General features: G+C 39.3%; 4 protein-coding genes, 3 long non-coding RNA genes and 5 other non-coding genes across 20 annotated transcripts; 10 read left to right on the forward strand and 2 right to left on the reverse strand.

Annotated features, from left to right (window-relative positions):
- Positions 1–688: 688 nt before the first annotated feature.
- Positions 689–1,604, reverse strand: LOC147491484 (uncharacterized). The gene is made up of 3 exons (XR_015200400.1): positions 1,524–1,604; positions 1,007–1,085; positions 689–920 (listed from the first exon to the last, which is right to left on the reverse strand). It is a non-coding gene; the product is annotated as an uncharacterized LOC147491484 (long non-coding RNA).
- A 30-nt stretch (positions 1,605–1,634) lies between these two features.
- Positions 1,635–3,217, reverse strand: LOC147491485 (uncharacterized). Its single transcript, XR_015200245.1, has 3 exons — positions 3,147–3,217; positions 1,880–2,238; positions 1,635–1,675 (listed from the first exon to the last, which is right to left on the reverse strand). It is a non-coding gene; the product is annotated as an uncharacterized LOC147491485 (long non-coding RNA).
- Positions 3,218–11,703: 8,486 nt separating this feature from the next.
- Positions 11,704–12,595, forward strand: CP12-3 (CP12 domain-containing protein 3). Its single transcript, XM_086566091.1, has 2 exons — positions 11,704–12,135; positions 12,476–12,595. The coding sequence occupies exon 1, from the start codon at positions 11,749–11,751 to the stop codon at positions 12,130–12,132; it is 384 nt and encodes a 127-aa protein (XP_086422217.1). The 5' UTR covers positions 11,704–11,748; the 3' UTR covers positions 12,133–12,135; positions 12,476–12,595.
- On the forward strand, positions 12,499–22,240 carry LOC147491487 (uncharacterized). 7 transcript variants are annotated; one of them, XM_086566087.1, is made up of 9 exons: positions 12,499–12,595; positions 13,430–13,472; positions 13,585–13,714; positions 14,171–14,245; positions 14,370–14,432; positions 16,006–16,083; positions 16,165–16,227; positions 17,178–17,249; positions 18,549–22,240. In XM_086566087.1, exons 3-9 carry the CDS (start codon positions 13,622–13,624, stop codon positions 18,696–18,698), a joined length of 594 nt encoding a protein of 197 aa, XP_086422213.1. In that variant the 5' UTR covers positions 12,499–12,595; positions 13,430–13,472; positions 13,585–13,621; the 3' UTR covers positions 18,699–22,240. The 7 variants fall into 7 exon arrangements, with proteins under 7 accessions (XP_086422213.1, XP_086422215.1, XP_086422210.1 ...); XM_086566089.1 differs by having other exon boundaries at positions 20,180–22,240; XM_086566084.1 differs by lacking the exon at positions 18,549–22,240 and adding an exon at positions 17,397–17,697.
- Positions 18,628–18,727, forward strand: LOC147491488 (small nucleolar RNA Z103). The gene has a single exon (XR_015200604.1). It is a non-coding gene; the product is annotated as a small nucleolar RNA Z103 (small nucleolar RNA).
- LOC147491489 (small nucleolar RNA SNORD14) lies at positions 19,219–19,342 on the forward strand. The gene has a single exon (XR_015200543.1). It is a non-coding gene; the product is annotated as a small nucleolar RNA SNORD14 (small nucleolar RNA).
- Positions 19,499–19,597, forward strand: LOC147491490 (small nucleolar RNA Z103). Its single transcript, XR_015200600.1, has one exon. It is a non-coding gene; the product is annotated as a small nucleolar RNA Z103 (small nucleolar RNA).
- On the forward strand, positions 19,750–19,874 carry LOC147491491 (small nucleolar RNA SNORD14). Its single transcript, XR_015200559.1, has one exon. It is a non-coding gene; the product is annotated as a small nucleolar RNA SNORD14 (small nucleolar RNA).
- On the forward strand, positions 20,360–20,457 carry LOC147491492 (small nucleolar RNA Z103). Its single transcript, XR_015200602.1, has one exon. It is a non-coding gene; the product is annotated as a small nucleolar RNA Z103 (small nucleolar RNA).
- Positions 22,241–24,368: 2,128 nt separating the features above from the next.
- AUG3 (HAUS augmin-like complex subunit) lies at positions 24,369–41,962 on the forward strand. Of its 3 annotated transcripts, none has more exons than XM_086564042.1 (18): positions 24,369–24,664; positions 24,741–24,777; positions 24,860–24,963; positions 28,438–28,633; positions 30,546–30,612; positions 31,704–31,807; positions 33,018–33,102; positions 34,143–34,197; positions 35,100–35,222; positions 36,459–36,528; positions 37,369–37,426; positions 37,511–37,566; positions 38,275–38,427; positions 38,843–38,954; positions 39,036–39,177; positions 39,544–39,619; positions 40,803–40,898; positions 41,366–41,962. In XM_086564042.1, exons 1-18 carry the CDS (start codon positions 24,486–24,488, stop codon positions 41,492–41,494), a joined length of 1,842 nt encoding a protein of 613 aa, XP_086420168.1. In that variant the 5' UTR covers positions 24,369–24,485; the 3' UTR covers positions 41,495–41,962. The 3 variants fall into 3 exon arrangements, with proteins under 3 accessions (XP_086420168.1, XP_086420170.1, XP_086420169.1); XM_086564044.1 differs by having other exon boundaries at positions 24,395–24,664; positions 38,314–38,427; XM_086564043.1 differs by having other exon boundaries at positions 24,396–24,664; positions 31,707–31,807.
- A 242-nt stretch (positions 41,963–42,204) lies between these two features.
- On the forward strand, positions 42,205–44,016 carry LOC147491494 (uncharacterized). Its single transcript, XR_015199904.1, has 4 exons — positions 42,205–42,443; positions 43,339–43,505; positions 43,689–43,739; positions 43,845–44,016. It is a non-coding gene; the product is annotated as an uncharacterized LOC147491494 (long non-coding RNA).
- A 5,527-nt stretch (positions 44,017–49,543) lies between these two features.
- LOC147491495 (potassium transporter 26-like) lies at positions 49,544–52,057 on the forward strand. The gene is made up of 4 exons (XM_086568910.1): positions 49,544–49,622; positions 49,726–49,778; positions 49,865–50,234; positions 50,917–52,057. The coding sequence occupies exons 2-4, from the start codon at positions 49,737–49,739 to the stop codon at positions 51,735–51,737; spliced, it is 1,233 nt and encodes a 410-aa protein (XP_086425036.1). The 5' UTR covers positions 49,544–49,622; positions 49,726–49,736; the 3' UTR covers positions 51,738–52,057.
- Positions 52,058–70,345: the final 18,288 nt, after the last annotated feature.

Consider the following 70,345-nt stretch of genomic DNA (forward strand, 5'->3'; position numbering starts at 1 on the left):
AAATCTGCATAACTTTTCTGCCTACTTTGTGCTGTCTTAATCCTTTCTCTAATGACTTTAATCTGTTCAGATGTCTCTCTCACTATCTCAGGCCCAAGCAATACTCGGTCTCCCACATCTACCCAACAAGCAGGTGATCGACATGGACGCCCCATTACAACAAATAGGGTTTTCAGCGATGAAAAAAACTGTCGCCAAAATTTGAAAAATCGTCGCTAAAAGTGTTCAGCGACGTTTTTTGCATCGTCCCACCATCGTGGGTAAAGCTATAGTCGGCAATTCTTTTAGGCGACGATTTTTTAATGTCGCCAAAGATTTCCCAATTAGCGACGTTTTCCATCGTGGCCAAATCTATAAAATCGTCGCCAAATTTGGTTCTTGTTATCAATTTTAAAACGTCGCGAATAGTACACCTACTACGACGTTCATTTAAACGTCGCCATGGCTACATTTTAATCGCCACTAAAGACTCAAAAATTTCAAAAATTTGATTGTTTTGCCGACATTTTAAAACGTGGCCAAAAATTTGTTATTGGCCACATTTTTTATTTCGTAGCCAAAATCATCACTAATGGTCAAAATTATTGATTTTATAATTACACGGTATTCGGTAACAAATAATTTCACTACAACAATTAAACTTCAAAGGAAAACATATAAAAAACAAAAGCACAAGAACATTAAATGACCAACAAATTTTCAATAAGTAAGCTTGTATGAGTGTGTTAATTAATAACTGTTGGTTACAATCTAAAACTGAAACAGAGTTACATAACTCTCAACATAAAATCGTCTATTGTGCATTTGCACCTAGTTACATTGTTCTCTTTTGAATTTTGTCTTCACAAAAAGATCATAAATTATGCCAAGCTCCACAAACTCTTGCAACGCCAAACCACTTTTATTGGGTATAAGTCAATCTGCAAATGATAATCATACATATTAAATCATTAAAAAGTAAATAAAAACAAAACTGATAGGAAAAATAAAATGTTGACATTATTACCGTACAAAGTCAAAAAGTTGTCGAAGTTATCAACTGAAATCATGTCAAATTCTGAAATTCTCCAATCCAAAATCACAGCCTGACCAAACATTTAGTTCTTTAACAATAAGACACTGTAACAAGATAATAATCAATAGGAAATTCAAAGTGGGGAACTATATGAACTATATATATATATATATGCAATCCCAACTCAATAGACACCTTTTTAGTAAATTAGCCAAACCCATAATGTCCCATTGCACATATACCAACATGCCTCGATATACTTTAGTTACATACTCTTTTCTTCTTGCCAAGCATTAAAGTAGAGATAGTTCTTTATGCCTTTTTCTTTCGTGAGTTATGTGGATATGGCAAAAGGGTATTACACCATTTTTATCTAAACATTGTGCCGAGTGTGGACAGAAATACTAAACCATAAAAGATAAAAAAAAATCCAAGAATCTTTGCACCGTGCACGATTAAAAGATATACCTTAACCAAACAAATAGAATTTCTACGAGAAGGTACATACCACAATGAAGGAACACTCCCCGAGATATTGGAAAGTCCAATTGATGTTCTTCTAGTCTCGCTTGTTGTGCATCGTGTCCCCTTGAGGCGGCTCCACGGGGGGCCATTCTGATCCATGTTTGCAAGGCCCTTTGAGAATGCATTCATCATATTCTATAGCAAGAGACTGTAATTAATGATCAAATATCGACTAGCCGTAAGGAACAAAATTGACTATACAACCATATATGACTCGGCCAAAATTGACTATACAAGCAATACATAACTCCATGATCTACGAATCCAACCAAAGAGTATGCTACTCGCTAGCTTCTATGTAATAGTCACAATATGTTTTGTTTTGAAAAGAACCATTACCTGCCCATGATCATATTTACAACAAGTTTCATTTTTGCTCCATTCTCAACTTCCGCTAAATAGAAAGACTTCTTTCCCATGACATCAAAAGCAGAGATTGCTTCCTCATATAATGACTACAGTAGCACCAGGTAAGAAGAGTGCATTACAAGATATCATATCCTACCCTAGAAATGTAATGCAAGTGAAACTTTAGGCCTGTATTGACTTACCTTCTCCCCAGCAGCAAGAATAACAAGTTGTCCATCTTCAGCAAGTTTTTTGCTACCGGAAACTGGAGCTTCAAGGGAGTTTCACACAAGATATGGCTAATTATGACGACACAAGAAGCATGGGTGAGATGTGCCTTGGGATTTTACCTGCAGTATATTTAACAGCAATAAGGACATGAGTTAATCTTTTCTAGCAATTAATCTTTAAGCAGGAGTCATAAGCCAAAAGCTCCTATGGGAAACTTAAGGAGGACAAAATTTTCTACGCAATGTAAACAAGGTTAATCAACCGCCTAGCAAAGGAAGGTTATATCAAATGTACACTCTACACAAGGACGTCTAAAATGCACTTATCATCAAATATTAGGTTTATCTTCTCTGTATTATTTCTTAACATAATCTATGGAGTGGTTCCGACAGAATTTCCAAACTAACACAAAACCAACCATTCAAACATACCAAATGATATAACAAGAAACATACTAAATAGCCCATAGATAATCAAACTTTAATAAATAAAACTGACAATGTGGGCACAACAATCCGAACATCTATCTAGATACCGTACCCTTAGTTGTATTCCAAAGTGTTTACACATCGTCTCATGCAGATAAATTAAAAACAATGAGACATATGCATTTTCTCTTCTCTAATGAGCAAGCGACACAACCACACAAAAATACATTTAAGTACTAATCAACCTAACATATTGAAATGAAACAACAAAATCATGGATCAATCATACTAGATGAAAAAACATATCATCAATCAAACACGTTGATAATTAGCCAAAAACTCGTTAACAGAACACACCCGTAAAGAAAAAAATTTAACCTGAACACGTACATATCCAAAGTCCAAACTAGCAAAAAATAAATAAATAAAATCACCTGAACTGATCGCTTCAACTGATATTAAAAGTCCTTTCATTAAAGAATTCACATTAAAAAATTAGTGCTTTTGTTTCTAATACCAGAAAAAGTTGTTTCTTTTATTTCTACAAACAAGTCTGATTAATAATCCTTGAAAAAACAAAATGAAAGATCATAACTTACCAAAGATTTCCTTTCCCTCAATGAAGGATATGACGAAGGAGAAGGATAAACCCGAACACGAAATAAACCGCTGTAAAAGTTCTGAAGATTATAAACGAATTGAAGAAGAAGAATTAGAAAAATAATAAGAAAGTGGAGTACCTGGAAATTGAATGGAAGAGAATGAAGTAGGAGAGTTGGGAGGTGAGTAGAGTTTAGCACCGCCACTTCCTAACTTTTCACAATTAAAGCACCACTTCAAAACCGTTTAAACCCACAAACACAAATAAACTTCCCATAAAGATTTAATCTTTATTAACAAAAATTGGTATTCAAAGGGTATAAAAATGAGAAAAGGGTACCCTACAATTGAAGTTGTCGAGCTTTGGCAATAATCTTTACTTGTTTTTTGAGAAAAAAAGCTTTGGTTAGAGTTGGGTTTCTTAATTTAGTAGGTAAGGAGTCGAGGAGAGAATGAAGTCAGCCATAGAAACGTTCTCCATCTCATCTTCTATTTCTTTTTAGTTTAGGGTATCTTTCCTCTCTAATTAGTTTTCCCAAAAAGTTTTTTCTTCCCTCGTTTTTTTTTCGTGAAAAATCAAACCAGCGCTACTAATTATTGAAATCGCACGAAATCAAAAAATAATTTTTCGATGATATAAACGTCGGCATAAAATATTATTTCCTACTATCAACAACAATGTCGCTAGTATTAAACCACTAGCTACGAAAACAGTCGTCGCCCCATGTATAAACCTATTTCCGACGTTTTTATCGTTGGTACTACCATTATTCCAACTTTTAAATTAGTAATTTGCTTTTAAAATATAATTAAAACACAATTGCCGACGAAAAAAATGTCGCAAATACTAATTTTCATAGTTGAACCCAACAGATTACTAGCGACGATTGAAACGTGCCAAAAGGTATGTTTCAGCAACGAAATGAAAACGTCGGTAAAAGTTTCATCGCTAAAAAACATGTTTGTTGTAGTGGGCCCATACAAAGCCTCAAAGGGTGCCATACCGATGCTCGACTGGAAACTGTTATTATATGCAAACTCCACCAAAGGTAAATGCTCCTCCCATCCTCCACCAAAATCCATTACACAAGAGCGTAACATATCTTCTAATATCTGATTCACCCTCTCCGTCTCGTCCATGCAATGCGGGATGATAAGCAGTACTCATCGCCAAACTAGTGCCCATAGCACGCTGAAAACTCTTCCAAAACTCGGAAGTGAACAAAGGATCTCGATCTGAAACAATACTCACTGGAATCCCATGTAACCTGACTACTTCCTGAATGTACAAGGAAACTAACTTATCTGTATTTATACGCACGTCAATAGGAATGAAATGAGCAGACTTCGTTAGACGATCAACAATAACCCAAATAGATTCGTTACCTCTCCGAGACTTAGGCAAGCCATCAATGAAATCCATAGAAATGTGCTCCCATTTCCACATCGGTATCTCTAATGGCTGCAATAATCCAGAAGGCCTCTGATGCTCTGCCTTAACCTGCTGACAAGTTAAACACTGAGAAATATATTCTCCGACATCTCTTTTCATTCCTTCCCACCAAAAGGTCCTCTTCAAGTCTTGGTACATCTTCATTCCTCCAGGATGAATTGTAAACCGAGAACGATGAGCTTCATATAATATTTCATTCTTTAACTCTGCATCATCTGGTACACATAATCTCTCATGAAATCTCAATCCTCCATCAGAATCTACTGCCCAATCAGACGGACAATCATCTAAAATATCAATAACCAGATCATCCAACCGACTCAAAAGAAATCGGTCTCTGTGTTGCATGGCAATCACTCTACTGAAAATCACCGGCCTAACCTCCAAACTACATATGTACCCCTCATCTGTATCTGGTGTAGTCCGGACATCATAAGCTGCTATAGTCTCTAAACTCTTCCACTCTTGCACCATAAGAGTGGTCAAAACACCAGGCAATCGACTAAGTGCATCCACCACTACATTGCCCTTGCCTGGGTGATACTGAATCTCGAAGTCATAACTACTTATGAACTCCATCCATCTCTGTTGTCTCATATTCAACTCCTTCTGTGAATAAAGATACTTCAAACTCTTGTGATCTGTGTAAAGCTCGAACTTGTCGCCATATAAATAATGTCTCCACACTTTCAAAGCAAAAACCACTGCCGCTAACTCTAGGTCATGAGTAGGATAACGTCTCTCGTGTATCTTCAACTGTCGTGAAGCATACAACACCACCTTCTGGTCTTGCATTAGCACACAACCCAAACCAGTTCCACTAGCATCTGTAAAAACCACTAGCTTTCCGCCTCTAGTCGGGATTACTAGAATTGGAGCTGTAGTCAACCTCTATTTCAATTCTAGGAAAGCTTTCTCACAATCATTAGTCCACATAAACTTCACATCTTTCCTAGTTAACTTGGTGAGCGGAGTTGCAATAAGTGAGAACTTCTCAATAAATCTCCGATAATATCCAAATTTAACCCCAAGAAACTTCTAATCTCGTAGCGGTGGTTGGTTGTTTCCATTCTTTTCACTGCAACAACCTACCGTGGTCTACAAAGAATCCCTTCACTAGATACCACGTGTCCCAAGCGAATTTCTTCTTCCCAAAAATGGCACTTGCTAAACTTAGCATACAACTTCTGTTCCCGAAACGTTTGCATCACTATCTTCAAATGCATCTTATGTTCTTCTGTGTTTTGTGAATACACTAAAATGTCATCAATGAAAACAATCACAAATTTATCCAAAAGGGCTGAAAATACGATTCATCAGGTCCATAAAGAATGCAGGTGCATTCGTCAACCCAAAAGGCATCACAGAAAACTCATACAACCCATATCGAGTTCTAAATGCAGTCAAAGGAATACTCTTCTCTTCAACTCCCATCTGATAATAACCAGTCCTTAAATCAAACTTTGAAAATATCTTAGCCCCTTTCAACTGGTCCAACAAATCATCAATCCTAGGAAGCGGATACTTATTTTTTATAGTCACCTGGTTCAAATCCCTGAAGTCAATACACATCCTCAAAGTACCATCCTTCTTTGAAACAAAAATAGCAGGCGCACCCCATGGTGAGTTGCTCGGTCGTATGAACCTGGTCATACACACCTTAAAAGATTCAAACCCATATACTCAAAAGATATGGTTATGCCAAAAACAAAAACACTAAACATTAAACTCTTACCCCTTCTTGAGTAATTCCTCGACTTGCACTTTCATTTCGTCCAATAGCTTAGGTGCCAACCTGTAAGCCGACTTTGAAACCGTGTGCAATCCCCGTGAAACAAGTCTATCTGAAACTTCACCTCCCTCTTAGGTGGCAACCACGGAATCTCTGAAAAACATCTTGAAGTCTCTCACTACTTCCACATCACCGATATCCCTCGTGGGTATCTCTATAGAAGCACAGGGAAACTAGACATCACCGAAGTCCTCTCCTTACTAACACGGTGTGAATCAACCTTGGCATGCGGTGTATTCACTATAACCTCCCTCCTCAAGACAATCAAGGTAACATGATAACGCGTCAACCAGTCCATACCAAGTATGAAATGGAAACCCTCAAACCCCAACATGATCAAAGTCTACCATAAAGACACGGTCTAAGAAACACAACTTAAAACCTTTGCACTTTCGTCATATAAGGTAATGAGAACCTCCTAACGGTGTCTCAACACACAAGAGGCTTAGATAAAAGGGTAGTTTTAAAACTTTCTTTCTCAACATACCGACGAGATATAAAGGAATGTGAAGCACCGAATCAAACAAAACTCGAATATAAACCGAGATGAACTAAAGGTACCTTCAACATTCTGTGTCCCGGCATATTTGCATAGGCTCTAGCACGAGTGGAGTCTTTGGTGCTCTGATTCTGGCGATTACCACAGCTTGGTAGGGCAATAACGAGATAAATGCCCCACTGCTTACTCTCCCAAAGAAGCCGCTTTCAGCGGGAACTATGGCTCGAGCATTGGTCTTTGGTGCGGGTAAAAGTAATGATGTTGGTCGATACGGAAGAGCGGGGGAGCTCGACCACGAATTTGGGGACCCTGCGCCGACATTTGATTCCCGAGGTCTATAGCCTCCGGTCTGCCCGGTGGCCTATAACCACCCCTGGCGATGAAATCCTCCCCGGGGGTCGGTATGCACCTGGCGATGAAATCCTCCCGAAACCCACGGGATGGTGGTCTCAAACGGACCCCCTGGAGGTATATCATAAGGCCTAAACCTATTCGATTTTGCTCTCAAAAGGCTAGGACCAACAACGGTATCTCACCAAACTTCCTCTTCCCCTCGACTCTCTTGGGGCTGCATTACGCTCCTCATATCTCAAAGCCAAGTTCAACACACGATAAAAATGTCCCCATCAAAAGGAATCAACTTTGTTGGACAAGTGACTCTCTAACCCACGTATGAACTTTTGGTTTTCTTCTTGTTAGTATCCACAAGGTAGGGAGCAAACCTCGATAACTCATTAAACTTGGTCACATATCCAAATCCGCGGACTTCGTCTTGAGTCAACTCGAGAAACTGTTGAGCTAAGCTGCTCTTTTATTGCCTCGGGGAATGAACTTACTCTCAAATCTAATCTTGAAGTCTTCCCAAGTCAAAGTTCTAGTGTCGGACTAGGGGTGAGAGCTCGCCACCAAAACCTAGCGGCGTCATCAAGTTGGTGGTGAACGCCAACTCCTCGCTTCTAAATCAAGAAGCCTGATACGCTCAAATACATTTTCACAACTTTGAATCAAGACTCTGCTGCAATCGCATTCCCAACACACCCGATAAATCGGCGCCCACCAAGAGTACCAAACTCCTTATCAAGGCTTTTAGCAAAAGGATCTCCCGAAACGGGATGGTTATTCTCAGAGCCGCGAACAACCGATTCAATTTGTCCTCGACATCCTCATCTTTGGAGTGTTCACCTGCAGTCGATGAGTATTACCATTACGTGTCTCAACCATGATCTACAGTTCAAACAAAACTCTCATTAATATTCACATATATCCAAAACTCTCAATACTATAACCCATATTCCACATCCGAGGATCACTTAGACTTTCTAACACTAAGCTAACCTAGGCTCTGATACCAAAATGTCACAACTCGAATTTCTAAACAATAACAAAGTGAATATTTGAAATATAAATATCTCAAACATCACTAGGTTCACTTGTTTAAAAACCCAGACTATGACGGAGGATACTACACATACAAACCCTAATAGCCATGTCATAAAAGAAACAACTTAAATTAAAATAATCCCAATAATTATCTGTCATTGCTTTATTAAGATATCATCCGTCCAAATAAAATATCAACCAAACTCTCATAAATAAAATTTCTCACTACCATGTTCTCATGCCATGCAAAAGGTAAACTACGTTATTACATTCTTCCAATAAAGAATCAGACCTAAACAAAAACTAACAATTTTGCTCCGCGAATCCCAATCACACGCCGTGGTTCCGCGCCTTCCACCTATGTTCCCAAGAACACACCCACGTTGTCAAAACAAAGCAAACATGGGTGACAATGAAATGGAATTTCTTTGGTATGAGTAGACTAACTACATATAAACATTTCAAACTTTACTTATCCAACTAACACTTTAAATCTATCATAACCTAATCATTCTCAGCTTGGAAGACAGGTAGTTCCGTCATCTCAACCGGCATAGTTTCTTCCCAAGCAAAACTTTCATTTTATTAACTTCCATTTTATTAACTCATTCTAATAACTCCTTTTAATATCTAAATAATTGAATTACACTTACCGATATCCGCCGCTGTATAAGGGTAGGACCGTGTTCCTGCAAAAATATTATTAAGTCCTACCCTCCTGCAAAAGAAAGTTAGAACTTGTATATAACATATGTAGATATCCTATATGGATTCAAAAGTAAGCCCAAACACACTCGCATAATCAAATCAATTTCTCTTGTCAATTAATCAATTACTTTTCTTATACACCCACCCTTTAGTACCTACTCCACGATTTGCACTCCACACATTTGCCAAATCACACATTCCCTGTGTGCCTCTCTCCCAACCGAATACCACAATATCATAGCCATCTCGGGCTTTCATACTCATATTTCACGGCCTCGCGGGCACAAAACTCGGTCATTCATGGCACATTCAATGAATACCTTAGGTCATTCCCGCCACATTCAAGGAATACCTATCATATCACTAACGGGCCATTCATGGCACATTCAATGAATGCCCGGGTCATTCCCGCCACATTCAAAGAATACCCAATCCTATATTCCCGCACACTCAAGGAATTAAACTAACCCATGGCGAATACCTTAGTTCCTCTTTAGAGGCGGTCCAAACCATCACGGTCATTCATGGCACATTCAATGAATACTCTTATATAGCATTTAACGGGCCATTTATGGCACATTCAATAAATGCCCACCTAACATATGACTTCATCGGTCATAAACTCAATTCCAAAACTTGAGGCGTGGAGAGTTAAAAGGGTGCGGTAAATTTTGTTTACGTTATTGAACTTTATTGTATATATTATTTCAGAGAACGAAGGAATATCTTGATTCAAGTATTTTTGGTTTACGCGTTATTAATTTCATGGATGTATAAGTGTTATAACGTTGTGTATCGTAAAAGATTGAAAAATCACAAAAGCAAGAAAAACACGCATTACAAGTATATTTATAAAGGTCCTAGCCTAAGTCAAACATGCTAATAGTCATAGACTTATCCTAATAGACCGTATCATAATTTTAGGAAAAAGTCAAATTTTGGGTCAACTGGTCAAAGTCAACCCTGGTCAAAGTCAAAGTCAAAGTCCACTCTGGTCAACAGTCAAAGTCAGAGTCCACTCTGGTCAACAGTCAATATTGGTCAACCTAGCCTAAACTCCAAAAACCCAAAAGCCCAAATCCTAAGGCCCATAGTCTAAAGTGAAGTCCAAAAAATTTAAAACCAAACAAAAATATAAGCTATCACGATTTGGCCAAGCCCAAATCGTGGATGTATGTTTCATCTTCTTCACTCTCCCATTCTCCAGCCACCACCGACCACCACAACAGCCACCACCGGCCATCCATGACTAAAAAGAACCCAGCGGTTTTCATCCTCACAAAAACCCCCACCTACCTATACCATCAATTCATGATTCTATTATACTGTAAAAATTCGAATCGACGCCATTAAAGGTTTATTCAAGCTTTAATCACCCTCTCTCAAGCACCCAATCAACCACCAACAATCCACCTCAACCCAACAACATAACCTCACAACCAAATCTAATAAAAAACACTAGTCCAAACAATCAAGACTCAGGACGGTGTGGTGCTGATTTTGTCGCCATTGAAGCTCCTCCGGAGCTTCAGCAGCCCACCTCGCGACACCAACAACCCATCTAACACCAATTATCACCCTAACAGTTCCAATCACAACCACAGCCAAACCTCATCAATAAAAATTCAAATTTTACAGTAATACCTCACCACAAACTTCCAAACTTAACAACCATTCCAACACACTAGACAAATAGGGCGTTTTGGGTTCTGAGGTTTTCACCCTTAACCACCGGTGTTGAGTCTTCGACATCTCAATGCTAAAGTCATCATAGTTTTATTTACTGTATTGTTGAAAAAAAAGTATCTAACATAGTCTGCACTATTAACAGAGTCGGCACCCTTAATAGAATTTTACATACTGTGGTACTGCGACATTCGTATAAATCAATCAACACCATTAAAGGGGTTTACACTATCTCAATTCTGAAAACAGTATTACTGGGATGAATAGCTTAAACAAATATAACAAAAAAAAACTTCAGACTACTCACTGTTATAAACCGAACAGCTTTCCTTAAGCAGAAAACCCCCAAAGACTGAAGTCGACCGTCGTGCGAAACTGGACGATCTTTCTTGTTCAAACCCCCCCTTTTTTTTTCTCTCAGTAAAACTCTCCTTTTTTTTTTTTTCTCAAACTCTCGTTTTGTTTTTCCCTAAAAACTCTACGTGAAAAACCCCTATTTTCTAGTTTTTATTTAACTTCTCAAAAAAAAAATAAGGATAACTCTTATCTAGTTATTTACGGGCTTTTATCCGTAACTACTGGATATCCTATCTCTATTTTATCTATTACATTATTATTATTATTATTATTATTATTATTATATTTATTATTATTAGGAAAAATAAAATAAAAGACGGGGGTGTTATAATGAAGGACTGATGAGTTCCAAATGTTTTCATATATTGTTCACTCTTGTTGCTCCAATATAAAATCTTCTGGTCATCCTCTCTATCAACTAATACTCTATTATCTGTAGTATAACATTTCCACTGAAAAGAGTTTTTTAATATTTGGAGTGTAAAATTTTCACTCTATACGGTTTACACCCCCATTAAAAATGCCCTGGAATATATAATCCAACTATTCTCCATGTTCTCAAGGTCATATTCCCTTCATACAGATTACCAATTGTCACTCGTGTATGTAAAAGTGTACTCCAACAGTCCAACGAACTTGGGTGGGCTAAATCCAAGCCCAATTTGAAATAGCTCAAGTTGCGTAAAAATAGCTCAAGTCTAGAAGCAGCAAACTCTCTTTTCTCTAATGGCTACTGTGGCAGCTTCAAGCTTTCTTTCTACCTCTCCCAACACACCATCTCCATTCCTTTTTTTCAAGGTCACGTCAATTTCACTACCTATACGTGTCTCGAGGAACAGGTACGTGAAGGCTATGGGAGTATTGAAATACAAAGGAACACAGATGAGAGAGAAAAAGCTGACGGAGTTAATAGAGAAGAAGGTTCTAGAAGCAAAAGAAGTCTGTCAAGGGGATGAGAAGTCGGATGGGTGTAAAGTGGCGTGGGATGAAGTTGAAGAGATTAGTCAAGCAAAAGCTGATTTAAGAAGGAGGTTGGAGAAAGAAGATCCTTTGGAATATTTCTGTAGTGAGAATCCCGAGACGGATGAGTGTAGAATCTATGAAGATTAGATTGTATGTAAAATCTTCAATAAGACTTTGAATGCTATAATAATTTAACTTAGCTATATATTATGAAATTTTATTGTCAATGATTCGATATCCAATCCCATTTATCATTTACTTATCAACTTTCCCTTTAAAAGGCATAACAATCTATAATTGAATTACCATCCTCCTACTAGAACTGCCATTGGTGATCCCCCAAGATGTGCCCCAAGTCCTCAAAAGCCAAACCTATTGATGTTACTATGAAAGCTTCATGACTGACAGCACATGATTGCAAAACCTGGCATTAACAGCGGAGACCTCATATATAGACACTTTTTTTATGCTTACATCCCTTTTATGGTAGGTGATGCTGCAGAGTTCAGATAAAGATGTTCTTTTGGCTGTCATAGACTCAGAGGCTTCTCATTGGTTGCTTCTTTGGCTAGGATTTTCATAACTGTGGGCATCAGAGTAGGCAAAACAGGTATGGAATTGATACTCATCTTAGTAGCTGGACTAGAAATGAATGGAAATTGGATATTCTCTTGGCCACACAATTGAGTATCAGAAATTTCAGTCTGGCCCATCTCAATATCTCTCTGAGTAGCAAGTGACACATATTCTCCAACAGGCAACAGCCATGCTGTTGAACATTCGGTGTGAGAAGCCTTATGTTCCCCATAATAATTTTACCATCCTCATTACCTAACATTGTATAACAACTAGTACACAGTGCTCATAGGCAACTACATGGATATAGATCAACCAATATATTCCATGTCCTGTAGCCCACTTCTCATTTGTCATCTCACTGCTCAATAAAGAAACCTAAAGCCGTCCTCAACCGTTATTTTTTTTTCGTCGTCGTCGTTGTTGTTGTTGTTGTTGTTGTGATGAATTAGCATCTTATCCTCACCAGCAAGTTATTAAGAATGGGACCAGTTATGGTACTTAATGAGTAAACATAAGCCCAAGAGTGCAGGAATTCTTAGCACCAATATAAGCTGCATAAAGGAATTCCAAAGTACATGTTGTCTGGCCCTAAAATTTACTCTACTTAGGACGTTGCAATCATGTAAGCCAACATATAGCACCAAAGATCTTTAAATTCTTGATCAAAGAACAAAGCAAAAGAGAGTTTTTCTTGATCAAGGCACCTTACCCTTGGGGGAAATACTTATGTTATGAACAGAATAAGTATTTGTGTAGTTGAATGTTTTTATTTCCTTCTGGATTTGTTTTGTTTTTAGTTCTGAAGAGGTTTTTTTAGTGTCATTTTTTTCAGTTTGTTGTTAATTTTCTTTTCGGGCTTTGGCAGAATAATGGCAAGGGCAAACACGATAAAAAACCACAAGCTTCAGGTAAAGATAAGTAGTTATCCCATTAATTGTCATCTACTTTATTTTCTGTCCACAAGTCTTCTTCCATTTAAGTTGCTACTGATTATGTTAATCATCTATGGGGTCCTCGAAGGTGGCGTCAGAAACATGTTGGTAAGCTGTCTCGCAAGATGTTCATACAAAACTATAATTTATTAGCGGAAGTTGAAGGGTTTGGACAGAAACTTGTCGAGTCTGCTAATGGAATAATAGATGAAGTTGAAGTAAGTCTCTTTCTCTCTCTTTTAAAAACTTGTTAGAGCTGAATTTCTTTGATCTGTATTTAAGTTGGAAGACTATCCTAATTTAATGGTCTCGTATCTGTTGTTGTTGTTGTTGTTGTTTTGTTTTTGTTTTTCTTCCCCTCACAAGTTGTTGCATAAAAGATCAGCTATGTTTCATGTTTATTTGGAAAAGTGTCATTACACTGATAAGAGTTATTTTTGTATTTGCCTTCTTCCTCTGGTTCTTGTCTTGAATCTTAATCTTGTATGCTTTTTGGAGAAGAAATACGTGAGAAGTGTTTTTTATATTTAATGTAACCAAAAAATGAATTTGAATTACTGTTATAAATTAATGAAAAAAATTTGTGATATTTGCCAAACTCAGAAAGGTTTAAACTTAGTCTTTTAGCATTCCGTAATCTTGAACACAGTCTAGATCATGTTTAAATTTTGCAGCCTGAGGGAGATATAAATAAATTTCTGAAAGATCTGAATCTTAAGGAGTATTTGGTCAAGTTCAATGATAAGGAAGTATGCATACCCTCCCATCTTTCTTGGTTATGCAAAAAGCACGAAATTTGCTGTGTGTGTATCTGTATTTCCTTTAGTGTGGTAATTTACTTGTAGTTAATTTCTATTCATTATTGTTTTTCAGATCGACATGAATAGGCTGAAGACCATGAAATTTGATGATTTAAAAGCTCTTGGGGTCCCACTGGTAAAACTTCAAAGAAAAGTTGGTGATTTCTTGTTATTGTAGTACTGTTATCTTTTTCTATACTCTCGCGTTCACCCCCCCGTTTGACTGCTGCTTGGGGATGTAGTTGTACACATGTTAGTTTTAGTATATATATGGTATATATATACAGTGTGTTACTACTTCTTATTTGACTATGTCAAGTATTTTCTTGAAGCTTTCCATAGCCTGTAGTCTATTCCTTCAATGACCAGAGTCCAACTTTTGTCTTGACTCTCCACCTGAAGTGTCATAATGACATTGTCCAAGCTTCATTGCCACCTTCTTTTCCATTAAGGCTTCACACATCAAACAATAAAAACGCCTAAATTATTCGCAAATGGTTATGGTCCTAAAATTCTATAGATGGTGTAACTACATAAAGTGGGGATGTCAGGGTGCATGAGGTTGGGTTTTAAGACTTTAGTTTATTAGTAACGTCTTAAAGTTGCCGTAATCTTTTTGGTAATCTTAATAAATACTTTTTATCTGTCAAAAAACTTAGAAGTTAAAACAATAGAAAAAAGTGAATGGCCGGTGCAGTGTTTTGGATATGTCTCAACTGTGTCCATGTAGCTTAGGCACTTACGATAATAGTTGAAAGGGGGATTCAGTACTAGAAATGCATGTGAATGCTGGCTTTTGGACGTGTCCCAGCTGTGTCCATATAACTTAGGCTGTTACGATATAGCTGAAAGGGGGGATCCGATTAGCAAAGTATCCATGTCCACTTTCTTCTGTAGAATGCAAAGTTTGGGAAGATGAGTAGATGGTATTTCACTTGGATAAAGAAATGTAAAATGTTCGAGTTTCTCCATCTTGTATGTGCTGACCTGCTGGGTCATAAGACTCAGTATCCAAAACCATGGAGTAATTTGAATTCGAATTTTTGTCGTATATTTGTTCAATACTTAGACGGAATGTATGAGCAATAGTAAAGTGTGAAGCATATATATCCTTTGTAAAATATCATGTCTCCACTTGCTTGGCTCATAGCTATATTATTGTTATCGAGGCTCTTGCTATAGACAAGAAAGTTTTCATTCCATATAATGCCGCTTGTAATGGAGTGAGTTCATATCAATTATTGAGCTTCTGAACCTCTGATTTACGTTTTGTCAACAAAAATGAACAATAAAAACCAAACGGATGTCACATAACCATTTTCTAACAGGACAAACAGTAAACACGGTCAAAGTTGACTACTTTTCTATCGGATTCAGTTTAACATGTGTCAAATATGGTCATTTATGTATGGTTTTACAAGTCATTTTTATATGGTGTTGGATGTGGATCTTTGTCAATTCTTGATCAATTACCATAGCTATGCTGATGAAGCGGGACATGTATTCTGAATCGTTGCATGTTGTTATATTGTTTGGGCATCCTGCCATGCAAACCGTTTGGGATGGAACTGCTCCGCATTGACTAAGATGCAATGTGTGCGACTTCATTCCTACAACTCCGTTATTCTTTTTTAGTTTGATTATCAACCATTATGACAATAACCTCATAATGGAAAAATATCTTGGTAAACTAGCTTCTAATTGTGCAGGCTGGGATATCACTGGATAATTTGCTGCAAAGTCTGTGCCTCAAGAAATATCTCAAAATGTTTTTGGATAATAATAATGTACGTAATTTTCCTTTTGGTATAAGAAATCCTTGCAACTCCTTTTTTCCCTCAAATGATATTGTGTTGTTGCTTTTACAGATTGACATAAATACCCTCAAGCAGAGGAATATGAGTGATCTCAAGGCTCTGCATATTCCAATCGTAAGGCACATGCAGACTTGTTCCTTATTGCCTTTGCTACTCATCATTGTTTTTATGGTACCCGTGTATAATAAATATCTGTACTATCACATCTCCTTTGTTGGTTCCTGAATCTACCGTCCTTTTTTTGTCAGAATAAATGAATAACCATAGCCAAGATAGTATGATTTTTTCTCTAAGAGTTTTTAGAGGCATTGGGCAGGGTAACCACCCTTGGCCCCATCTTCTTTCTTTTCGGGTTTATGATCACGTTGGGGATAATTTTAATGCTTTGAGTTTGTAGGAATGGTCTCACCATCTATGTGATGTTAACATGCTGGTGATTCTGGGCTATGAATTATCTAAATTAGAATTTCAGAGGCATTTATACGAGCAAGATCTATGATAGTGGACTGAGAAGAACTCTTATAGTCTTGCTTGGACTATTGGGTGCCGAGTTGGTAGTCTGATGGCAGACTATTTTGGGCTTCCTCACGGGTCTAGAAATGCATACAATGCATTGAAGGCACTTATGTAGAGCTTCACATCTAAGAAATCAAGGAATTTACCACTCATGCGGTTCAGCTTGAGTCTGGCTCTCCCGTGGCCGAGCTGTGACCTGTGTCTTTCTGTAGTCATGTGACGCGTCTTTGCTGTGTCCACAAAGGCTATATTTTGTCACTGATGCTGATAGCCTTCAGGGATTTCACGAAACCTTTGCCGTAAAGGACTTCTGGATTTTGCATTGTTCAGGCTCAGAAGCTATTAGTCTTTGAAAAGGCGGACACAATTTTGTCACGAAATGCCTATTGCTTGATTTGTTTACTAGTCTGTCCATTTAATTGTGTTGGGTACTTGTTGCTTCTTCTTCTTTTCTTTGTTTTGTTCTCTTATGTTTTCGTTGCTTCATTTCATTCTTTCTCCTCTCTCATTATTTGATAAAATATTGTTCTGTCGAATCTGTTGTTTAGGGTCCTAGGATGAAGTTGCTTGAAGCCATAAGGTTCTTGCGTCCTGCTCAATCAGAGATTCATACTGGACTGGTGAGTAGTTGGGTGAAGCTAGATTCCTGTTAAATATTTTGTTGTTCGATTAGTAGAAACTGAGCGGTTACAAGTTCTGCATGTAACAACGATTTATTCAAGGAAGAATGGTGTGGCCGCCCACAACTTGTGAGGGCTTTTTGGCAGGGCTTTTTGTCATTTAAGCTGGAGGATCTTGGATATACCCTTGTTCCATTGAGTTGCCAATTTGGTTTGTCCAACGGCGCTCAGAACTCCAAACCACGGACTTCTAGGTTTTATACAAGTTTTTCCTTTTCCTCTTTTTATTTTGGAATAGGTTACTGGGTTAATGGCTGCCCACCTGTTCAAAGTTTTATGCAAGTATATAAGTATTACACTTCTGGCACATTATTACCTTTCACCGGTAAGGTGTGCAACATATGCAGAGAGCTACAGGGTTTTCGATAATTATTACCTTTGATTGCTAGGGATGGTATTTTCTAGACAAGAAGGGTTTGTACTTTTATTTTGGCTTGTGGCATCGATGGATGCTTACGTCCCCCGCTACTTTTAATTCCAAAGGTGTTACTTGTATTTGGGCCTCTGGGCTGCCACTACCTTTTTAAGGTATTTGGGCCAAATAAATGTCTTATCTAGGTCAGTCTTACACCGTAACTAATTCTTAAGACCCACTGGGCTGCATTATGGGCCTCCTAATCAACCATAAAGGAAACAAGAAGTTGTGAATGAAACCCACGTGACATGTTCTGTTTGGGATGTTATGACATTTGGGATGGCTGTTTTTGTTATGATAGGATATGACACTATTTTCTAAGTAATAGATTTCATTGTTTCCCTAACTGGTTTAGATGTGTTGATTTATGGGTTTTGTATGTTTAATGCTGCATTCTGTGGGAAAACAGTTGATGATGACAGATTTAAGGCTTGTTTCTCAGAAACATTCGCAGTGGCCACCTAAGTGCTTTCGCCTTTGCCAGGCTTGAGAGTTTATGCTGCTTCATTCCTTTCTTGTATCAATAGATTGTTTGCAATTCGTATTTAATATTCTTTTCAGAAGTTTCGAGGGTGTAGTGAATTGGTTTCTTCATTTTGAATTATAAAATGATGATGCAACTGAGTTGTTAGGAGTCATTATCCATGTGCTAGGGGAGTAGGGTTTGAATAAGTTAGTATTTAAGAAATTGATTGACTTTTGATAACATTATCCTTTCTGAGCTCTTTTTGCGGTTGGGTTTTATTTATTGGTGAGTAAAGATGAAGATTTAAATAATTGGACAATTTGGTTGATGATGACCTGTGTGAAGGCTTGTTTCTCAGAGACATTCACAGTGGCCGACTAAGAGCTTTTGCCAATCGCCGGGCTTGAGAGTTAATGCTGCTTTATTCCTTCCTTGGCTTGTGTTTGACGTGTCTGGCGTAAATCTTATCGACAATGATTATACTATGCGTTTATATTTCTCTTTTTAGAGATCTATCAAGCCAGGACTCTGATCCATCAATTATGATTTTACTGTAATTGGAACTGTATATGGCATTGGTTAGCTTTGGACTTGGTATTTGTGTAGTCAATGTTGGTGATGATTAGTGTCATATGCATGTGTTTATTAATGTACACCATTTGTTACTGGTTAGTGTAATTTTTGATATTACATGAGAAATGTAGGAATCAACTAGAATAATGTTTGATATTTGACATAGAAAATGTAATTTGGAATGTAGGCCACACGGTATCGAGTAGTGTAATTCATTGATATGGTCAAAATAAATTTAGTAATGCATGACTTTTGAGTTAATTAATTCATGTTTTAGCTCCAGAAGTAAAGATTGTTTGGTTCAGTACTTGATTTCAGTAAGTCTAATGTTCTGATTTTTTATTTTTGTCAAGTTTGTTTTTGATCTGATTTTTTGTTTTTTTATTTGTTTTTCAAATTTGCACATTGAGGTTCTATTAAGTTGATAGGGTAGAGATCAAATGATCAATGAAAATAGCCAATGATGACAGTTTCAAGGCTTGTTTCTCAGAAACATTCGCAGTGGCCGCCTAAGAGCTTTCGCCTTCGCCAGGCTTGAGAGCTAATGCTGCTTCATTCCTTCCTCGGATGTCTAAAACTTTGCTTCATGTTTTATGATCTAGTGTTTTAGTTTATAGACAAGTTGTTGAGAGAATCATTTCAGCAATGTTTGCTGTTGCTGTCTTAGAGCTCTTGTTTAATATATTGAAAATGCTTGTTTTGATTTAATTTGTGTTGTCTAGATTGGAAATTGTATTGGATGTGATGAGCCTTTCCCCAGATTATCAACTATGATTATACTATGCGTTTATATTTCTCATTTTTGAGATCTATCAAGCCAGGACTCTGATCCATTAGAACAAATTAAAGCTGTTATTTGTTTGAATTGTTAGTTAAACTAGTGTCTGCTATGCCTCTAGGATTATTGCTATGTTTGTAAGTGACAGATTTTAGGATGTGTTGGTTTATAGGTTTGATATGTTTGATACTTCAATATGTGGGAAAACAGTCGATGATGACAGATTTTAAGGCTTGTTTCTCAGAAACATTCGCAGTGGCCGCCTAAGAGCTTTCGCCTTCGCCAGGCTTGAGAGCTTATGCTGCTTTATTCCTTCCTTGGATGTCTGAGACTTTTTAATCAATACATTGTTTGCAATTTCGTGCTTAATTCTTCTTTTGGGACATTTTGTTGGTGTTCTGAAATGGTTTCTTCATTTCTGTGAGTTATTAGGAGTCATTATCCATAGTTCCATACGCTAGGGCTCAAATAAGTTGGTATTTAAGGAATTGATTGATTTTTGGTGATTTTTGATAACATTATCTTTTCCGTGCCCTATTTGTGGGTGGGTTTTATTGATTATATAGTGAGTACAGTTCAAGAGTTAAATAATTGGCTAGTTTGGTTGATGATGATTATTTTGAATGCTTGTTTCTCAGAAACTTTCGCACTGGCTGCCTAAGAGCTTTTGCCTTCGCCAGGCTTGAGAGCTAATTCTGCTTCAATTCTTCCTTGGATGTTTGAGACTTTATTATCTGTATATGGTGTTCCATTTTTTCCATGGCCATTGTTTATTTTACTTGTTTTACATTTTAGTGGTTGTGAGTTTGTTGTAGAGGTTTGAAGTGATGAGCCTTTCCCCAGCTTATCGACTATGATTAAACTGTGCGTTTATATATCTCTTTTTGAGATCTATCAAACCAGGAATCTGATCAATTTCTCTGAACAAACGTTCTGTAATATTCAGCAGAGAAAGTTATGAACGGTTGATTTCTCAGTATTATACTATGTTATGGTTCTCTTTACTTCTTTGCAACTTGTTACTTTGTTAAGAATAATTACTTGCTATAATATCACAGGTTCTTCCTTGTTGCCAAGTAGTTTGGATTGAATTTTACTGTTACTTGGAGAACTGTCTGTTTTCTGTTTGTAGCTGCAGGAATTTCAGATCGGTAAAAGTACTTGTCACTAGATTGGTTGCTATTATTTCATGTCTAATGTTTGGGCTGCTCGCTGCTCCATTTCCCTTGGATTTCTTACTGTTGATGTCAAACGTTCGAGTTCCCCTGAACTGTTCCAGAGAGGGCGGAGGTCAAAACATCCAAAAACATAAATTGTGTTATCCAGAGTAACAACCGTGTGAGCAACCCGAGTGCCAGCCTCTTTGAACAATCCTCCCACTTTCTGGAGAGGGGGTCATAAGTCTGGACTTTCTTAACAAAGACAACTTATTTTCTAAATACGTTCGAATTCAATAGCATGTATCTTACCATTCAACAAAGCAGAACTAAAGTCGCTAGGTAAATTACAGCTGGACAGGTTTCAGCATCTGTGTCGAGAACATACCATCGGTAAGAAGAATCTGACCCATTCCAAGACATAAGTAGACTACGTTGCTCATGTTTATTCTTCTTCTTGTCGATGCTTCTACTTTTTCCCTTCTTGTGTTGTTAATGCTTATGCTTTTTCTTGTTGTTCAAGCTTTTGATTCTAATTCTAATTCTAATTCTGTTCCTGCTTCTCGATAATAAAACTTGCATTGGTGCAAACAGAATACTGGCGGGTGCTGATTTTGGGTGATGATACCCAATATCTGGGGTTCGAACCCACCAGTATCAAAGCATCAAAGAATTACTGATCTCATTTAAAAACAGGTTTACCAATAAATAAATAAAAAAAATACTGAGCTGGGTTTCATTCGCCACTTCTTGTTTCCTTTATGATTGATTAGGAGGCCCATAATGCAGCCCAGTGGGTCTTAAGAATTGTTTAACGGCGTAAAAGTAGCGGAGGACGTAGCCTAGCCTACAAAAAAGCATCCGTCGATGCTACAAGCCAAAATAAGTACAAACCAAAACAAATGTCTAGATGCAACTCGAACTTATTTGGGTGATAATGATAGGCTACTATTGACACATTCTCTGTGATAGACATTGTTAACCAATCACCATGATCCACGTGTCTAGTGCTTAAGCACCAATAATGCACGACCTAAACAGACATAGCAGATCAGATCTACCAAACCCAAGACGTTCTACCAATTCCAGATCGCATACAACTCTCCGCTCCATGCAACAAGACTCTCATTAAATGACCCCAGCATGCGGAACAACCCCAAACGGACATCCACTTCAAGACCTCAAATGTAACTGCCACGGTTCATTAATACAGAGGAGGACAAGAGTTCAAAGAGAGGACAAACCTCAAGCCGGAAGATGGAGAGACACTGAAACAGCTATAAAAGAGAAGAAGGAACTATAAATGGCTTGATTCGAGTTTGATATATACTGAACTACCAATATCATAATCTCTCATACTATGCAAATAGACATATAAGCATAATACCCAAGTCTACATTAGAATTACCATTTGGAAACCAATGAAAAACATAAAAAAGACTCTCACATACACATCAACACTCTCACTACCGGGTAGAACGGTCAAAGCTAAATCTATTTGTGTATGAGCATCCATGTATGTGTAAACTCCAACTCCGCACAAAGAAAATGAAATGTATGAGTTATATTATATCATATTTCTATTAAAGCTAGAGCTGGCAATGGGTCGGATAAGAACCGATACCCGATCCGGTCTGAACCAGTAAAAACGGGTCTGGGACATGTAGTTAGCATATTGGACCGGTTCTGGGTCTTGAAAATCAGAACCGGACTCTTATTGGATTGGTTATGATACCAACCGTTATGGGCCTAATCCAATTAAAATTTTTAGTCTTATTCTTTCTAATTTTCTCCACCATATATTTCTATTACCTTAGAATATTTAAAGTTACAAAATAAGATATGCAAAATACATATGTAATATTACGAAAAAAAGATAGTTTCTATTACAAAATTTCAAATCATTCATTATGCCTTTTTATTTGTATATATTGTTTTGTGTTTAACAAAAAAAAATTATTTTATTTATATAACTAAAAAGGATCAAATTATTAAAACTTCGGTTCATCGGGTTGAAATTGAGCTTATTGGTTCCAAATCGGATTGGATCCTAAAAAAAAAGTTTTCGGTTCAAGATCCCGGTTCTCTAACTCAAATATCCATTTATCAGATTGTTGAAAACGGATCGGTTTTAGATTTGCCTATATCCGGACCGATCCAACCCATTGCCAGCCCTAATTAAAGTAATTAATACTGCCAAATCAACTCTTTCATAATCTACATCTATCAAAATACTCAAATGTGTGAAAATATTATCTCTAATATGTATAAACTCATCCAAATTATTAAGAAGATTCTACCACTCTTTTACACCATGTAAAGCTAATCTAATCTAGTAGTCTACTACTCTCTGGTGTTATAAAAAAATGTATATAAGATAAACAATTAATTTAAACATAAATATTTAAATTAATACATAATATTCAAAATATTTAATCCAAACTAACTATTTACCTGAGAATTAGTCATTACACTCGACACGAGTTTTAGATCATGTGTAGAAAACACTACTTGCATATTCATCATTTCATTCGTATGAAATTGTCAATCGAAGTTATACATTTGGTACTCAATGACATATGAATGTAAATCAATAAGCTCTGCTTCCTCGTTTTCTTCTCCCTCATTGTCTTTTGCTTCTTCATTGTCTTTTGCTTATTCGTTTTCTTTTTCCTCCACATCATTTTGTTGCATATCATCACCAATATCATTTGTGTAATGTCAATATTCATCATCATTGTCGAAATGTTCAAAATCATTAGGATTCATAGAAAAATTTCAAGAGTTTCAGTAGTTATTTTTTATTAATTTTTTTGGCTAAGAAGAGGAGTTTACTAGAGAAGAATATGAGAAATGAGGAAAGCCGCACAATTTTCGTAGCTTATAAAGAGATAGCACACACGTGCATCGAACACCGCATGGAATTATTGTGTACTTTGGGCTTATATGGTGCGGTGTTCTCAAAGCAGCGTGGGCTTGAGCTACAACTTTGGGCTTATATGGCGCGGTGTTTTGAAAGCAGCGTGAGTTTTTTTGCGCGGTGTATCCAAAGTAGCGGGATTTTATGTCGAAACTTTGATGTCTAGACTGAAATTTATTGGTGTTTATTTGTTCAAAATATTTGGTGTTTTTCAGGTCTCACCATTAAAGATGCTCTTAGTGCTTGACGACAATTCCACATAATCTTCCCACTTACTAACCTACTAAGGGTGTGTTTGTTAAATTTTAACTCATGGAAAGGAAATGAAATAATTTAAAATGGTATGTGTTTGGTAAACTGGGGAAAGGAAAGTAAAAACTGGAGAAATGAATAATCATGTTTGTTTGGAAAAGCTATGGAAATGAATAATTGTATTGTTGGGTCATGGGTGTATTAGTAGTAAGCTCTATCTATCTATTTCCTTTCCTTTTCTTTCCACAAAATTTTCAGGAGTTAGCTAAGGACACAAAACCTTTTCCATTTCTATGATTTTGTTTCCATATGGAAAAGCCCATTTCCTTTCCATGGGTAAACAAACACCTTAAAAACTATGGAAAAGGTGGACCACTATTATTTTCCTTTCATTTCCATAGTGTTTCCAAGAACAAACACACCCTAACTGTGTAACTATACCCTCGGACTATTTGAGTGTGATAACGGCCCAAGGCCCATGACAGAGGCATTTGGAGTCTAGTAGTAAATAAGCATCAACAGCTGATGACGACACCCGCCTTTTCAAATAAAAGTCGGATGTATATTTAAAAAACTTGAAATCACAAATCGACGAATAAAAATTGGTGAAAAAAAATGAGCAGTGGTGCGAAACTATGCAATGTATTAGGCGAATTAGGGTTGGAAGGACACGAGAAATTAGATCCGGATAGTTTCGAATGGCCATTTCAGTACGAAGAAGCTAGACCACTTCTTGATTGGATTAGTTCCAGTCTTCGTTCCGCAAATGTTCTCTCTCCATCCGAACTCTCTCTGTAAGTTTTTTTTTCTTCATTTCCTTCATCAATTATTATTGTAAGTTTCATCCAATTTATTACTTTATTATTATAGGCATGAACAATTTCTACAAGAGGGCAAACTATTGGAGGTACGTTCATTAGTTATACATTTGTTAATTTTATGTATCTATTAGTTTCTCACTTACATATGTGACATTGATAACTCTTCAGGGGGATGACTTGGACTTTGCTTATGATAGCATTTCAGCCTTTTCAACTAGGAAAGACAACCAGGATGCTGTTTTTGGGGCTGAGGAAGGATTGAAAGATATTAGGTGCCCACTTTTTTTTTTTTTTTAACTCTTATTCTATGATTTATTCTTTCACATTGATAAAATTAAATTTGGTTTCTTTAGACAAGCCACTGCACATATGGTTTATGAACATCAAACATGATTGGACTCAATGTGGCACGCAATTCAAAAGTGTTATGTGTAGTATTTGCTTGAGAATTCGTTGAGACACTTGTTGAAAGTTGTACATTGACAAAGTTGCCTCTCTGATTCAATTTTGATGTAACCTCAACTCGCAGAAGCAAGAAGTTAAAATGAAACCAATAAATTCGGAAAGAGCCCTGGAATTTGAAAGGAACGTAATTGGCAAAAGCCCTTAAAACTTCAACCTTTAATCTATTAACTTTAGCATAACACACAACACTGTCTTGTTTGTGGGTTGTGACCCATTATTTATCATGGATTCCTTGTTCAATAAGAACTTTCCAATTTAAATCAAATAAAATGTGTTGGTACATGTCTGATAGTGGGTCTCCTCATTAGTCGGTTTTGACTCTTTGAGGTTTGATTGCCTGTGCTATCATGTGGGGAATTTGGTTGTAGCGAAGCAAATAGTCATTTTGAGGGCAAGCCTTAGATATTCAGGGTGAACATAGTGTTGTGTCTAGATGGGACACATCTATCACAAGACTTGGTCATGGTTCTTCGGTTCTGTAGGATTTCCCAACAGTGTTCAATTTTCCTTTTTATTTGTTCATATCCTAGTAGGTGTTATCAAATACATCTATATAATAAGATACAAGGGAAAAGACAAAGGGTGGTCGGGATTTCATAGGGATCTGAGTTTGATGGGGGCAGGTGTGCGGCAAGGATCGCTTTAGATGTTGGCTTGAATTCCTCAATTAATTTCCGTCCCTACCAAATTAATTGGGCTTCCCATCCGTTACTCCTCATGTAATTAAAACACTTATTATACTTAATTCCTTTAATTATAACTTAATTCAAGAAAATAACCAAAACTTTCCAAAAAACAAAAGAAGCCAATTTGGCTCTTTTTGAGCTTTAAATCGAATTTATACAAATTTAACCAAGAAACGTTTCTATTAATTATCTCAGTTAATTATCCAAGCCCAACGTAACCCACAATACTCCTTGGATTCGCCCTATCTCTCTCATTTTAGTTATTAGCTCAATAAAGATAATAGAAAAATAACAAAAACTTTCCAAAATCATACTAGCCTTTTAATTGTCCAAGCCCAACGTAACCCCCAATACTCCTCAAATTCGCCTCATCTCTCTCATTCATTTCATTTAACTCAAACGAGAAAATAATAGAAAACGGCGAAAACTCTCCACACAATAACGACCAAAAACCAATACTCCCTTAATACAATAACGGCCAAACCATTACACTACTCATCTCTCACCTCCATAAATCCCCGCTACTACTTCTCACCATTAAATCCCCACTCGTCATTTCTCAATCCTATAAATCCAATATCTCTTCTCCACTCTCTCACTATTGGAACCAATGCTCCAGGTTGATTATTTATTCTGTTTTGTCCTCTTAATTCAGTTGAAAAGGTTTGTCGGCGGAATGAAATGTTGGTTTTTGTCTTTAATAGTTTTTATTTTTTTTCATACTCCCAGTTTAACATATTTCATTTTCCAAGTAACAACTTCCAGAGAAAATGACGAATCAACAACTCCACGATCTCGACAAACTTCACACTCGAACAGACCAATGGAAGATTATGGTCCGTGTCATAAGAATGTGGAAACCCATTAATTTGAAGAAGAATAATGTCATTAGTGTTGAATTTATACTGCTTGATGCTAAGGTAATGGAAAATATATATATATATACTTTTGCTGAACTAAGTGGTTAATGATATATGTGAGTAGGATGATCTATCACATGAATTTCTTTCGGTCATTCAGGATAAGTTGGTTTTGATAGAAGCTATATTGTCATCCAAGACACCAACATAGAAGGCTATTGCCTCAGGCTTTGGGTTTCTTAAAGTGAAAATGTAATGTAAAGTTATAACCACTGTTGTTAGAAGAAAGCTTATAAGAAAGCCTTCTATGTTGGTGTCTTTGATGACAACGTAGCTTCTATCAAAACCACCAATATGTAAATAAAACCCAAACTCCAAAGTTATCCTGAATGACCGAAAGAAATTCCTAAATCGTCCTATTCACACATATCATTAACCACTTAGTCCAGCAAAAGTATAATTTTTTTTTCCCATTACCTTAGCATTAAGTAGTATAAATTCAATGCTAATGACATTATTCTTTTTCAAATTAATGGGTTTCCACATCCTTGTGACACAGACCGTGATCTTCCATTGGTATGTTCAAGTGGGAAGTTTGTCGAGATTGTGGAATTGTTGATTCGTTATTTTTTATGGAAGTTGTTACTTGGAAAATGAAATGTATTAGACTGGGAGTAGGAAAAAAAAACTATTAAAGACAGAAAACCAACATTCCACTCCACCAACAAACTTTTTCAACCAAACTAAGAGAGACCAAACAGAAGGAATAATCAATCCGGAGCATTGGTTCTAATGGTGAGAGAGTAGAGAAGAGATGTTGGATTTATAGGATTTGGAAACAACAAGAAGTGGAAACATCTTAATGGTGAGGAGTACTAGTGGGGATTTATAGAGGTGAGAGACAGAGAGTGTAATGGTTTGGCTGTTATTGTATGGAAGGAGTATTGTTTTTTTACCGTTATTGTGTGGAGAGTTTTCGCCGTTTTCTATCCTTTTCTCTTTTGAGCTAAGTGAAATGACTAAACGAGAGAGATGAGGCGAATCCGAAAAGTGTGGGGAGAGGGGAGGGGGGTTAACGTTGGGCTTGGACAATTAAAAGGCTAGTACAGTTTTTGAAAGTTTTGGTTATTTTCCATTTTCTTTATTGAGCTATTAACTGAAATGAGAGAGATAAGGCAAATGCAAGTATTGTGGGTTACGTTGGGCTTTGACAATTAATGGAAAAGTTTCCTGATTAAATTCGATTTAAAGCTCAAAAAGAGCCAAATTGGCATTCTCTTTTTTTTTTGAAAGTTTTGGTTATTTTCATGAATTAAGTTATAATTAACGGAATTAAGTATAATAAGTGTTTTAATTACATGGGGAGTAAAGAGTAACAGATGGGAAGCCCAATTAATTTGGCAGGGATGGACATTAATGGAGGAATTCAAGCCAACATCTAAAGTGATCCTTGTCGCACACTTGCCCCCATCAAACTTAGATCCCTATGAAATCCTGACCACCCTTGTGTCTTACTATATAGATATCCTAGTAGGTCTTTTTGACCTGCTTCTCTTTGATTTAATGAATGTCAAATCTCAACAATGAAGTTTTCACTTCACCAAAAAAATAGGGATTTTTGCTTGCAATATGCCCGGTGGTTTTTTAGTTTAGCGGGTTTTTGCTTGACATTTCCCTGCTTGTCTATATTTTGGTATCCTTGTACCCTTAGTGGCTGATTCTTTCTGATCTTCAGGGATGCGACTCTTCAATACAAAGTAGAAGGTTTGGAATTGCAGAAACAGCTGAGACTTCTACAATCTCAGTTTGATTTGCTTACAGGTCAAGCTTCTACATTGATCCAAGGGAGAAGAGCAAGGGTGGCTGCAACTTCTGCTGTTAATGGACAACTCACTGTCCTTGATGATGATCTTTCAGCTAGGAACTTAGAGGTATACTATGAGTTTATGGATTTACCTAGCAATATTTATAGATATATATAAGAGATAAAGAAGAAGAAAAAAGAAAAAACACTATGACCTATATAGTGATATCTATTATAAACTTATAGAAGAAGTCGTGGGAGTGATCTGCATACACAAAGTACTTGGACCAAAATGAGAGTAATCAGGGTTAGATGGACATGAATCCAAGCATTTGTACTTGTTAATTTGCTTCACTTATCTATTGGCATCAAGCATCTATTTGTTTGAGAATTATGTTTCCCTTACAATTGGCGGATGTGTGCACTTCTTGGGTCCTATATAGTTACCCAATATTTGCTGGATGTTAAAGGTTCTTCATAAAACCTACGGTCATATAAAAAATTAAGGAAGATTTACAAATATATTCATATATTGAGATAGCATATGAGATGCAATAGTTGAAATCTATGCTGGGAAAGGCAATTAAACTCACAACTGTGGATTCATAGAATTACTCCTCTATGCATCATCTGCACACAGACATTAATTGATATAGACACACTTCACATGTTTTAGTTTTAAAAACTATTAGTGCCAATTTGTGGAGCTCTTGGGTATGGCTATATCATATTGATGTCTGGTTGCAGAGTGGACTAAAGCCAATTGAGACCCTAATAGATGCTCAATATTGAGCTAACCTAGTTTAGTGAGCTGCATTAAAAGATTCTGCTGTGAGCTAACTCATGGCAAGGTTATTTCTTTAAGAGCTACAAATTGCGGGCTAAATGTGGAATCGTAGGTTTTGTATTTAGACGGTAAGTTTTGTGTATAGATGGGACTCATCAGTAGGATTTAGTTTTGAGTTTCATCTTTGTATGTCAGCCAGATTGTCTGTACTTTTTTTTTGAGGTCTTGTCGGATATCTTGTTCTACAACTCCTCTTTTGGTGCTAAACTAAAGTATGATCATACCAGCACTAATGCACTAAGTCCCATTAGAACTCCGCAGTTAAGCATGCTTGAGCGAGAGTAGTACTAGGATGGGTGACCTTTTGGGATGTCCTCGTCTTGCACCTTGCACCCCTCGTTTTTTACTTAAATATTTTTAGGTTACGATGTTTGGCTTAGCGGTTGGACACTCCATCCTGCCATAATGAGGTCACATGTACAAGTATACGTAAAGGAACTCTTTTTGATTAACTATATACTAGATTGCATTTTTAAGGGAGGGGGGATAAAACGGAAAATTTGATATGTGCTTCTTTTGATTATCTTACCAGTTACCAATCACTGGATATCTGTAGCACCTGTATACATCTTTTGCACAAGCACATGCATTCTCTGCCTATGTCTGTCTTGTTTGAGTACATCATTTGAGGTTGAAATTTGCACATGACTCTGCTTTGTGGCTAATTTGTTAGTCCCAAAACGTATTACACTATTACATTATCAGATGTTGGATTGATTCTTGGATCACCTGCGTCAGACAGTTCTTATGCTCCAACATTACACAGATTCTTGTTTGACATTTCTAATTTCTCCTTTGCCAATGGCAAGTGATCCTAGGAAAGAGAATAAGATAACCAATTTCCTCTAATGACTTTTGAGACCTAATGCCAACTCCATAAGTCCTTTTTAGTTTTTATATATTTCATATAATTGTTTTTTTTTTTTGCTGAAATCCTACATTCTGCTGTTGACATTGAGTCTGAGTCTCTGACAATAGTACTAGTGCTACTTAACACACAGATTATTGTTCTGAATTGATTTTCATGGACGTTGCGTCTTTCTTTCTTCTTCTTCTTATTTTTTTCTTCTAAATGGAAGATAAATCTCCTGCCCTTTTGATATGTGTGTATACCTATTATTCCAGATAAAAATTTAAGAAAGATTCTTGGAGTTTTGGAAGTGGTTTGACTTGTTTCTGTACCTCTTTTTAGACAAATGCTGTTCTGGGAAGAATCGCTTCTACTGCACAGGAGTTGTCTCATTTTCATTCAGGGGATGGTAATATACTAATCTCAATCCAAGCCTTGAGGTTTTACCATGTTCCTTCCATTTTCTGTTTCTTTATCTTTTTTCTTTATATATATATTTTCTGCTAAGAGATAACTGTTAGCAGCTGTTAATGGAGATTGGATCTGAAAGTACTAAACAAGAAAATCGTGAATTGGATTGATTACAGAACAAAACTAATTAGTGAAATTAAGTATAGGATTCCACGACAAGTAGACATATGAAAGATTGAAACATACAAGAGGGGTAAATCCATTGATTGACCTAAACGCTTTCCCTCCCCGAAGGGGCCACACACCCACCTGGTCGGGTACAATTTCCTTTCAATTTCTCCCTCGTAGCCGTTACCCGAATTCACACAAGTGTGTCCAGTAAGAAGTGTTGTACTCAGTTTCTGTCTTAAAACATCATTAGTCACCGGATGGATTTTAAATTTTATTCTCTCTCTTGCACACACTCTCATAGGCGAGCTTGTATATTAACATTAAATGGTGGGGCAAGTTTAACTTTTTCGTTTTTTGGTATTTTTGTTTGCTTTTGTTTTGTTTTTTAATTTTTTTTAGAAATCTGTTATGGATGCTTTATCTCAACGTTAACTTACGTGCCTTGATGAGGATTTTTATGACGTGTGGTTCCCAGACCTTGGCTGTTTTGGGGCTTATGCCAGCCTATGTTAGATTTGTTGTCCCCCTGATAAACAAAGTTTGTGCTTCTAAATTCTATCCATCAGCTTCGGCTTTTAAATGAAGTGGCTATTAACTGATTCCAGTCAATCATTTTAAGTTTCGATTTTGTTGGGGTTGGATAACTTAGGATTTCATTTTCAAATGTCCACTCTGAAGTCCACCTTACAGCATCCTTGAATTTCGCCAATGCTAATTTACTTAGAGGGAAACTTGGTTCTCCCAAAACATGCTAAATTCAGCAGCATTAATTATGCTATGAAAGACTGCCTATGTCTTCAACTTTATTTGAAATTTTTTTAGTATACAATTCGTTCTATTTTCTTTGAAACAGTAAACTGTGCAATTCTTTCTTCTTCACTATAAAATAATACAGACCAACTTACCAATTTGTTGCAGAAGATGGCATCTACTTAACTTACTCTGATTTCCATTCATACCTACTTGGTGATTCTGCTTGTACAAAGGAGCTGAACCAGTGGTTTGTGAAGCAGTTTGAGACGGTATGTAAACAAAGATACATCCGTTATTGCTGTTCATTCTTTAATATTATTGTTTGTCATAGTAAAGACATTCCATGAATTAATGAAGTTTGGATGGATTGGTGGAGGAATATTTTAGGTCCACTGCAATATAATTTCGAAACGCCTTTTGAAAAAACTCTAAACAAGAAAGAACGGGGAGGAATTGGAGCGGCTATATGACCAAGTGTCTGAGTATGTAACCTCAATCTTGGGGTCTATCCTGGTCAGTGTCTCAGGTGCTGTTTAACGGGCATGGACATCCCACGAACTATCTCATAGTCCTCCTAGCACCTATCTCTAGGTGACATATATGACGCGTACTACAATCATACGATTCTTTGCGCCCACAGATTGTGAGCATAAGAGGGCAAAGTTTTGAGGGTCAGACCTACGTATACCCCCCCCCAAAAAAACCAAAAAAAAAAAGAGCGCCCTGCCCACACACATATATGGAATAGGAGCTCTATATAATGTTCTTTTACGAGTATAGGAAGGGTACTCTGTACTACCAAGATAAATTAAGGGCTAATTTTTTTGTTGTAGATGATCTCTCCATGGAGATCATCGTCACAAAAAAATCAGTTCAGTTTGGACATTTCCAAATTTGTCAAAGAGGATCGGAGTTGGATTCAACTGTGAATCTGTAAGGTTGAAACAATTTTAAAAGTTTTCTTGACGAAATAGTGGAGGTGTATGTAAGCATGCATAGTGTTTTCCAAATTATCCAGCCTCTTGTGGTGGTTCTTTGGCAGTACTTTAAAGGTCTTTTTAGATAACATTGAAAAAGTTGTAGGCAGCTTCAATGTTTTCCTCATCTTGTGGTATAATCTCTTGTAGAAAACCGGTCAGATGCTAGATATATCCCTTCCCCCTCCCCCCCAATTAACTTGTGCAAGGTCAATGCTCGGGAATGCATATTATCTCTGTTGTTGACCGAATGGGATCTCCTTCTGTAGAAATTTTACTTCGAGCTTTTTGCAAATGATGTCGGTAAAGTAGTTTTGAACTCCTAGTCGTACATGTCTTTCTTCTACACAGAAAAACTTACGTTTAGAAAAAGGGGTGGGTGGGTGCTCTTTGATGAAGTGGATTCTGTAGCATACAAAATTTCAATGGCCCAATGAAAGAAAAGAAAAATTCAAATTTTATTTCTGAATCACTTTTAGATGTGCAATTTGTTTTCACTCAGGGTCCTTTCCGGTTGGTTGCTGAGGAGGGTAAAGCTAAATGTTCATGGATGAGTCTTGATGACAGTTCAAACTGCTTAGTGCAAGGTAATATGTTCTTTTTGAGTTTTTGCTCATTACTTTTGTCAATAAAACACTTTATGCACAGAAGCCTTTCACACCCATAATGCAGGAGCATGGATATCATGAACATACAAAGGTCTCTTTTATAATAGGTTTTCAGTAGACTCTGATTCCCCCCTTCTATCTAACGAACAGGACTCATGTTTCCTATTTGGGTTCCAGCTAGAATTTCAAGCTGTCTTAGTACTTAAATGCCTTGAACACCCTCCTTTATTTTTGATTGTTATCGAATTTAAGAATGAAGGAAAGTTTGTTTGAAGAGTTCTTTGTGGAAGAACCTAGTTTATCTTTGGGTAGCCATTGTAGAAGCTTCTGCCAACAATTCTACATCAAATTGGTAACAGATAAATAAAATCTTGGCTAAATTGTGATGGAGCTTCGTAGAAGAGATTATTAGTAATTTCAAGTGAGAAAAGGGATGCTAACTTATTTTTAGGGAATCGACTATGAATTCGAAAAAATCGTCAATACTTACTACCATCGTTGCCATGGAAACTTACTGTGATTGATCTGGCAAATCCCCACACCTTCTCTTCTTATTTGACTTGGTTACTTATCAAAACAAAAAAAAAGATGGGAGTGACGTTGAAGTAGCTACCGGTAATTGATCTCAACGTTGCAAAACTCTTACGGCGTAAGTTCAATGTTGCGACCAGCATGTCCAAACAAAAACGATCCTGCTGTGCCACCTGATTACTTTGGATGCCAGCTGCACCATCATACTTACCATAGTAGCTGTCCTAGGAAGCACAACTCTTACGACGTGCTTCCTGTTCATACTTGAGAACATTCAAACCAATAGGCAACATCTGTGTATGCACCATCGCCTCTAATTTATCCCCAGAAGATGTTTACACTCTTTTGCAATAGAATCTATTTAGTAGGTGTTTGTAGGTCCGCCTGGCATGTCTTTTTTGTTTGCATATTTTCAATTATTAATTCATTATATAAATTAGAAAAAGGATTACAGGGTTAACATTATTTGTGCTTTACGAAAACAACAGATTCGGAGAAATCTCATCATCAACGCGTGACTGAGCTTCATCGTCTGCGCTCCATGTATGTATTTTTTCATTTAACTCTTGCCATGTGCTTCTCAAACTTAGTTTGAATGCATTTCTTGTAAAGAAATTTCTTCTTTATGTATGGGCTCTCTTGAACTTTTTTTTTTATCGGTAAAATGTGATGTGTCTATATATATAATCATAAGTCAACTTTGTAGGATGAGATATCCCACTCAGATACAACAAAGGGAAAGACAGATACAATATCGATACTAGAAAAAAGAAAACTACAATTACTAGAGAAAACTAAAGCAAAGGGATGCAATCATGCATGACCGAACAAGGAACCCCATCTGAACATAATATCCCCAAAAGATGTATCTGTCCACTCCTCCCAAAACTTCGACTAGAGAAAAACGAATCCCTTGACTGCTACAATCATCTGTGCCATGGTCATCGCACATCAATCAAAGTGTCTCCTGGTCCTTTCCAGCCACAAAGCCCACATTATATCAAAAGGTAAAATGCTCCACTCTGCATCCCTTTGGAGAATGGACACAAAGCACCCAAGAGCTCAACACTCTTGAACTTCTTTTGTCACGTGTTCTCTTAATATACTCAGAAATCTTTTTTATTTAGCCTTTTAATGCCACCTTGTTTGGTCATTTTATAATTAATGATACCAAACCAAGGTTTCTAGGCGAAATTGCATCTTTTTGTTTAGACAAGAAGCCCTACTTATAGTAGTCATATAGTCAACACTGATCAAGAAGTATGATGCTGCTTTGTAGAGGTGATTGGTGTTGTTTTCTGAGGTTTATTACAACGGTCATCATTCTTTTCGTAGCAATCTCTTGAAGTTTTAAACTATTAAAACATGTTAGTAAAATCTGTAATTCTACTCTTATTTTTAACTCTAATTTCTTCTGATGGTTTTTAACTCTGATTTTTTTAAAGATTTGGGACAAGTGAAAGACAATGGGTAGAAGCTCAAGTTGAAAATGCTAAGCAACAAGCTATGCTTGCAGCACTGAAGTCTCAAGTAGAGACTCACACTCATCTTGATCTCCATTCTCTTCGGTATTGTACATCTGAATCACATTTTTTATGTATTTCAGGTTAATATTGATATGCCTTACATTTATTATATCTATCCTTTAAGATTCCTTCGCTTATTATAGTTTATTGTAACAGTCTATCATTCTCTTTTGGCGTCCACTTGTCATATTATGCTAGGTCACATTGACACTGATATGTGTGTTGGTGTGCGTCACAGCAACCTATATTAAGTAGGACATTGGGACACAGCTAGTTAAAAAAAAAAACTATTTCTACTCTTTAGATACATAACTAATTATTGGGGTCAAGGCCTTACAAAGCGCCACCTTACAAATAAATATATGATGGAGTTGTAAGTATGTCAATAGATTATTTCCTTAGTCTTTTAGGGTATAGAAGAAACCCTAGTTTGAAATCGTATGCACAATGTGTTTGTGTGTCAAGACATACAGAAAATTTTAAGAATGTGAAGTGTCCATGACTCCATGTTACTTAGAGATTGTGTACATGCAGTGACCCTTGGCTACCCCATTCTTGATATAAGAGTGTGACTGTGGCACACCCGCAACCCATGGCTGTGACACTCACAGCATTACAGGCGCCTTTGGCATGCCAGATGGCTATGCGTTCGTCATATTTCAGCGCGCCTTCTGGCATGTCCATAAAAACTTGTGACTTCACAGCGTGCCTTCGGCACATTTGCACGCCCATAGTGCAAATATAGATGTTAGAATTTAGTGTTTGTCACCAGTCTCATTTGAAAAGTCGAGCGTTTCAAAAAATGAAATTTTGTCAAAAATGACTTGCGAATTAAAAGTGATAACATTTTGAATTTTATAATCCTAAATCACACAAAATCTTCTCTCTGAATGTCTGCACCTTTGCTCTCTTAACACGCAAGTCACTTATTACCTAATTTGTCTTTGTCCTTTCACATGCCATATATTTACACACATTTGATTGCCTTTATACGAAGCTTCTGTCATTGATGCGTGATCCGAGGAATACTCAACCCTCTGTAAGCTGTTCAATCAATATGAAAAGAAAATGCTATGTTTAAATTTTATGTCAATAAAATCTCATAGCGAAGGTACTGCATTGGCTGGCTATCATTTTACTTTTCTGTTTGGGGGTTCCATGGATGCCTTCTTTTGTTGTTTTCAAATGTATATTCTAGCATCTATCTTCATTATCATTATTGATGAAAGAATCATTTATCTATGAATATCTGATGATGCTTTTGTTGCTGCCAAGCAGGAGAAAACATTCTGAATTGGCAGGAGAGCTTTCACATCTATATCGAAAAGTGGATAAAATGTTATCAGAGGTATGAACTTTTTAATTTTTGTTTACTGTAACATAAATTACCATATAAAGTAGTAAAGCAAATTGTGGAATTATTTTGTCCTTCAATCTTACTTAAGTCCATTTTATATACTAAATCTGTATTGGAGATATAGGTTAAATATGAAATCCTTGTTAGTATTTTCAATGTGTTAGGGTTCAGCTATATATATTAAACGTTGTAATGTATTGTTGCGATTTCAGCATGTGGAATGTAGTCTTTGAAATTTACATGGTATCAGCACCATGTGTGCTTGATTGATTGGATTGATATGTATTCTATCCCATGTAATAGCAGATATCACACAGCCTTCTCTTCTCTCTTCAGTTCAGTTGGGTTGATTACAGCACGATTGGATTTTTTTTTGAACTCCAAGAACTCATTGTTTAACTTGGTTATTGTTTGCGTTTGATATGGCATCGGATAAATATTCATATACTTTGATTGCATGATTGTATCTTTTTTTTGTCTGGTGTTTGGTTGCATCTTTTGTTGGTCAATTGCAGGTACCTTTAATTTGGAAACTTCTTCGATTGCATTTGTTTTGTTTGTATAGTGTGATTGCATACATCCTGTGTTTGTTATTAGCGGTTACGTATATTTGATCAATTGGTAGTAGCAATAGATCAATCCACTGTGCAGTTTTTACTCTGTGGCCTTAGTTTTAATTGAATTACTATGTTGTATATCTATGGTTTGGTATAGCCGTACAGCTGATGAAATCTATGGTCATTAATGTATAATGATTACTTAGATCTTTAAGGTTGATGACTACCTTCATCTTTGTCTTTCTTCTGAATTTTTTTTCATTTTTTTTGGAAGACAATTCCAGATCTATGTTGGGAGCTTGCTCAACTACAAGACACATACATATTGCAAGGTATCACAACTTATTTTTGATTTTACAGAAAAAGTTTATTCATCTTGACATTACCTGCATATGTCTTTTGTTTTGAGCTTGTAGGTGATTACGACTTAAAAGTTATGCGCCAAGAATATTATATTGGTCAACAGAAGGCGGTATGTTTTCCCCCCTTCCAAGTGTATTTATTTTTTTGTTCATTCAGATCCAGTGACTTCAAAGTTACAAAAATATGAAACACATTATTATTGTTTAACGGAAATGTTTAACACATTCTTCTGCATTCAACTCGCTGGTTGGTAAGGAAGCAGTGCTCAATTTCTCAATGCTACCTTGCTAAAGGTTAAGAAAAAGTACCTGATGTCTATTTGGACTAATTTGATTTGTCCATCTTTTCTCTTTATCGAAGCTTCCGAACTCAAGCTACGACATATATGTAGCAAAAATGCATTATTTGCTCATTACATCAAACTCATCAAAGTCAAAAAATGTAGAATGTTCTCTTGCTCAGAAATATTGAAGATATTCTTACAATAAACCACATGCTTTCCTTCCCATTCTCTTACTGTCTGTTCACTGCTTGTCATCATTGCTTCATTCACTCAATCATCATTGTCTCAGATGTCTTCTCATCAGTATCTGCTTGAATGTCGTCTTCTTTTTACAGATCAATTGCATGGTCTTTTAAGCATAGTATCTTATTTTAACTGAAGGTAAACAAAAAGATGAAAGATTTTATGTTAATGGATTATAATAATGGACTGGTCTAGATCCTTAAGTATTGATGTAATCTGCTTTAGATCAATAATATAAGGTTTACCTGTAAAAAACTGCAACTTTAGCCTACTAATCTTCTGTTCATGCAGTTCATCAGCCATCTGCTTAACCAGCTTGCTAGGCACCAGTTTTTGAAGTTAGCTTGCCAACTGGAACATAATACAATGCTTGGAGCTTACTCTTTACTTAAAGTTATTGAATCAGAACTACAAGGCTACTTGTCAGCAGCTAACGGGCGCGTGGTATGTAACCTCCTCTATATTTTTTGCCATGTGATATTGTACTAGTTATGTGTGATTATGTCATTTCTGCTGAGTATAACATTACATTTTACCAGTTGTGTTTGTGTGCTTGTTTGTGGAGGGGGGAGTAGAGAGAAGAAAGGTTTGTCTGTGTCTGCTGCTGGAGGGGTGTGTGTGTGTGTGTTTTACAAGAAGCCATGGATGGATTCCGAGGTTTTGTCTATAGAATATGCCACAAACCATTGTCTGGACTCTGGAGTCACTATTTTCACCATGATACATGTTCATCCATTATAGTTACAACAAATTCCCTCCTTCAAACTTAGCTTATTGAAGATCTTATATCATATACTTATCCATCATATTTGTCCCTGATTTTAGCTAAATCAAGAACTGATATTTCATAACTATACAGGGGCGCTGCCTGTCACTGATTCAAGCTGCTTCAGAAGTACATGAACAAGGAGCAGTTGACGATCGGGATATGTTTCTGCATGGTGTGAGGGACCTGTTAAGCATTCATACAAGTGAGCCAACAATCTGAATTTTCATATTTGCAAGGCCAGGATTTTCTTCAGCTGTGTCTTATGAGCCTGTGTTTTCCATAGATGTCCAGGGTGTATTACCGACATATGTGTCAGCACCTGGTATCGTTCAGCAGATATCTAGCCTTCAGTCAGATTTACTAACTCTTCAATCAGACCTTGGAAATTCACTTCCAGATGACAGAAACAGATGTATCAGTGAGCTGTAAGTACATCTTCATTGTTCAAAATAGAAACAAAAACAAAATTGTCCATTCACTTGTCTCCTGACGTCACCTTTTCCTTTGATTTGATTGATGTACCATCAAATCCTCGATGTTCCTATACTCACTTGCCTAAAGTGATTATAACTGTGGAGATCTTTTCGCTTTTCATTATATCTGTACTAAATCTTATTTCTTAGTTTGGATGTCACCAAGAGTTTTCCTTTTTTATTTATTTATTTATTGATGTTTTGGAAGTGATTCAAACAACATAAAGTTGCTTGGCCTAGATTTTGGTTTATGTTATGTAATTTTAATGATTTTTTCTTTGTATCTGTTCAATCTTTAATATCTGCAATTGTCTGTAGGTGTACTCATATCCAAAGTTTGCAAAAACTACTATTTGAATCATCAACAACGGCACAACCAATATTGACTCCTTGGGTAAAGACTTCATTAAAAGACTCCTACTATGTTATGTATATGTCTGTTTTGTCTTCTAGTTTTACTGTGGTTACTAATTAGCATATGAATCCATGTGTAGACTCAATAGATTTTTAGTGTGCAGCGCTTGAAGTACACATCTTAGATAATTCTCTAGGTGCATATTTCAGTGTTTCATCATATTACATTTGACTGAAATATCCCTCTTCCCCAAAGAAAAGTTATGTGTCTTTTGTCTCAAAATACCTAGTATATAGATTTCCATTCTCTTCACTAAAGTATATGTTTCCATACATAACTAGATTAACTGCAAGCAGTGGGGGCGTGAGCGGAGGGTGGAGAAGAGAGAGAGAGAGAGAGTTGGGTTTGGTTGAGGAGTGTTGAGCAAGTGAAGAAGAAGGGGAGGAGACGGACAGACAGAAACAAAGTGGTCATTTTGCCCCCTTTTGCAAACCGAAACCAAAACGTTTGCATACGCTCATTTGATTACCAGTTGGCTTTCCCATGTATATCTGCTCTTGAGCATATGTGAATAGTTAAACTGATGTAGAACATTAGTCGAGTCTGTCAGTGTTATAGGTGTGCGCCTATGTTCCCTCTACATGTTATGGGCGTGAGCCCCTTAGTTGAGTCCAATCCCATGGTTCGAGTCCATTAGTTAGTTGGACACATGTCGTGTTCCTATTGGTTTATGCTTTCTAGGTTTACTTTAAATAACGGGCTTGTAGTTAGGGTTTCAGTTAGTTGTGTTTATGTGTGTGATTTGTGATTGAGAGATTCAATAAAAGAGTGATTTTTAGGTTGTCTTTTAATTGTGTTTCAATTAAAGTGTAGAGTCAATTAAACTGAAGCTTCCGCCAGTAAGATCTACATTATAAACACACTACGACCTCATCGTTGAATTGCTTGTATACCTGCGAGTTTGTATTCTTATAAGCATGTGTTGATGTTTAAACCTTGTTGAGTGTTGAGCAAGTGAAGAAGATGAGGGGGGGATGGACAGACAGAAACAAAGTGGTCATTTACCAGTTGGCTTTCCCATGTATATCTGCTCTTGAGCATATGTGAACAGTTAAACACACTACAATCTCATCGTTGAATTGCTTGTATAGTATTCTTATAAGCATGTGTTGATGTTTAAACCTTGTTGGTGATTCTGACATTTTTTTTGATGATTATCCAGCCACTCATGAAAGAGCTAGTTGAGATGGAAAAGGTTAACGCACAACTCTCTGCTGCAGTAGAAGAAGTGACACGTGAGCATCGTGAGAAAGCTGAGGTAAATCATTGTGTCTTCTATTCTCCTGTATTATTTTGATTAGTTAGTTTAATTCATTCATGCTGTTGTAGTCCTTTATGAAGATCTACACAAAACATATGGGCCCACTTTGTAAATGAGATAAATCATAAAATAATAGACTGGGTCATCTATGTCCTACCACAGAGATCATATTTCAGCATACTCATCAGTCCACCACAATAACAAACCATTTGACATGAGCAGTGTGTATTGCTAGATGCTCACGCCATGTAATGTCAAAAGGAGGGTTTGTAGTCAAATGATGAGGGTGCTGCAGTTTGATCTCTGTGGCCGTGCAAAGCTGATCCTTTCTCACTTATTGAGGGTTATATTTACTTGTTTGGATCTTAAGAAGCATTGCCAAAGGAGAGAGAAAGTTATCAACAAGATTTCATATTTTATTTAGCTCTAACCAACTAGTATTAATTTTCTTCCTTTTTGTGTAGATTGTCAAGCATCATCCACATGAGGTAGGGCGAGAGAGACAGGTTTTTGTTGATTTCTTCTGCAATCCAGAACGTTTAAGGAATCAAGTGAGAGAACTGGCAGCTCGAGTTGAATCTTTGCAAGTTTAGCATTATATATCCGTAGTGCACTACTGCCACCATTTTCGTTGGGGGCTGTCCTACTGTCCAGCCGACAAAGTTATTACAGAAATAGAGATTGACAGTCCACCTTCCCACAGTGAGAACTTCATTTGTCCAAGTGAGCAGAAATCCGATTAGAGTTGCCTTTTGCCATCAGAGTATGAGATATACTAAAGTGAACTCCATTGTAGATTATATAGAAAGCTATTTGAAATTGCCTCCCAGCGTGATATCATTTGTTTGGTGAAAACAACCCGGTTTGTATGTTCATGTAAATTAGTATTGCAACATGTTTCAACCCAACTCCAGTTGTCAAATGGAGCTCTTTCATTTTGGCGTTCGTGTCATTTAAGTTCGATTGGGTATTGCTTCCGAACATTACTTTGTACCACCAGTCGAGTTTGATTGGGAATTCTAAAGGCTTATTTATTTATGATATTCTTGTCTTAAGTTAAATAGACAGGTTTCAAATTAAAAACTTGGTAAGTCGAACGCGTTTATGTCCAACAGAATTGTACACTAGCATCTGAAACCATCATTCAAAACTCATGAGACCAACACGTGACCTAATCCAACAACCAACTAAACAGTTTCCTATGTTAATTTATGTGGACACGTGGCAAATTCTTATTGGACCCATATACCCACATACAAAAAGACGAACATTCTAAATTTTCTGACCGCGTTCCCAGATAGCTGCTGGAGAAAATTTAGCAAAAAAAAGTGGAACGAAGTTACCAAATTTATAGTACCGCATTCCCAGATACCAACCTGATATCACATTGTGTTCTTTCTATAGAAAACAAAAAATGGCAGATAATGACCATGAAGAAGATCTTGAAGCAGAAACTGTTGAAACCAAAACACTCGGAGCCATCGCGATCAAAACTAAGCTTTGCTGAGGTTTATAAGATTCCAAGTCGTAAACCCGAGGTTAGCAAACTATTGTATACCATACTTGTTGTTTGTTGTTGTTGCATTTTTTTTTTAAGGAATGTAATGCAATGGCCAATGGTATGCCGATGTACTTTTGATTTGTAGGTGTACCCGTTTGCTGCATCATTGGCGTTGGCATACCAATCTCTTGGAGTGGTGTATGGAGATTTAGGAACATCCCCTTTATATGTTTTCTCTTCTGTTACTTTGTCTGATCCAAAAGAGGACGATATATTGGGAATGCTGAGTCTCATTTTTTGGACCTTGACCACCATTGGTCTGATCAAATATGATACCATTGTTTTGTTAATATGGAGCAAGACAGGAGATACGAGAGAAAACGGAAAGAAAGAACCAGAAGAGAGAGAGAGAGTGGTGAGAGAAAAGATAGAATATTGAGGGTTTATTTCCATTTTTTTTCACTATATTCTTTCTTTTTTAGTGCGAGGTGCGGAGCCAACCTGTATATATATATATATATATATGTTCTTGTTGAAAAATATTGTCATGCCATGAACCCTATACAACAAGTTTCTGTCTTGAGAATTGATTAAAATAAGCCCTCAAGAAATAATACATTTTTACTAAGGCGTGCACAAACTTTCAACTGGAAAAGAAACACTTGAAACATTTCTTCTTCTATGTATATGGTCATCAATATGTCCCCAAGTTTATGTATTATTCATATGTTTGACAAGAATGCATTTTGTATATAAGTTAAAACATAAAACTTGAATTCTGTGATTCATTTTAGGGACGTAAGAGTCTACATATTTCAGATGTAATGTAAATTTATTGATTTGTTTTATTTTTGTTTTTGGTATTTAGGTGGAACATTTGCTCAGTACTCCCTATTATGCCAACACATAAACTTTGGACGAAAAATTGGGATACAGAATACAAGGTTGGAGTCGGATGTAAATTTGACATAGAATGGCTTTGCAATCAAAGACAAAAGAGTTCTTTGAGAAGAGTCCCAAAATTCAATCGTTTTTCATCTCTATTGTTTTAGTGGGAACTTCTATGGTCATTGGGGACGGTGCTCTAACTCCTGCCATTTCAGGTAAATTATTTTGTAATGCATCTACACTGTCTTAGCTTTAATGGAAGAAAATAAATATAAATGTGTTTGATTTGTGATATATGCATAAATACATATATACCTACATTTGGACTGACTGATCATTATTTGAATATATTATATATGTAAGTATTACTTACTGACTTGATTAACTACCAATTGTAGTTGTTTCTGCTGTTCAAGGAATCCAATCAAGATCTGATAAGATTACTCAAAGTAAACTTTTGACGTGATTATATCTGTTTTGGTCATTTGTTCTGAAATGATTTGTTGTGTGGTTAATTGTGGAATTAACATAATGTAATAAAATTGGATGTGCAGATCACTTGGTCATTATATCAGTTGTAATTCTTATTGCTCTATTCTTATTCCAACGTTTTGGAACGAGCAAGGTTAGCTTCTCATTCTCTCCCATCATGCTACTTTGGTTCACATCAACTGCCTCAATTGGTGTATACAATGCTATCAAATACTATCCAACCGTCTTCAAGTTCATATCGCCGCACTTCATGTACATCTTTTTCAAGAATAATGGCACAACAGGGTGGGAACTCCTTGACACAGTTGTTTTTGTTGGGGATTATACCAATACCAATCGATTCCCCACTACACAGATAACTTGTATATGAACTCAATTCAACTCCGGACAAAATCTAAATATCAACTACAACTTATACTAACATGCCCAACTCGCTAAACAACTATTAACAACAGATAATAATGTAAAGCAGTAAAAGCAAACCACAACACAAAGATTTACCGTGGTTCGGCCAATGATGCCTACTTCCACAAGAGCTAGTCCTTCATAAAGTGGGAAGGAAGATTACAATCTCTCCTTTCAGTCTCTCACCTTACTAGATCACTCTTATCTCTTTACAGGGTTGTATCTCTGTAAAGGTTATCTCTCAATCTTGATAGCTTTCAAGATTGGGTTTCTCACTCTTTGTTTTTGTCTGGTTCTTAGTCTTCGGTTTTCCAAAACCTTGATTTTTGGTTTTTATCTCCAAAAACCAAATTTCGCGGTTACTGTAGCGAGGCCCACGAAATTAGACTGGCGCTGGGCGCTTTCTTCTTCTTGCCGGGTCGCTTAACGATCGAGTCCGAGCGTCGGCGCGCTAACGCCTCGAGCTTCGATCGAATCGGCGAATTTGCTCCGTTTTCTCTTTAACTCTGTTTCTCTCCTCATGTGAGGGATAACTCCAACAATCTCCCCCTCCCGAACAGTGAAGGGGATACCTCCATGCAATTGCCAAATCAGCGAGAGGAGTCGCTACCATTCGGCGATATAGCAACCAAATATCAAACTTACCTTTTCGGTAAGACTTTGGTCATCATATCCGACCCGCTTTTGTCGGTTTGGATCTTCTCGATACACAAATGCTTGTCTTCGAAAGTACTTCTCTAATCCAATGATAACGCGACGGTATGTGCTTGGATCTAGAATGAAAACTCGGATTCTTGCTCAAGTGGATGGTGCTCGACCGTCACATAGAACTACAACTAAATTTTACGCTTTAGCCTTAGTTCGTCGAAGAACCTCTTCATCCATAGCATCTCTTTGCAACACTTTCGGGTGCAATATACTCGCTTCAGTAGTGGAGAGGGCAAACACACTTTTGCAACTTAGATTGCCAAGAAACCGCTCCCCCCGCAAAAGTAACCGGATAACCGGAGGTGGACTTCATCGAAGTCAAGATCACCGCCATGTCCGTCGATTGTAGCCTTCAAGTAAGGGCTTACTTCCACCAAAGCACAAACATGATTTGGAAGTGCCTTTGAGATATCTCAATATCCACTTAACACCTTCCCAATGCTCCTCGACCCCATTTGATGTAAATCGCGCACAACACCAACGGCGAAAAGCAATATCCGGTCTAGTACACACCATGGCATACATCAAATTGCCCATCGCGGATGCATAAGGAATTTTTTCCATCGACTCGCTCATGCTCACCCTTAGGACACATCTCTTTGGTCATGTGGAACCGCCACCAAGCGGATAATTAACCGATCCGGTTTCGCTTTTGATCCATGTTGAATCTCTTCAACACTTTCTCAATGTAGCTTTCTTGAGAAAGCCACAACTTCCTACTATTTCTGTCACGAGTGATCCGCATCCCAAGTATCTACTTTGCTTGACCCAAATCCTTCATCTCAAAGGACTTACTCAAGTCTTTCTTTAGCTTGGATATCTTGTTGATGTTTGGGCCAACTATCAACATATTATCCACATACAAAGAATAGCACTACTATAAAATCCCCATATGGAAATCTCAACAAACGCGACAATGATGGAAGCGGACTTCTTGTATCCTTGCTTCGCCATAAAGGAGTCAAACTTTATGTACCCGTCTCGGTGCTTGCTTTCAACCTATACAAGCTCTTTATCAGCTTGCATACTAGGTGCTCCTTGCCTTTGACCTCAAACCCTCGGTCGGTCTATGTAGACATCTTCTTCAAAGTCTCCATGAAGAAAAGTCGTCTTAACATCTAGCTGCTTCAACCTCTAGGTTCATACTTGCGGCCATACCCAATACCACCCGGATAGAAGTCATCTTCACTACGGAGAGAGAAAATCTCATCAAAGTCAATCCCTTTCCTTTGACCGAATCCCTTCACAACAAGGCGAAGCTTTGTGCCTTGGGTGAGGATTGTTCTCCCTCATGCTTGACTTTGTATATCCACTTATTCTTGAGAATTTTTCTCCTGTGGGTTTCTCAACTAACTCATAAGTGTAATTCTTATGCAAAGAATCCATCTCGTCATGCATGGCCTTCAACCACTTTTCTTTGTCTGTACTTCTAGTGCCTCTTGATAGTACATAGGTTCTCCACCATCCGATAGTAGCACGCATTATGTGGTGGATACCGGTTGAAGCTAGTCTCCCCTGCTGTCGACCTCCCTGCCTTGCCTCATCTGGCCTCAGGAGGTTGCACTTCGCTTGCTCGGTGGTGGTTCATGCATCTCATCTGCATGATCTTCTATACCAATAGGTTCTATCCCATCATGAGCAATAGGATTCTCATCATGAGCTTCAAACTCATGGTTCTGCAGATTCTCAATGCCTTCTCGCGACGTTCCACAAGTAGGAACTTCGGGTTTCAATCAACAAGATCATTGGTGAAAGCCTCAGCTTCTTCACCCCTCCTCAAAGTCCGCTATGGTTTGGTCTTCTAAGAACACAACATCTCGACTTCGGATTACCTTCTTGTTAATCGGATCATATAGTTTGTAACCAAACTTTTCATCTCCATAACCAGAAAAAAAATGCTTGCTTGGCTTTGTCATCAAGCTTGGATCTCTCATCCGGAATATGCACAAATGCCCCGCACCCAAATACCTCAAGTATCCATAATCAACATCTGCCCGACCATACTCTGCGGATAATCACTATTGAGGAGGCTTTGCGGCGACGGGTTGATCACATGCACGGCCAGACGCATTGCTTCTACCCAAGAACTTCTAGATAGCTTAGAGTAAGATAGCATGCATCTCATCCTCTACAATGGTGCGGTTCATTCTCTTCCTATTCCATTCACATTACGCGATGTCTTGGGAATGGTGCGCTCATGATGAATCCCATGACTCGGCAATACTCTTCAAATGGCCCAATGTACTCACCCCCATTATCCGGCGAATACACTTCAACAACTTCCCAAATCTCTTCTTTCCACCATCTTTGTGGAATTTCTCAAACACGCCAAGTACTTTATCCTTGGTCTTCGGACTATAAGCCCATATCTTTCTTGGACGATCATCAATGAATGTCAAGAAGTAAACTCCCCGGTGGGACTTCACTCTCATAGGACCACATAAAAATGTGTGCACTAGTTCAAGGGCGGTGTCCTTTTCGTGAGACGGGAATCTTTTTGGAAAGACACCCTGTGTTGCTTTCCTACCAAACAGTGAGTACATGTATCTAAATGTGTACCTTTAATGTCTAGCACGACCTTTTGCTTAGCAAGAACTTCCATCCCTTTTATGCCCATGTGACACAGTCTCTTGTGCCACAGTTCAGATGAAGCTTCTTCTTTCGCGCAGATTCGCTTACGCTTTTACACAAACTAGCCGTGTTTTGTAAAGAGAGCAAGTTTTCTTTCCTCACGCTAAGCAATGGAACCTCTCGCTTTCGGTTTCCATACCCCCGCGTTACCAAACGAGTTTACAAAGCCATCGTCATCTAATTTAATTTCGGCCGAAATTAGGCTTAACCGTATGTCAGGGACATGTCGTACATCCTTGAGTGTCAAGGTGTAGCCAACATTGGTTTCTATATGAACATCTCCAATGCCTATAATCTTGAGACTCCATCTTGTTACCCATCCTTACTTCACCATATTCACACGGTGTAGGTAGTGAAGAATCTCTGTCGGCGTGTGTGACGTGATAGGATGCTTCAGTATCTATCACCCACTCAGTATCGACATGAAGTACTAAGACAACACACACACCAATCGACCTGATTTCCCAATTAGGTCGCCGACTAGTGCGGTAGTATCTCTGCCTGTGTTTCCGTTCCTCTGCACCATGTCTTCATGTACACAATTATTCTTCTCATCCCTCTTCAGTGTTCTACACTCATATCTGAAGTGCCCTTTGGTGGCACAATAGTAACATTGCCTCTCTGCCTTAGGAGTTCTAGCTTCACCCCTAGATTTACTTCTGTCATCACCTCTAGAGCGAGATGGTTTTCTGTTTTGACCTCTCCCCCGTTTCTCCGTGAAAAGGATCTCTGAGTGAGAAGAGCTGCTTCTTGCACTCCTTCTAGTCTCCTTATTCAACAGAGACGTGGTAGCCATCTCCATGGTAACAATTCCATACTTGGCTGCCCCGTGTAGAGAAACTGCTAATGTCTCCCAACTTTCGGGTAGAGAGCCTAATAGAAACAAAGCCTCAACTTCGTCTCCCAAATTGATCTTCATCAAATGCATCCGATTGATGATATTCGTACTTCATTAAGATGCTCGGACATTGAAGAACCTTCTTGGTACTTCGTGGTTCAAAACTTCTTAACGACTAGCACTTTGTTTCCACCGACTTCCTCTCTCATATGTGTCTTCGAAGTTTCTTCCACGGTGACTCTTTGTAGTCTCGGGGACACATGGTGAAAGACACCGTCGAATGTATCCAATCGCTTTTACGTCAAGCTTTTTCCACTTTCAAACCTCATCGATTTTTTACGGTTTTACTCCATCATTCTCAATGGGAAGTGCCAAGTCCTTGCAGTATAGCAAGTCTTCCATCTTGGCTTTCCAGATGGTGTAGTTCTTCCTATTCAGACTCATCATGCGAGTGTTCACTGAATGGTCCATCTCTACAAGTTATTTTAACCTCAAATCTTCTCTCAGGAATTTCGTCAAACACCTTCTGACCAAGATTCGGATAACACCCTAGGCTATTCTAACCAAGGCTCTAATACCACTTGTTGGGGATTATACCAATACCAATCGATTCCCCACTACACAGATAACTTGTATATGAACTCAATTCAACTCCGGACAAAATCTAAATATCAACTACAACTTATACTAACATGCCCAACTCGCTAAACAACTATTAACAACAGATAATAATGTAAAGCAGTAAAAGCAAACCACAACACAAAGATTTACCGTGGTTCGGCCAATGATGCCTACTTCCATAAGAGCTAGTCCTTTATAAAGTGGGAAGGAAGATTACAAATCTCCTTTTCTTACCTTACTAGATCACTCTTATCTCTTTACAGGGTTGTATCTCTGTAAAGGTTATCTTTCAATCTTGATAGCTTTCAAGATTGGGTTTCTCACTCTTTGTTTTTGTCTGGTTCTTAGTCTTCGGTTTTCCAAAACCTTGATTTTTGGTTTTTATCTCCAAAACCAAATTTTGATTCTTGTAAGCGAGGCCCACGAAATTAGACACGGTGGCTGGCTCTTTGAGCTGGTCGCAATCTTTGAACGCATCGAGTCGCTGTAATCGCCTAACGATCGAGTCCGAGTCGCTGGTAAGCGCTTCTTCTCGAAAGCGCTGGCCGAATCGAACCGGCCGAATTTGCTCCGTTTCTCTCCAGCTCTGTTTCTCTCCTCATGTGAGGGATAACTCCAACAGTTTTGTGCATAACAGGTAAATATTTTGGTGTTTTTCACATTCTATTAGTAAGTTTAGGAGTTTCTCAAAGCATTTAGAAAAGGCTTTAATTGCTTTCAACAACTTTTATTGTGGACAGGTGCTGAAGCTATGTTTGCTGATTTGGGTCACTTCAATAAGACATCCATCCAGGTTGATCTGGGGACTAAGCTGTGAATATTTCAGCATCTCTCTTGCAATCTATAAATGTACCCTGACACATTTGTGTGTTTTTGCAGATGGCTTTCTCATTTTTGGTTTATCCTGCACTAATCCTCACTTATGGAGGTCAAGGTGCTTTTCTGATAAAGAATCCAGATAAACTAAGTACCACGTTTTACAGTTCTGTGCCTACTCCTGTGTTTTGGCCGATGTTTATTATAGCTACACTAGCTGCTATTGTTGCTAGCCAAGCATTGATATCTGCTAGCTTTTCTATCATAAAACAATCAATGGCACTTGGTTGCTTCCCTCGAGTCAACATGATACATACCTCGAACAAGCATGAGGGACAAATCTACTCTCCAGAAGTGAATTACATTCTTATGATTCTATGTGTTCTTATTGTTGTCGGTTTCAAAGGGGGTGCAGAGATTGGAAATGCTAATGGTAAGTTTCCTTGTCTAATATAATAATGCTGGCTGGGGAGTGACTCTCAGAATTCACACAGGCCAGGTGATAGGAACACTCATAGGAGGTCTCGGGATTACAACCAACTATGTGGCTGAAACAGTTGCAATTGTTGAAGGTGTTAAGAAGGCTATCGAGTTGGGGTGGGATCGAATTGTGGTAGAATCAGACTCGAAAGCTGCAATTCAAGCCTTCCAGAAAAGCAAGGTACATTGGAGATGCAAAGCAGAATGGAATAGACTCAAGACCAAAGCAAACATCATTCTCACTAGTACATGGAGAGAAGTGAATTTCGGAGCAGATAAATGTGCCAAAAGAGGAGCAACATTAGCGAATGGGCAGCAACAATGGTGGCCTCACAGACCAGATTTCCTACATAGTATGGAGAACCAACACTTCACCTACTATAGATTTATTGCTTAAATCGTTGTAATGTTGGAGGGGCTATAAGAGTCTCTCACCTGATATAACTGTATCTTTTTCTTTTTGCTATATACACAATTACCTTTTAGCAAAAAAAAAGTCTAATATAATAAATTTGCTATAACCAGTAACGATGAAGTTCCGTTCTTTATCAATTTAGTAGCAAGGGCAGCTTGGTATAATGGAAAATAATGCAGCTTCGAAATAAGAGCTCTTCCTTTTTCTCTTACTATTGCAGGTGTTGCTGTCATATGGGTTATGCTTATCACGACATGCCTGATGGTTGTTGTAATGCTTGTCATATGGCAAACAAATGTTGCACTCATATTGCTATTCTTTGCGGTATTCATTTTCATCGAAGGTATATTTATGACGTCTTTGCTAAGAAAGGTTCCTCAAGGAGGATGGGTTCCCTTTGCTATTGCGACCTTCTTCTTAATAATTATGTTATCATATACATGTGGGAGGAGCAAGAAGACAGCTTATGAAGCCGAAAGGAAGATGTCACGTAGCGACCTGACTCAGTTGCTATTAAGAGATGCAAACATTCGTGTACCTGGAATTTGTTTCTTCTGTACCGACCTTGTTAATGGAATACCACCAATTATCGGACACTATGTACAACATGTTGGCTCGCTTCATGAAGTAATGGTTGTTGTCACTGTGAGAACACTTCCAATCAAAAGTGTTCTTCCGGAAGAACGATACTTGGTGGGGAAATTGGGCCCAAATGGTGTCTACAGATGTTTAGTTCAATATGGATACAAGGATGTCCCAAATATGGATGGAGATGAGTTCATTACTTCATTGGTAGAGAAGCTTACAGAGGCAATTGAGAGCCCCATTGAGATTCAGCAGTTGGAATCAGCAGCAAACAGTGGTGTGGTCTATGTCATGGGTAGGACTGTTCTCAAGCCAAGTGAGAAGAATGGGTGCTTGGCTCATATTGTGATTGATTATTTCTACAGGTTTCTACAAAATAACTTTAGGTCTGCTGTTTCAACGTTGAATATTCCTCCAAGCAAGATGTTACAAGTTGGCATGCTCTATGAAATTTAAGGTTGCATGGTGAGATGAAATTAGAACGGAATCCACTTCCATCATGGAAAGCTACTTATAACAGACAAGTTCAATTCATCTCTACAGTCAGTTCATTTGCTAGCTTAGACAAATTTTTTTTTCTTTTTTTGGGGAATTGCAGGTAGTCTCGGGGTAATTTCTTATTGTAGGAGTTTGTTGCTTTCTTGTATTTTTCTTTAATTTTAAAATTAATTTATTTTTGCAAGTTCTCTTCCCAGACCTCATAGGCCCTTCAGTTATAAGAGTGTAATTAACATATATGCACCCACATAATTACAAAATTTCATATCCTCTCGTGACATGATTTAAAGCCAACAGAAAGTGATTAGGTTGTGTTGAAGATAACAAAAACAACAATAATAGCGAGATCACCTTAGCACGTCGTTATATATATAGATAACTTCGTTCATTTCTTAAGGTACATCAGCAATATCTCTAGTTCATTTTCAATATGGTTGGTACAGGACAGTTAACCTCTGCCTTTTTGGCATTTGATCTTTAGTTCATGTTCAATATGATTAGGTACAGGACAATTTCTTCTTCAAAGCACATCTGACAGCTATCTGTAGTTTGAATACAAGATGTCTATATCTTGACTGTTAATGTTTCAAAATTTTCTTGTTCGACGTTATAATGGTTTTGTATGATTCATTCCTTTTAGATTATTCCATAAGAACATTAATCAACAGGTGAAACTTGGACTACAGCAGAAGTCAAAATGGCTCTACTCTTAGTTCACGACTTCACGGGCGAGTTCTTGCACCAAGATTATCAACAATATTAAATCTGAATTTATGCAACAATGTAGTCCATTTCAAGCCTCTATTAGTTTTGGCACTGATGCTACTACCAGGAAGGTGCAGCGATCTAGTTGGTTGGTGTCTTGGTGACAAGCCAAATGGGATTTGGCTTGGTCCTTTTTTTCCTCCATAATAAAGCAGGTGATCCAAGATTCATTGTTCAACAATCCTAATATTAAAATTCCTACTGACTTGAAATTGACTTTTGAATTGAAGTCTTTGCCATTTGTGACACGTGCAAAAATTAGTCCTAGTCACTCAATTATATCTTCATTAATTTGCAACCTATGAGGTGATATTCAACATCTTGTTACCCTTAGATTTTGTTTTCGAAGGACAAAACATTATATGTTTTTAAACTTTAAGGCATTAACCTAGTGTTAAGAGGCAGTGAAGATATGAAATTGAACTGCTCATGGGGTGCAGATAATAGACTTCAGAATTGAAGGAAGTTAAAATGTTTATTTCAGAGCATTATGTTTATGAACAATAAATTTATCAAGCAAACTAAATATGAATTTTTTTGTCTTATGTACCAAGTGAAGGTAATTGTAAAGTAGCGTTTTGGTCTTCCTTTACATACAAGGTAAAGAGGAGAAGGGGATTGGATATTGGAAAGACCGAGTTCCTTGATGAGCGAACTGCCTACGTATCTATCTCTCGATTCTGAGGGGAGAGAAGAATCAGTCCGCATAGTTTATATGAGAGATATTTATAGCTTGGGAAGGTGGATCTCTATCCCACACGTGTACTGCCAATCACAAATGTAGGGTTGAGATTGAGAAGGAGCGTGGGATTGGTGTTGGTAGGAAGTTTGTAATGATGGAGAGTAGTTACAGTGGTTCGTAATTTGTGGTAAGTGATTGAGTAAGCTAGGCTTTAGTAATGATTGCTTCTAGAAAATAGGCTGAGTCATGATACGAAACGATCTGTGGAGAGATGTGCGAGTCGATCTGTCTCAGGGCAATCTCGTAACTCATGGACATAAAATGATAATGTAGGTCGTTCTGAAGGTAGTTCAGAGAACTAGGTCGGAGGTCGGTGTGGTATTTCCACTATGCTGAACACGTGCTTGATATCCCTGAATGAGAATATCACTCCCTCACACAACCCCCTCTCAGTAGGTCGTGCAGTACATTGAAGCGACCTGCTGAGAGAACACGGTAACGCGTGTTGAGCATGGATGAAGAGGCGAACTGATGTAAATGGAAATACCCGACGAACGATAGAGATCGATTCTTGCTGTCCGACGAACTGATGTGTGGTGATAGTTAGCACGTGGTTGGCACGTGAGCAAATCTGAGCAGTTGGGGAGAAAACGTGCCGCCCCTTTTTTCGGGATTTGAAAAGACATGACAGCTTTTTGGAAGTCGTGTGCTGGCTAGGGCTAGGTTGTAATCATAATGCATTGGGAACTAGAGGGGCGATTGTATAAACGAACTTTTGGAGATCCGAAAAGTCATTTCTTCTTTTCATCTCCAGAACTGCCGAAACTAGAACTCTTCAGGTTAGTGCTTCTGCCATTGTTGATCTTCTTTTTCTTTCTTCTGCTCTTGCTTGTTTCGTACGGTTGTTAGGTCGTATGTCTTGTTGCTTGTTGTGGGAGTTGTAAGTGATAAGAGAAAGATGTTTGACTCAGACGACACACGATCTAATGAGATTCGCGAAGTTTCTCTTGGTTGAGATGATGTGGAGGAAGAGAAGGAGGAGTCAGCTGGTTGTGAGAGTAAAAATGGTGATGAGGACGAGGTTAGGAGTGGAGAAGATGATGCAGACTCTGAATCTGTGGTTGCTGAAACTAGCACTTCAAGTCGCGATAAGAGATCGGCGTCTAGTGGGCTACCTCCTAGGATTGTAGACAAACGTGCGTTGAGGGTGTTCAGTGATCTGAGAAAGACTTACGGGATAAACGTAAGTGATCTGGAGATCCACGAACAAGGGCAGGACATACATGTCTTTAGTGATAAGTACGATCCACCGAACTACGGGGTCATAGTCTGTGAAGGGCAGTTGAGGGCTGGTATGATGTTACCGCTCTTGAAGCTGGCCTGTGCGTTTTTGAATTTTTGTGGCAAAGCGCCCTGTCAATTCGTGGGTAACACATGACGGTTGCTCAAAGTGTTCGACCTGTTGAACGCAAGCGGTGAATACCAGATAGAGGTCATTGACATTATTGAGCACTACTCAGTAAAGCGATCTCGTGCTCTTAATTTTAGCTTGCAAACATGGACAAGAAGATCAAGCCTTCTGGACGGTGTGAGTAATGAGTCTTGGGAAAAGAGGTCGTTGTGCCAGAAGGTTTGGTGTGGAGAATAGGATGTGTGATTTTGCTGGTGAGTACTAGTGTATTGTTTTATTGTTTTGATGCTACGTTTGTTGATTATGTACTAAAACTGCTACTTTGTTGTTTTTGTAGAGCTCGCTATCAAGAGCCAAACTGACTAGAAAGTGATCGAGAAGTTTGCGAGGTTAACTCGAGCTTAGAAACAGGCTAAGCTACCTGAGGTTGCACACTTATTTGTGGAACGAGGATGTTAGGCGATTTGGGAGAAGAGGGAAAATCAGAAGAGAAGGGATCGGGGTCAAACTAGTGAAGCAGCAATGGAGAGACGTAGGAGTGATCTGGTGACGAGGGAAGATTGGGACCGAGGTCGTACTGGTCCTAAGCGACCCATCGGAGGTGCTGGTGCCTCGGGGGTTGGTGGGTCGGGTGGGCGATCTGAAGTGGGAGGGGGGTCTAGTAGCTCTCCCGTTGAGTTGGATGAGGTGGTCTTCAAGGTTTGGGAGCGAAGCAGTTCGATGAAGAGGAAAGCTGATGTGACCGAGCAGGAGGCTGGGAAGATCGCCAAGGCTGTGAGGTTCGTTCTTGGGGATAGCTCCGGTGCTGGGGGAGTGGTTGGTGTTGAACGAGTTGGTGGTAAGGCCACTCATAGGTTTAGGTCGCAGCTAGCGCCCAACCTTGGTCTCTCGGATCTGGAGACCTTTGAGGTCGTTCCGAGTCTACCACCAGTATTTCGGGAACCTTGCTCGGTGGCAAAGCAGAAGGCTCCTAGTAAGGTGAGTGGGAAGGCTGCTGTGGCTGATGATGAGTTGGAGGAGGGCCAAGTGGTGTTCCTTGATGAGCAGGGGGTGTAACAGACTGTGAAATGAACTGATGTCAGCTTCAGGTCGAGTAGGGTTGTGTCTTCCCTGCTTGATCACATATCACTTGATGGTAGCCATAAGGAGCTGGACTCCATGGGTCTTGCTGATAATATGAGGCGAATGGATGTGGCTCACTGTCTGGTAATTGAAGTTCTTCAAATCGTGCTTATCAGTTTTGTATTTGCATGTCTAATATCCACTGTTGTTGTACTTTTGTGTATGTAACTTGTGAGTGGATATCAAAAGCTGAAGGAGATTGCATAGATCGCTGAGTTAGAGAAGGAGTCTGTCACTAAGCTGAAGGAAGAGCTGCAAAATGTCCAGGAGGCGTGTGCTGTAGAGCACGAGGACTTCACAACGGTGAATAAAGAAAACCAGGACCTTAGTTTGGCCAAGCTTGTGCTGACCACCGACTTGGGGGATGTCAAGCTAAAACTGCAAGCCACTGAGGAGAAACTCCACGCTGCTAACGTAGAGAATAACAGGGTGATGAGCTACTCCCAGCGCTATAAAGAGGTCACTCAGCAGGCGACTCGAGCTTACAACGCTCTGGATGCCGACTTTTGTGAACTTGAAGCGGAGTATAAAGCTTTTAGAGAGGAGCATGAACGCGGGGATCCCAGTACAATAGTATTAAATGTATTGGGAGATGCATGTGATGATCCTGTCTTGCCTGAAACTGCTCTGGAGGTCGCTGAGTCCCGAACTGAAGAGGTTGCGTCAGACGTATTTGTGAATGTTAGTGATGATGGTCTCTTGCTTGTGATAGGTGATGGGGATGCTGCGGGGGGTGAACTGGATCCCCTAGCTACTGAAAATTTGTTTGCTTTGTCTTGAATCTGTGAGTTGCGAGTGATTTTTCTTTGTTGTAATGGTGTAAGTGGTGATACATTAGAGCTAGTTTCCTGGGGTAACCTGGGCAGTTCGCCTTAAGTATTACTCTTTGGTTGTATTGTACTTGGACGGCCTAGACTCCCAGATTGTTCTGGAGAGTTTGGGAAGTGATAAATGGTAGCTAATCGAGCTGGATTTCTTGAGTAGACTCAGCAGCTCGGTTAGTCACTGAATTGGGGCTTAACTTTGGCCGTTAGTTCGCTCTTTTGCTTGTATTTAATGCATGTTTCTTTGTTTTGCTCAATTACCTAATGCTTTGAATATGATATTATTGATTGTGTTTGTAAATGCATGGTTGTTCCTGCGACGTGTGATAAGTATGGGTGAGGCTAAGTTAATCGTGAGCCTGATTAAGCGTTCTGCTTTTTACTTGCTCTTAGCGTTGCAGGTCGCAAATAGCGAGGAGTAGTAAATCAGTACGTGCATGACACGTGTAGGAATATGAACGGTTGAGGATATGACATGATGGCTGCCAGTTGGCTTGTCGTTTGGCGTCTCAATGTAATTATGACGTGCCTTGGGAAGGTACGTTACTTGATCATAAATAGAACTGTTACGAGAAGATCAAAGGTATTTGCTCTTCTTGTTGTTCAAGTTGTTCTTCTCCAAAGTTCGTACGCCATTTTCTTTGTTGATCAGCTCAGGTACGTGTTCTTCAGTGTTTAGTTCTCCTTTGAACATGACAACTTTGTTATTGTGTTATTTCGCTGATCGTTGGTTTGTTTGTAGAGTCTACTATGGCCAGGAGACGTGTAGATGCTGGTGGTGATGAGGGGGCGAGGGAAACCTCTCCCCTTGTGATGGAAGAGATGGAGTTTAGACCCCATCCTCATGGGAATCGTGGCAAACGCAAGGTTGTTGCCTCTGGTTCAAAGAACGGCAAACGTGCCAAGGTGGAGGGTTGCGAGCGACCTGGAGGTATCGTGTTTAGGTCTCCCAATCGTGGAGGGGGTAATGACCTGAACCGGGAGGAACATGGCGACATGAGTCGAGGTCACAATGTTGCGGCTGGCAGTTCGTCCCAGCATTCTGGTGATGTGAGGAGCGACTTCTTTTACATTGGGAAGACGGGGAAGAAGCATATGGTCAAGCGTTCTGACTGCAGCTTTCATTCGACCTCTATAGCGACCTGCCTCCTGGAAGGAATGGTGCTAGATGGTGATAAAGCTGCACTTGAAGATGAAACTCTGGAGACCACGGACTTGGCATGTTGTTTGGTGAGCTTTTTACTTGTACGGATTTCTTGTTGTTTGAATGGCGAATATTAACATCGGCGTTTTCTTTGTAGTTCCTGGTTGGGTACGATAAGCTAAAGTGAACTGTTCAACGTACTGATAATGTTGATAGTGATACGGCTAAGTTATTAAGGATGCGTATTGCCTGGGAAGTTGACAAGAAAAAGATGAAGGCCTTGAGGAAAAAGCATCGGGATCTTATTTGGAGAAAGCGGTCTTTGGTTAGTTCGATGGTGGACTGCGTGATAAGTCGGCCTCGCGATCGAAAGCACGAAGCAATGTCAAGGTGTAGCACGAAAAGTGCAGATGGAATATGATCGAGTTTGTGAAGATCATGATGTGCTGGTGCAGATGTATGTTGAATTACTGGAGAAGCAAGATCGTGAGGCTGAGGGACTACTGCACTTGTTGTACCGCGAGATGCAAGTAATGTCCCTTCTACCAGCGCCGCTCCTACTGATAAACACGTTGTTGCTGATGCTTGACTGTGATTGCCGGACTTGTCTGTGTAAGCTAAATTTTTTTTTGTTTGAATGTTTTGTCTGTTCACCTCTCTGTAAGAGAGTCAAACAATAGAGCTGGTTTCTCAGGCTCGCCTGGGCAGTTCGCCTTTTTGATACAGATATAAAACGAATTGGTTTCCACGAAAGTGGCAGTTCTATATTTGCGAAAGTTGTAAGAATGCCGATCTGGATTTTCTGGGTAGTCCCAGCAGATTGGTGGATTCGCGAACTGGTGTCCTGAGTTTATTCAGGCAGTTCCATTAATGAATGTTTATGGAATGCATGTCTTTTGCTTATGCTTAATTGCTTGTAGCTATTGCTTAGTTCATAATGAATATGGCATATAGTGGCTACGAAGCCTGAGAATTAGCTTAGGGAAGCATTTTGCTCGTAGATAACGTTTGCATTTATAGGTTGCCCACTAGTTAGAACTGTATAGGCTGTGGAGCCTGGTAGCTCGAGTAAGCGTGCTAGCCTAATATAGTGTAGTACTCGTTGAGAGCGTTCTCTCTGAGCTGATCCTAAAGTTATAGACTTATAGGTAATCAACTAATGAGAAGTGGAGAGGCTCTAGAGCCTATGAGCTCAAGAGAGCGTTCTGCTCATGGAGAGCGTGTTAGCTTATGAAAGCGTATTGCTCACTGAGAGCGTTCTCACTGAGTTGATCCTAGATTTATAGGTCCTCAACTAGTGAGAATTGGAGAGGCTCTGGAGCCTATAAGCTCAAGAGAGCGTGCTGCTCGCGAAGAGCGTGTTAGCTTAAGAAAGCATATTACTCACTGAGAGCGTTGAGTTGATCATAGATTTATAGGTCCTCAGCTAGTGAGAATTGGAGAAGCTCTGGAGCCTATAAGCTCAAGGGAGCGTGCTGCTCGAGGAGAGTGTGTTAGCTTAAGAAAGCGTATTGCTCACGAAAAGCGTTGAGACTCAGGAGAGTGCTAAAAGTGCGTGTGTACTGGTGGTGCTTTCAGTGCGAGTTCCATGTCTTTGTTGATGAAATTGAACGGAGTGGGTTGTACTAATGAACATAAGTAAACTATACCTGAATTGCAGTAAATAAAAACATGGAATGTACAACAATACACTTTTATTGATAAAATTTCTTTAACAAATAAGTGTTCCAAGGGCGTAGCAATGGTTTCCTCTCTTGGGTTTTGATCCAGTACGCTCCATTGCCGACGACGCGTTCCACTATGTACGGACCCTCCCATGTTGGCGCTAGCTTAGAGTCATCTTGAGTCTTTTTCAGAACTAGATCACCAGGTTGAAAGGATCGAGGATTGACTCGCTTGTTGTAGGATTTCTTTAGAGTCTGATGGTAAGATGCCCACTCTGATGGCTGACGAGTCACGACATTCTTCCAGCAAGTCGACCTCTTGAACAAGGACAGAGTCATTGTGTCCAGACTCAACGAGTTCTGACCGAGTCGTAGTGACTGTCAGTTCGGTGGGAACAACGGCCTCCGTGCCATATCATAAGGAGAATGGTGACTCGCCTGTGCTAGAGTGAGCTGTAGTGCGGTGGGCCCATAGAATATTTTCTAACTAATTTGGCCATTGGCTCATGTTCTTTTCAATCTTTTTCTTCAGATTTTCCAGAATTGCCTTGTTGCTAGCTTCTGCTTGGCCATTGCTTTGAGTGTACTGGGGGGTGGAAAATGCATGAACGATCTTCCACTTGGCCAGAAACTCCTTAACTGTTTTTCCTTTGAACTGGGAACCATTGTCCATCACCAATGTGTGTGGCAAGCCAAATCTGGTGATGATGTGTGTCCAGATGAAGTTTCTAACGTGTGATTCCTTGACATAAGCTAAGGGGATTGCTTCGACCCACTTAGTGAAGTAATCAGTTGCAGCCAAGACGAACCGGAAACCTGTGCTCTTTTGTGGGATGAACGGTCCCATGATGTCTAAGCCCCACATGTGAAATGGCCAAAGGCTTGCAATATTGATTAACTCGCGAGCTGGATGGATGATATTATGGCCAAAGGTCTGGCATTTGATGCACTTGAGCACATACTTTTTGGCATCGACTTGCATTCTTGGCTAGAAGTACCCCTGGGAGATCGCTTTGTGAGCCAAAGAGCGACCTCCAACATGGTTCCCGCATTCGCCCTCATGAATTTCTGCAAAAATCAACTGACCTTGTTCTGGGCTTATGTACCTCAAGTGAGGGCCGCTAGCAGATTTTCGGAACAATTTGTTGTTGATTAGGCAATAACAACGTGCCTGATATGGAATTTGTCTGGCTTTGGTACACTCTTCTGGTAGTGTACTATGCTGGATGTATTCTATGATGGGCTGCATCCATGTGTGACTCATCTGATCGTCAGAGAGTGGGCAAAGGTCGTTGATCTCTAAGACATGTTCGACTTGGTAGGCAGGTCGGTCAATTACTTTAATGAGTAACTGTCTAGGGGCGCAGTTCAGTGTTTGAGTAGCCAGGTAAGCTAAACTGTCCGCATGATGGTTCTCATCACGCAAAAAGTGGTGTATTGTGGCTTTCTTGAAAGAAGGAAGTAATTGATAAACAACTTGAAGGTATTTAGAAAGGTTACCTTCATGGGTGGTGTACTCTTTAGCAATCTGGCGAACAACCAGTTGCGAGTCACTAAAGACTTGAAGTTCTTGTACACCAAGCTGTAGCGCCATTCTAAGCCCCATGATTAGTGCTTCGTACTCGCCTCGTTGTTGGAGGTCGCGAAATCGATGCGAACTGACTTCTCCATTATAGCTCTATCCGGGGACACTAAGACGACTCCGATTCCACTTCCTCTAGGGTTGCTAGATCCATCCACAAAGAGAGACCAAATAAACTTGTCTTGCTTCTTCGTGGATGGGATATCTATTTCTGGTTCCCAATTTAGGTCGTCGATAGGAAAATCTGCTAGAAAATCCGCAATGACCTGCCCTTTTTGAGAGGTGCGTGGGACAAACTCGATGTGATGTTCCCCGAGTTCTTCAGCTCATACTACCATGCGAGTTGTCTTATTCTCCTTGAGAAGGATCTTCTTTAACGGGAGGTCGGTGAGTACTTTAATTAGATGTGCTTGAAAGTAAGGCCTGAACTTCCTTGCAGAATATAACAAAGCGAGTACTGCTCTTTCAATGTAAGAGTAGTTCTTTTCAGCTGAAGTTAGCGTCTTACTTGTAAAGTAGATCGGTTTCTCTAAGTTGTTGTCTTCTTTGAAGAGAACCGAACTGATAGCAAAGTCCGACACTGCTAGATAAAGCCCCAGCGTTTCCCCATCTGTTGGCTTTGCTAGGACGGGAGGTGTTGTCAGATATTCTTTGAGGGTGGAGAACACTTGGTGGCACTGATCGTTCCAAGAGAACTGCTCACCCTTTTTAAAAAGTTACAGGAATGGTCGACATTTGTCTGACGCCCTTGATATGAATCGGTTGAGTGCTACAACCATTCCTGATAGCTTATGTATTTGCTTCTTTGTCTTTGGATCGGGCATGTCCAAGAACGCTCGAATTTGGCTGGGTTAGCCTTGATCCCGCGCTGTGATACCTGGTACCCCAGAAACTTTCCGGAGGATGCTCCAAAAAGGCATTTTTCTAGATTTAGCTTCATCTGAGTTCTGCCTAACCTGGAGAACGCTTGCTCAAGGTGAGTGAGGTGGTCACCTACTTTCTTGCTATTGACGACCATGTCGTCGATATAGACTTCCATGGTATCACCTAACATGTCCTGGAACATGTCAGTGACTAGCCATTGATAAGTCGCTCCAGCGTTCTTGAGGCCGAATGGGAGGACGTTGTAGCAGTAGATTCCCTGTTCAGTGATGAACGACATTTTCTCTTGGTCTTCTTCAGCGAGTGGGATCTGGTTGTATCCACTGTACGCATCCATAAATGACAAGAGCTCGTGGCCACAGGTCTGGTCCACAAGTCGGTCGATTCTAGGTAAAGGGAAGCTATCTTTAGGTGTTTCTTGGTTAACGTTGGTGAAGTCAATGCAGAGGCGAACTGTGCCATTCTTTTTTGGAACGGCGACTATGTTAGCGATCTAGTCTGGGTAGTCGACTTTTCTGATGAAACCGACTTGCTTGAGTTTGTTGACCTCATCATTGATTGCTTTTTTAAATCTCAGGGACAACCTACGAGGTCGCTGTCGAACTGGCCTAGCATTAGGGTTGACATTTAACCTATGACATGCGACACTAGGATCTATACCCGGTACATCGATATACAACCAAGCGAAAACATCTTTATTCATTACTAACAAGTTTACAAGCTGGGCCTTGAGTGTAGGGTCAAGGTTAGCCCCAACATAGACAAACTTCGGATCGTCTTCGGTTCCTAAGTTCACTCGCTCCTTTTTTATAGTCAGAACTGCTGCTTTTGAAGATGATGCGACCTCAGGGGGACTGATCTCTGGAGATGCTTTGTTGATCTGAGGAATAGTAGAATTGGCAGCAGGGGTTGGAGCGACCTCTGTGGTTACGACAACAAGGGCTGATGTGACATCTGTGGTCATAACAACAAGGGCTGGAGTGATCTCCAGAATCTATATTGATTGGCCCGACCACGAGGCTAGGCGACCGGGGGTCCTGATGGGTGGAGTAACAATTCTTTTAAGCGACCTGGGGGGCGACTGGTGGAATACCAAGCTGCCGGAAGTGACCTCTAGGGGGCTTTGGCGGTGGAGTACCAATCGCTGGGCGACCTCACGGGGTCTGAGAAACAAATAGACTTTTTTGCTATAGCCCCTAGTGTTCTACTTTGGTGCTTTGGCCTTAACCTCAGCGACTAGATCTTTGGCCATTATGTAGCTGGTGGGCTTGTTCCTAGTACTGATAGGTGGGTCAACGGTCTTATTCGCTGATAGAATCTGGTTACAATGATAAGCCTCAAGCTGATTGCTTAGAAGCTCCATCATGCCCCTGGGGCTGGAAAAGCGGAGTACTTGATGCAGTATGGATGGTATAACTTGCATTTGGTGAATCTAACACCGTCCTAGGATGGCGTTGTAGGACGATTTGATGTCTAGAATGCTGAAATGCGTATTGAAGCTGACTTTGTCTTCTCTAGATCCCACAGAAACTAGGAGTATGATGTTACCAATTGGGTCGGCTCTAGAGCCATTGAACCCGTAGAGAGGAGCGATTGGGTCTATGAAGACTGACTTGGGCAAGTTCATCTCTTGAATGGTATGATAGAACAAAATGTCACACGAACTACCAGGGTCTATCAGAACATGCTTGATTATCCAGTCACTGATTTTGACATGGACTACTAGTGCATCATTGTGTGGGAGGCAAACTTTGTTGAGGTCGGCCTCCGTAAAAGTTATATCACATGAGCTGTGACTTGAACTTCGTGGGACAGGTGCGGCTTGTGAAGAAAAGTGGTAGACTTCTTGAAGGGCGCCTGCACGCCTTCTTTTTTCTCTGGAAGGTGTAACAGAATCATCTAGAAAAGTGATCATATGAATGGTTCTGTCATTACCTCGATCTGACGAGTGCTGGCAGTGCTCGTGGTAGGAACGGTCTCTAGGACGTCCTCTGCTACGGCAGCGAGCTTAGACATTGTGGCGATCATGGCGAGGTGGAGATCTACTGCGCACCCTGCGAGCCATGAGTTTATGGCGCAGATCGCAATCGGCGATATTGGTGTATTGCTTGATATGTCCTGATTTGATGAGGTCCTGGAGGTAATGCTTGAGCCCCCAGCACACATCGGTCTCATGACATTTGGCTCGGTGAAAGGCACAGTAAGGCTTGCCAGGTCGATTTTTTGGTTGTCGTACATCAGGTCGGTAATATGCGGCTTTCTTGATCTTGTCCAGTATGTAACTGGGAGATCGTGTGAGAACAGCGAACTCACAGTTATTGTTCATTATGTTCCCAGACTTCTGTCCTTGCTGTCTGGGTTACTTTTTGGAGGGTGGGGCATCATCGGAAATTGCTGCTACCTCTTGTTATTCTAATAGGCTTTGACGCTTCAGGCTTTCCTGTAACTTAATGTATTTGTCAACACGAGCGTACAACTCGGACAATGTTTTTGGACGTTCTTTCATTAGCGATCTGGAGAGTTATGTGATGCGCACTCGACATGCGTTGGAGAATGCCAGTGTGGCAAATGACTCTTTAAGGCCGCTTTCCATGCATAACAGTTCGGCTTTGAACCGACCTAGGAATTGGAGAATGGTTTCATCTTCGCCAAATGAGAGCTGGAAGAGTGAATCAAGATCAGCTTTTTTACGTCGATTATGGATTTACTGACTAGCAAACAGATCGGTGAGTTGCTCAAAGTTATTTATCGAGTTTGGCTCGAGTGAAAAGAACCAATTGAGCGCGCCATCTTTGAGAGTGGCAGGAAACAAATGACAATGAAGATGATCAAACTCCGATGCACTATACAGTGCAAGGCTTTGGATGCAGCGAGCCACGTGTTGAGCAGGACATGTGCTGCCATTGTACATTGGAAAACGTGGTTGGATGAAATCTAGAGGAGAAGCTCTACTAAGTACCTCAGCGGCGAATGGAGACGCACGATATGTCTTCAGCATCTTTTGAACGATTTGGGTGGCGTCTTTCTTAACTGCACTTTGGTCGATCCTTTGTAACAGTTCATTAATTTGTTGATTAACCTCGTTGATGTCGTCCTCTGCTAAGGCACCTGGTGGATTTTGTGTGTTCACTTGCGCGCGTAGCATAACATTCTCCTGCCTGAGCAGGGTGATTTGGTCGTTCATCGTACCTAACTGACCTGCTAGACTCTGGATTTGAGCTTCGAGGCTTGCCATGCTTCGTGGGCATGAGGATTTTTCTATTTTGTTTTGGGATGTGTGAAGTGGTTTCTCAATAAATCGAGACCACAGACGGTGCCATTATAAAGGAATGTTTTGGTCTTCCTTTACATACAAGGTAAAGAGGAGAAGGGGATTGGATATTGGAAAGACCGAGTTCGTTGATGAGCGAACTGCTTACATATCTATCTCTCGATTCTGAGGGGAGAGAAGAATCAGGTCTGGCATAGTTCATATGAGAGGTATTTATAGCTTGGGAAGGTGGATCTCTATCCCACACGTGTACTGACAATCACAAATGTAGGGTTGAGATTGAGAAAGAGTGTGGGATTGGTGTTGGTAGGAAGTTTGTAATGATGGAGAGTAGTTACAGTGGTTTGTAATTTGCGGTAAGTGATTGAGTAAGCAAAGCTTTAGTAATGATTGCTTCTAGAAGATATGCTGAGTCATGATATGGAACGATCTGTGGAGAGATGTGCGAGTCGATCTGTCTCAGGGCGATCTCGTAACTCATGGACATAAAATGATAATGTAGGTCGTTCTGAAGGTAGTTCGGAGAACTAGGTTGGAGGTCGGTGTGGTATTTCCACTCTGATGAACACGTGCTTGATATTCTTGAATGAGAATATCACTCCCTCACAGTAATACTTATCGTATCTAGATGAAAAATAGCAATATTTACCCATTTTGTTTAGTTATTTTGACAAACTTTTCACTCCTCTTTGAATATTAGATCAGATTTGTGATATAATCACCTAAAAATATAAGTCAATCAACATCTGCCAATAAAATTTTATACGACTCCAATAATAAAACCTTGCTAAATCAACTCTAAAACATTATGCTAATAATTATCAGTCATTGAATTCCTCGCAAAAAATTATGGGATGTGAATTTTAGAAATGATTCCGACCATATGGCCGAGTCTAAAACCTGAGCCTGAACGGGTAGACCAATTGACTGGCCAGCCCTGGGTTTGCTCCCTATATGTCCTAGGTTCAATTCTTCTCCCGGGTTTATCTGGTGCACGTGGTTTGCAGGCTATTACGTGCATCACCCCCACAACCAGGAGCTTGTAGTTTGCATAAGTTTTATACTACAATGGGGACTAAACGTAGGGCGACTGGGAGGGATATAACATAAGTTGCGTCCATGATCTAGTACTCCATTTTTCCCTTCTTTTGGTTAAAAAAAAGGCTATAGAAATTCCTATCTCCTCCAAAATCTCATGTTTCATTCCATTTTTGGTAAAATCCTCTGCTGACAACAGTGTAGAGTTCAAAAACGGAATTACTTCTTTTTCTTTACTTTTCTTGCTTTGATCCACTCTGGTGAAATCCTCCACTGCGAATAGTGCTGAGTTCGGAGAGGATAATTAAATTTTATGGATTCTCTTTGTTCTGGAAAGGGATTTTACTTCCACCTTGTCGGGTCAAATCCTCCACTGATCAACAGTGAGAGTTCTGAAAAGGTTGATGTAGTAGGTTTCTTCTCTCAAAATTCATGACACAATTTCTTCCAAGTAAAATCCTTCATTGAGACACAGTGAGAGTTCTGGAACGAAATCGTCAAGTATGAACCTTTGCGAACTGGAGAACCCAACCTTAATGGCGGTGGTGGGAAATTCGAGTGTTGCTGCAAACACAGTAATTCCCCCCCAAGTCTTAATCAGAGGCAATGAAACAAAGTGCTCTGCCACAAGTGGTGATGAACAAGCTTCCACCTCCAGAATAGATGGGGGACTATCCCTCTATTACCATCTTGACATCTGCTTATGAAAGAGGAATGGAGTATTGTAAATTCTGTCTTATTGGGAGAATTGATCTGGTGAAGATGCCGCTAGACAAGGTTCGAATCATAGCAAAAGAGAAATGGTATCCAACTGGGGAGTGGCTCATCACACCCATAGGCAAGGGATTTCTCTTTATTCGGTTTTCAAATGCAGAGGACATGAATAGAGTTTGGGCACAGGGGTCTTGGAACTTTGAAGATGTTCCTATCTGTCTAAGTCAATGGAGCCCAAACTTCAACCCGGATTTACAACGACAATCTCATGCTTTGGTTTGGATCCGTCTGCCGGGACTAGGACAGGAATTCTGGGTGCGAGAAACTCTGCTCTCTATTGCACGTGGAGTCAGCTACCCAATGCAAATTGAGGAGAAAACTTTGCGCAGAGAATATGGGTACTACGCCAACATTCTTGTGGATGTAGACCTGTCAAAACCAATTCTAGATCAGATATATGTTAAAACTCCAAAATACAATTTTTGGCAAATAGTGGAAGTTGGGAAGCTACCAAAAATGTGCAACCACTGTAAAATAGTCGGGCATTTGGTAACAGAATGCAAGAAACTAAAGAGGGCTATGACTGCAGAAGGGAAATCTGTGGTCACTGATTCTACACCTCCCCCTCTCACAGAAACCACACGTCCCAGGAGGAAAAAAGGCAACAGGAATAGGAGGGAACATGGGGAAACAAGTACAGAGGTCTGGAAAGTGAAGGAGGGCAGTACCTCAGGTACGGACAAGGGACCAGAGGTGAACAATAGATTTGAGGCGTTGAATATAATCCATGAAGAGGCGGAAAGGGGCACCAGGGAGGTCTATTTTGATGCAACAGAGCCACAAGTGGCCCAGGAACCAGTGGATGTGGATAAGGATGGACCCTCAGCTACACTCGAGATGGTGATCCATGACAGCAGTAGTAACAATGAGAATCACTCCACCTTACCAGTTTCAGAGGAGCAGGAGAGAGAGGTCATAAATATGGAGGCAGACATGGTCCTTAACATGGTAGTCCACCAGGGAAACAAACATGGGGAGCATGACATCTTATACAATCTAAGTCCTCAACAGGTAGATTCAGGCCTGATCTACGCAGCAAATAGTACTCCTCCACAACAAAGTATAGGGGGTATGCAGCATGTGGAACAGATTACGTCCATCAGCTGGGCTGACATGGCTGAGGAAGTACTACCACCTGACAAGGAGGACATCACAACACAGAGAAAAGGCTATAGGCCACAATGGACACTGCAGACTACTTCTCCACCCACGACAAGGTTTCAGTCTGGGGTGAAGGCACCAAAAATGAACTGAGGCTTGCCTCAATTGAAAATAAACTCATCTCTTTTTATAATGAGGTGCATCTTTTGGAATGTTTGAGGTATCTCGAATGATAAAACTCAAGCTAGGCTTGCAAAGCTCGTGAAAAAATGGGAATAGCTGAACCTAAGATTGATCCCTCTAGCTTTCCTTTAGCTTATCTTCGTTCGTTGGGGCTCTACACTCAAATAGTCCACAATAATAATGACAACAGGGTGCCTAACCTCTGGTTGCTTTGGAATAATGACATGATGGCCCTAACTATGCATAGTCAATCGAGTCAACATCTCACTATAGAGTCCCAGAATCATTTGATCACCATCATCCATGCAAGCTTAATATATGTGAGAAGAAGGCAGCTCTGGGCGGATTTGAACATCACAAATGTTCAGTCTAAAGCATGGCTCATTCTTGGAGATTTCAATGCTTATCTTAGCCCAACGGAACAAAAAAATGAGGTAGAACCCCCCTGTCTAAGGCAATGGCAGAATTCAGAGACATGGTAAGCAAGAATCATCTGTTGGAGGCACCTTACTCCGGGTTTGAATTCACGTGGTGGAATAAATAGATGGGAGTTGACAAGGTGGTAGGGAAGCATTTTTAAATAATGAATGGAATCTCTTACACCCAGGATGGCGATATAAGGCTCTGAGCAAGTTGTGTTCTGATCACTCACCCATTGTAGGCTGGTCGGTCTCTATCCCAAGGCCTAGGAATGTTCCTTTTAAGTTTTTCAAGATGTGGACCACACATCCAAGCCTAGAGGACCTGGTGAAACAAAGCTGGTGAGAGCCCATGGAAGGGTATTCAATATTTGTGCTTGCACAAAAACTCAAACGTATGAAGGGCGCGCTGAAATCCTGGAATCGCAATGTCTTTGGGAACACGGGTACCTGAGATCGAGAGAGTTCGCTACCGATTTGGAGAGTATGCAAAAAGACTTGGAGAGGAATTACAATGATGTTTTGGCCAACGAAATCATAAATCAAGAGAATAAAGTAGAGGGATTACTAGAACAAGGAGAGTCGTTCTGGAGGCAGAAGTCCAAGGTTAAATGGGATAATGAGCTGGACAAGAGCACGAAGTTTTTCCATGCTTTAGCCGATATGAACAGGAACAAATCTTACATCATCAAAATGGAAAACAAAGAAGGGGCGACTCTCACGGATCAAAAGGAAATTGGGGAACACATAGTGCAGCAATTTACGAAGAAGTTGAAGAGAGTTGAGCTGCAGCTTGATGATGATCTTATTAATTTGATGTCATGGTCGGTAACAGAGGAGGATAATGAGAACTTGATTAAGATGCCTCCTTTGGAGGAAATCAAGAAGGCAGCCTTTGACTTGAATCCAGATAGCTCTCCAGGGCCGGATGGGTTCACAGGCCACTTCTTTCAGACTTATTGGGACATAGTGGGTTCAGACATGGTCAGAGCTGTACAATATTTATTCATCAAAAGCCACATCCCAAGCAACTTTAATGCTAATTTCCTGGTATTGATTCCAAAAGAAAAGGGCGCAAAAAAACTAAGTAGATATAGACCAATATGTCTGGCAAACTTCGGCTTCAAAGTCATTACGAAAATCTTGGCTTCATAGCTAAATCTCCTCGCTCAGAGGATTGTCACAAAGGAGCAATATGGGTTCATTGCCAACCGAAACTCCGCTCAAGCAGTGGGGTTGGCCTCTGAGCTCATTAATGAGCTGAAAGTTAAGCGAAGAGGAGGGAATATTGCCATTAAACTGGATATATCACAGGCCTTTGATACTCTAGATTGGAACTTCCTTTGGGTAGTTATGCATAAAATGGGCTTTGATGGGAAACTGATAGGATGGATACAGGGAGCAGTTGTGAACAACTCCATCTCCATTCTCTTTAATGGTGGCCCTATTGGATGCTTCACAGTGGAGAGGGGTCTCATGCAAGGAGATCCTCTCTCTTCGACACTATTTGCCTTTGCAAAGGATTGTCTGAGCAAAGGATTGGAATGGCTATGTGTGAACAAGAGAATACAAAGAATGGTGAGTTAGAGTAACTATTCCAGCCCTACACACCTTATGTTCGCAGACGATATCTTCATTTTCTGTAATGCAAGCAGGCGGCATCTCATTAACCTCATGGAACTTTTGGATTCCTATCAATTGGCT

The sequence above is a fragment of the Coptis chinensis genome, chromosome 6 (genome assembly GCF_015680905.1).
Source record: "Coptis chinensis isolate HL-2020 chromosome 6, ASM1568090v1, whole genome shotgun sequence".
Taxonomy (NCBI): domain Eukaryota; kingdom Viridiplantae; phylum Streptophyta; class Magnoliopsida; order Ranunculales; family Ranunculaceae; genus Coptis; species Coptis chinensis.

Bases quoted from the DNA above. Each gene is read 5' to 3' on its own strand.
- LOC147491495 (XM_086568910.1), top strand. From the start codon at position 49,737: ATGTTTGCTGATTTGGGTCACTTCAATAAGACATCCATCCAG. The intron at 49,779-49,864 runs GTTGATCTGGGG...GTGTTTTTGCAG, and splicing joins TCAATAAGACATCCATCCAG to ATGGCTTTCTCATTTTTGGT. The intron at 50,235-50,916 runs GTAAGTTTCCTT...TTACTATTGCAG, and splicing joins AGAGATTGGAAATGCTAATG to GTGTTGCTGTCATATGGGTT.
- AUG3 (XM_086564042.1), top strand. From the start codon at position 24,486: ATGAGCAGTGGTGCGAAACTATGCAATGTATTAGGCGAATTAGGGTTG. The intron at 30,613-31,703 runs GTAATATACTAA...AATTTGTTGCAG, and splicing joins TCATTTTCATTCAGGGGATG to AAGATGGCATCTACTTAACT. The intron at 36,529-37,368 runs GTATGAACTTTT...TTTTTTTGGAAG, and splicing joins TGGATAAAATGTTATCAGAG to ACAATTCCAGATCTATGTTG.
- CP12-3 (XM_086566091.1), top strand. From the start codon at position 11,749: ATGGCTACTGTGGCAGCTTCAAGCTTTCTTTCTACCTCTCCCAACACA.
- LOC147491487 (XM_086566084.1), top strand. From the start codon at position 13,622: ATGTTCATACAAAACTATAATTTATTAGCGGAAGTTGAAGGGTTTGGA. The intron at 14,246-14,369 runs GTATGCATACCC...ATTGTTTTTCAG, and splicing joins TCAAGTTCAATGATAAGGAA to ATCGACATGAATAGGCTGAA. The intron at 16,084-16,164 runs GTACGTAATTTT...TTGCTTTTACAG, and splicing joins TGTTTTTGGATAATAATAAT to ATTGACATAAATACCCTCAA.